General features: G+C 50.2%; 4 protein-coding genes across 4 annotated transcripts in view; 3 read left to right on the top strand and 1 right to left on the bottom strand.

Moving 5' to 3' along the window:
* Positions 1-9,770: 9,770 nt before the first annotated feature.
* On the top strand, positions 9,771-10,715 carry LOC308644830 (putative olfactory receptor 2W6; the record flags this gene model as incomplete). The annotated part of the gene is made up of 1 exon (XM_081286522.1): positions 9,771-10,715. One exon carries the CDS (start codon positions 9,771-9,773, stop codon positions 10,713-10,715), a length of 945 nt encoding a protein of 314 aa, XP_081142648.1.
* A 14,275-nt stretch (positions 10,716-24,990) lies between these two features.
* On the top strand, positions 24,991-26,007 carry LOC308646954 (olfactory receptor 2C3-like; the record flags this gene model as incomplete). The annotated part of the gene is made up of 1 exon (XM_081290555.1): positions 24,991-26,007. One exon carries the CDS (start codon positions 24,991-24,993, stop codon positions 26,005-26,007), a length of 1,017 nt encoding a protein of 338 aa, XP_081146681.1.
* A 20,560-nt stretch (positions 26,008-46,567) lies between these two features.
* Positions 46,568-70,394, top strand: part of GCSAML (germinal center associated signaling and motility like) — a 24,901-nt gene continuing 1,074 nt past the window's right edge. The window contains exons 1-4 of the mRNA XM_081286574.1: positions 46,568-46,687; positions 59,044-59,103; positions 64,307-64,356; positions 70,130-70,158. Of these exons, the coding sequence (XP_081142700.1) occupies positions 46,659-46,687; positions 59,044-59,103; positions 64,307-64,356; positions 70,130-70,158 (168 nt within the window). The 5' untranslated portion in view covers positions 46,568-46,658. The remainder of the gene's footprint in view (positions 46,688-59,043; positions 59,104-64,306; positions 64,357-70,129; positions 70,159-70,394) is intronic.
* Positions 53,418-54,188, bottom strand: LOC308644855 (large ribosomal subunit protein mL41). The gene has a single exon (XM_081286556.1). It carries the CDS (start codon positions 54,016-54,018, stop codon positions 53,611-53,613), a length of 408 nt encoding a protein of 135 aa, XP_081142682.1. The 5' UTR covers positions 54,019-54,188; the 3' UTR covers positions 53,418-53,610.

Genomic DNA, 70,394 nt, shown 5'->3' on the forward strand with positions numbered 1-70,394 from the left:
GTATCCTATATTTCTGTTAGTTTCTGGTTGACAGACACATTCGTAGGTAGTGCTCAGGTGCCCCGCCGGGCTCTGAGGAGCAGGGAGCGGGTGGAGTGGGGAAGTCTGGCTGATGGAGATGCGGGTTCCACCTGCTGACCTCTTCCTGGTGCAGAGGGTGCTTAGCGTCCACTCCTCTGTCTTAACTAAACAGCCCAGTGCAGATCTCTCAGCCTTCCCTCTGCCACGGCTGTCATCCATGACTCCTGTCCACAGTCTTCCAGTGTCCCCCCGTGGCTGGCAGCACTGCGGCCAGCATCCTGCCCTCTCCTCCAAGGTCAGCTCTTTTACGTTCTGTATGTGAGGATCAGCACATTTCTCTGCCCTCTCTGTCCAAGTGTCTACTACAAAAGCAACCCTTAAGGGGCTGGGGATGTGGCTCAAGCGGTAGCGCGCTTGCCTGGCATGCGTGCGACCCGGGTTCGATCCTCAGCACCACATACCAACAAAGATGTTGTGTCCGCCGAGAACTAAAAAATAAATACTAAAAAAAATTCTCTCTCTCTCTCCCTCCCCCCCCCACTCTCTCTTTAAAAAAAAAAAAAAAAAAAGCAACCCTTAAGGTGGCCAGGGTGTGGAGGACAGGCACCCTCTGCTCAGTGGTGGGCAGGGAAGTTAGCACAGGCGTTATGGAGAGCGGCGTGGATTTTCCTCACAAACTTAAGACACAGTGGCTGGGTGACCAGCAGTCAGTTAGGGGACCACAGCCCAGGAGGACATCAGCCAGGGGAGCTTCTGAAGCTGCACCTAAGCTTCACGGCCACTGTGTCCATCAGCAGGAGGGTGGGAGGCTGAGGGCTGTGCACAGTGGCAAGCTCATTGCCCAGAAGGAGGATGATTTCTCCTGGGGCAAATGGACAAGCCTGGGACCACCATTTTAAGTGAGATAAGCCAGGCAGAAAAAGACAAATGTAATTTTATAAGGAATTATCCTTGTGCCATGACACTGTGGGCAACCACTGGGTCAAGTTGGGCCACCAGCTTTGAGGACCAGCAGAAGGAAGGTTCTAGAAAAACGGGAAGGGCCCACGCTCTCTGGACCCCTGCTGCCGTGGTGTTGGCCCTTTATCCCTCCCAGGAGATCCTGCTGTGAAGCAGCACTGATCCCTTCCTCACGCCAGGCTGTGCTCAGTCTGCCCTGCATCTCTTTAGAGGGCACCGGGACCCTGTGGGCACCCACTCGTGGCACCCAGCCCACCTCTGATGTGGCCTCTCTCTGTTTCCTGTCCCACCAACCTCCCCTTGCTGTTGGCTCTGAGCACACACAGGGGGCATAGTTCCAGCCGGGTCCTCTTTCCCTCTCTGCACCAAGGGAGGCTGCTCCCGTCACGCCCAACACAGCCCCTCTCCTGGTCAGACCGCCCTGCCCTGCTGTTTGTGGCGCCCATGCTCTGTGTGTCCTTCCGTCACCTAGCCATCCTGCCTCCCAACACTGCTGGAGTAAATGCTGGGCAAGCTCCCCGGAGGCTGTCCTAATGTTCATCGTCACTATAAAATGTCGCATGTTGCTGTGCTGCTCTGTGATGACTGACACACCTAGGCCACGTGTAGGCAGCAGGCCAGGCGGGTAGCATGTCTGTCCCCTGTCTTGAAGTTTCTCCTGCCTTTCTGCACGATGGAGCCCTTCTCACTAGAGCACCTTCTTTCCTCCACAGTGGCAGCGGGAATCCCTCAGCTCTTGCCCAGGTGGCCTCCTGTAGGGGGTTGCTGGCTCCTCCACAGCTCGCTTGCAGGTGACATTTCTTCCACATTTCGTGCGGCTTCTTTGCCACCCGACGTTCCACATGTGGTTGGAATCAGATTGAGCATCCTGCCTGCCTCCTGCTGTGTGACACTGGTCCAGTGCTCTAGGCTTGCATGGGGTCCACGTGGGCTCTTTGCCCTTCTGTCCTGCTCTCAGGAGTCTAGGCTACTGCCTTTTCCTCTGTCAGCAGCTTCCATAGATGCACGCCTCTTTCAGTCCTGATTTTTTCTTGGGTCTGCAAGCTGCTGGGCTGAGAGGGAAGATAGAGCCTAGGAATGCTTTTCCGTCCCCTTGCCGCTTCGGCCGCCCGTCCTGGGTGAGAGTCTTGCAGTGGTGTGGAGCCACCAGGAGAAAGGAGGGGGCCTGCTCTCATGCCCAGCCTGACCCTGAACTCCCTACCTGGAGGGGGAGAAGCAGGAGTTGAGCAGAGTGACAGCCCACCCTAGACACAGAGCCCTTGCTCAGGAGATGCGTGACTCTTCAGAGGGTCTGGGATCCTGTGGTGGTGACTCTAGAATTTAGCCAAGAGAGAGCATTTTTTGTTCCACTGAGCCTCCTGAGGGTTAGTGTCTGGCTCCTCTGGGGTCTGAGCCATGTGCAAGCAGATAATTAGTTCAAGGGCCAAGTTTGCAGGAAGGTGCATCCAGCGGGAGTCATGTCTCACTCATTATCTTGAGAACAGTCCTCCCCCGGGGGGGAAGGCTGAAAGTGAAGGAAGTCTCTTCACCCAGCAAAGCTCTCACCCCAGGGGCTGAGCAGTCTGAGGCCACCTCCTGTCCCTGTGTGGCTCCCTACCAGAGCAGCAGAGGGAGCTGTGTCCAGCACACGGAGCCACTCCAAGTCCCCAGAGGCTCCCACCCAAGTACTGCCTGGGCCCGGCATGGCTTCTGGATGAGATGAGCTGGGCGTGTCCAAGGTAAGGTGACTGAGGACAGGTGTCTTTGTTCATGACTGGTGAAGCAGCTCGTGGCTCCAGAGAGAACCCAGCACCTCTGCCCCGCACCATGGGCATTCTAGTCCAAGGGCAATAATGGCCTCTGGTGAAGCCACAGCCTCTGGGGCAGCCACGGCCTCTGGAGCAGACTCAGCCTCTGGAGCAGCCTCAGCCTCTGGGACAGCCATGGACTCTGGAGCAGCCTCAGCCTCTGGGGAAGCCACAGCCTCCGGGGCATCTCTGGACTCTGGTGAAGCCACGGCCTCTGTTAAAGCCACAGACTCCAGGGCAGCCATGGACTCTGGAGCAGCCTCAGCCTCTGGGACAGCCATGGACTCTGGAGCAGCCACGGCCTCTGGTGAAGCCATAGCCTCCAGGGCAGCTGTGACCTCTGGGGCAGCCCTGGCCTGTAGGCCAGCCACAGTCTCTGGGGCAGCTGGGCCTCTGGTGAAGCAGGCTGTGTTGGGCCTTAGCTGGAGCTGTGCTTCCCTCACACTGGCCACCACACTCACTCCTGGGCTCCCAGTGTGGCTGTCACCCTTCAGAGTCCCTGGGAACGCAGACACCGCCTGGCTTGGTCTGTGAACGCCTTGTTGATTGTGAGGGCTGTTCTTGCCATGGGGGCTCCTGGTGAACCAGTGCAAGCCCAGCACGGAGAGCACTGTCACAGTGTCACCACTGGGCCTCAGTGCACATGGAGGCACATCCCTGATCTCCCGGCTTGAAAGGTGACATGGGTTTGACTCATGAGAGGCCTTTCTGCCCCCACCACTCAGCATGGGCCTGGGTCAGGTTCAGCTATGTAGAGATGGCAGAGATCCCTGCAGGTGTCACCACACAGGCAACAGTGAGCCCCTCCCGGTGTCCCCATACATAGACCAGCCAACCTCACGGGTGTCCCCACACAGGGTCTGGCCAATGCCTCCAGATCCCCACATGGAAAGTTACGCTACATACAATCCACATAAGTGTGAGTGAGGAGCAGCCGGTCAATGTGCTTTACAGAATTCCACCCAAGCCTCTGTCCCCATGAGGAGTGCTAGTCATTCTTCCACTCAGCCTGCTGTCTCTCTATCTCTGTCCATCTTGTGTCATCTGTCACCTATCTGATATGTATGTCATCTGTCATCTCTCTATCCAGCTCCCTCATCTATCATGTGTCCCCCTCCCCTGTCCATCATGTGTTGTCTGCTTATCTAACCCTCCATCCATCCTGTAGCTACCCTCCAGCTCCTGTGTCTACATCATCTGTCATCCATCTATCCAGATCCATCATCTTGTATGGGTCATCTGTGACATGTCTATCTGTTAGGGTCTGTAAACAAGTCAAGATGGCGCCTGGCATTTTGCCAGAGGGAGTGGTTTGTGAAGTAACGCAAGCCAGCCATTAAGTGTGGAGATTCCTTATTGGTTGACTGCTGTATCTAGTTTATGTTAATTAAGATAAGCTGTGTGGAATGTATATATACCCCTCCTGTCCTACAATAAACGGCTCCCACTCCAGCTGTATCAATGTACACAAGTTGTTCGTTACCCCCCGGCTATTTTGCCCAGCCAGCTGGGCTGCGGCATCTAATCATCTGTCATCTGTGATCCATCCATCCACCCATCCATGCACCCTGTGTCTATCCTCTAGCTCTGATCTCTGTATAACCTGCCATTGTCTATCATCCCTGTCTCTCCTCTGTCTTCCATCCATCTCTGGTCTGTCTCCCACCCTCTGGGAGGTTGCAAGCTGGTGAGAGTGCTGTGGGCTGGGGGCTGCAGATGGGGTCTTCGCTCCACTGAGCTTGCATTCTGGTTGGAAGGGACTCGCAGCTGGTGAGGGAAACCAGGAGGTGTAGAAGGCAGTTTCCCATTCTGGTGGGAGCCCTGAACCCATAATGACAGCACAGAGGGGCACTGGGAACCACAGGTGAGGGTGCACAGGGCAAGACTCATGGAGCAGGTGACATCTGGGCTGAAGCCAAGACTCGAAGAACAGCCAGAGGGAAAGGCAGGGCCCAAACATGGAGGCAGCACCAGCTTGCTGTAGGCTTTCCATTTAACTTCGTTTTGGAATCGCTTGGACATTTCAGTCAGGTTTTAAGAGCAATAATTCAAGTCCAGTATAGCCTCTGCCCCATTCACATACTTTTCTCTTTCTATTTTTTTTTTTTTGTGCTGGGAATGGAACCCAGAGCCTCACATATTCTGGGAAAGTACTCCACCATGGAGCTACAGTCCAGCCCTTTTTACTTTTTATTTTGAGACAGGGTCTGCCTAGTTGCTGAGGCAGGACTAATACTTGCAATCCTCCTGCCTCAGCCTCCCAAGTAGCAGGGATTGCAGGCCTGTGCCATGGTGCCTAGCAAGAGCCAAATCCATGTATCAGTTTAAGGGCATCATTCTCTCCCTTTCTTAAGACTATCCATCATCCAGTTTGTTTACCTCTTTGTGAGCCTTTGTTATTTTCTGTATTTTTCTTTGGAGCTTTCTGATAGGTTTGTGCCGATGTTTCATTTGCATCTGAATTTGCATTTGCCTAATGACTAGTGTCCCCAACACGTGACGTATCTTCTGTGGTGAGACACCTCCTCCTGACTTTTGATCATTTTCTAATTGGATTAAACTGAATATTTTTGAGAGAGCTTCATATATTCTAGACACCAGACCTCTGTTATAGTTTGAAAATGTTTTTCCATTCTATAGCTTGCCTTTTAAGCCTCTTAGTGGTGTCTTTTCCTAGGCGAGTTTTGATTTGGGTTAAGCCCAATTAATAACCTTTCCTTTTGTGGGTTGCTGAGAGTCAAGTCTAAGAATTTTTTGCCTCTTCCTGGGTCCTGAAGGTCTCCTCACCTTCTTCTTTTAAAATTACATAGCTTTACAGTTTACATTGAAGCCCACAACACATTCAATTCCTTGAGCTGTGTGGTCCATTTGCATCCAAGTTCATGGTCCAGAATGTTTGGTCATACAGGAGACCTATGTTGAGGCCCTGGGTGTCCTCAGTGCCAGTGTTTGTCCTCAGGCTGTGTCTTCTCCCCAGAATTGCTCCTAACCTCTTGGGAGCTCCAGCCCACGTGGGGAGCTTGCTCCAGGCCCTGGCAGACTTTGACTGTGGGTTGCTCCCCTCCCTGCTCCAGTCCTGTGACTCTGTACACACTCTTGGAGTCAGGTAGGCTGCTTCCCTCCTCTGTGTTCCTTATCTTTTCAGAGTTACTCACTATTTGCCTTTCTAGTTTATTTTCCTTTCCTTAAAAAATGTAGAATAATCTTGTCTGTAGCTACAAATTGGAAGGGGTGTGGTTTGGGGTAAGAATGGTGTTGAGCCTGTGTGGGGGACAGCTGGCACTTGGGTTGTCTTGAATCTACCAAGGCTGGAGGCCTCTGCGAATTGAAATCTTGGGGGGTTCTTTCCATCTGGGTCTTGGTTTTCAGCCTGTGGGTTCTATGCATGCTTCCTTTTACATTTGTGAGGCTTATGCTAATTTTTTATATCTGGGAGCTTAGTGCTTCCTCCCTGGGGGTCCTTGAGAACACCATAGTCCCTGGGGTCCCATGGGCTTGGCTCTGTAAACAAGCTGACACCAGCCTCCTCAGGTCCCCAGGCGCCTCATTTCCCACAGCTACAGGAGATGAAAGCCACCTTTCCTGCCACTAGGTGAGCCAGTGCCATGGTGTCCCTGGCTATGCCTGGGACTCAGCCTGCTTCCCCACCTCAGGCTACTTCCTCATGTAGGCCCCTTTTCCCCCATGCAGGGACCTGCCACTGTGAGACAAAGGCATTTTGATCTGAAATGTGGGTCCAGGCTACACCACCTGCTGAGCTAAGGTGAGACTCTGGCCACTCCTGCCTGAGGAAGTGATTTCTCCTCCTCCTTCTGCTGCTGAGAGCTCCACCAACTCTTCTTCAGGTCAGATGTCATTTTTCTGTTTGATTTTCTATCAGAGTTGTCACTGAAGTTGCCTTTGGAAGACCCAGAATTGGCTGCTCATTCTGGAGAAGTCTCCCCCTGAACTCTGGAATTGAGGGAAGAAGGGCTTCAGAACCTCAGGTCCTCAACTTTCCCGGAATAAGAAGGGTGAGGACTTTGAATTTTTGTGTGTGTGTGTGGAAATGAGGCTCAGGTCTGACTCTCTACTGAAATCATCTTTGTGATGGCTTCTATTAGGGCTTATATTGGTTAGTGTGCATCAGAGTAGGGAGCTTCCCAACCCCGACTTCTAATTTGGAGCTCCATTTTTGAGAAAGATACTGCATCTGATTCAAAAAAGATAGAACACACTGATTTCTACAATGAATCGTAGGCATATAAAGATGATTCTGTTCTACTTGTTTGCCTAGTCCCTGCTGGGCCAACCCAGGGTGCCCCTGGAGACCAGAGGCACAAATAAAACCACACTCTTGTGTAGGAGAGGAGCCAGGTTGAACAGAAAGCTCTGTTCTTCTGTATCAGCATAGAGAGAGCTTCTCTGCGATTGTGAAAAGAATCACAGGCTTTCCTCTAGAGATTGCTGAGACTAAGGGAGCTCTCTGTAGGCATGTAAGTGCAGGTTGGTGAGGGAAAGGTGACAAATGACAGCAGCCACAGCCCTATAGCATGAAAAGGATGGGAAAGGAGGAAGTGCAGAGCAGGGGACCTGAGCCCTGGGCTTGGCTGCCATAGGACCTGAGAGAGTGCAGAGAGGGGACCTGGGCCCTGGGCTTGGCTGGTATAGGACAGGAGGGAGTGCAGAGCAGGGGACTTGGGCCCTGAGCTTGGCTGGCACAGGACAGGAGGGAGTGCAGAGAAGGGGACCTGAGCCCTGGGTTTGGCTGCTATAGGAAGGAGGGAGTGCAGAGCAGGGGACCTGAGCCCTGGGCTTGGCTGCTATAGGACAGGAGGGAGTACAGAGCAGGGGACCTGAGCCCTGGGCTTGACTATCACAGGACAGGAGGGAGTGCAGAGCAGGGGACCTGAGAACTGGACTTGGCTGCCATAGGACAGGAGGGAGTGAAGAGAGGGGACCTGAGCCCTTAGCTTTGCTGGCATAGAACAGGAGGGAGTGCAGAGAGGGGACCTGAGCCCTGGGCTTGGCTGTCACAGGACAGGTTAGAGTGCAGAGCAGGGGACCTGAGCCCTAGGCTTGGCTGGCATAGGACAGGAGGGAGTGCAGAGCAGGGGTCCTGAGCCCTGGGCTTGGCTGGCACAGGACAGGAGGGAGTGCAGAGCAGGGGACCTGAGCCCTGGGCGTGGCTGGCACAGGACAGGAGGGAGTGCAGAGCAGGGGACCTGAGCCTGGGCTTGGCTGCTATTGGAAGGAGGGAGTGCATAGAGACAGGAATGGCCAGAGAGAGTCTCACCTTAGCTCAGTGGGTGGTGTGGCCTGGACCCACATTTCAGATCAATGCCTTTGTCTCACAGTGGCTGGTCCCCGCATGGGGAAAAAGGGGTCTAAAAATTCCTAAATAAGAATGTGCAGTATATCTGAAATATAAATAGTTCCCCTACTCTTTGTTGTTAATTTCTATCCATTAAAGCCTAGAAAGCCCTGGTCTGTCCTCCATGAGTTGGTGTGGTTGGAGCATAACCTTAGGTCAGAGAATCAAGTCCCATTCACCAACCCAATTTCAGAACATTAGGCCGAAGTTTCCATAATGAGTTCACATTTATTATTTCATGCCAATGAAACTACTAAAGGAATTTGACATTTTCATAGCTCCTTTGCAATTTCATGACTGTCAACTAAACACCTGGGCATGATGCGAGTCAGAGGACTATGCATGGTGGCCACCTCACACTGATGTAATAAAGCATGGAGGAAAAATGTTTTTAAAAGACCTGAGGTCACCTTGCAATTCTGGCTCAGGAGTGGCAGTCTAAGTGACAGCCATTGCTAAATAATTTGTGTAGTTTGTCATCGCCAGTCCTTGGGTCTCTCCATGGGGTGCAATTTAGCAATGGGTCTGTGGATACCGAAGCTCAGCTGCTCTTCACACTCGACGCTTGCAAAGTGTGCCTGTGAAAGTCTCCGGGTTCTTTAGCACTTGTCTGGCCACTTCTGAGGGTTCCCTGCCCCTTTCCTACCCCTTTGTGTGGCTTGGCTGGGGATCTGGTGTCTGAACTGTTGGATTCAAACTTAGGGATCCCCACCACAGCTTCAGCCAGGCAGAGTTTGCAGACTCCACCATGAGGGCCGACAGGTGGGGCAGCAGCCACAGGCACACAGGGGTCCTTCAAAATGCTTCTGTACTCCCATGTCCATTGTCCTGTGTTGCCTGGTGTCACTTGCTACTACTATCTCAGGGGAGGCCTTCCTCAGTAGCTATTGGCACTATCAGGCAGGGTCCCCTTCACAGCCCTTATCTTAGACAACTGTAGCCCTGGAGGCTGTAGGTGGCCAAGGTATAAGCCCACTGTCACCAGGCATGTAGACATGGGAGGTATGGATGGGAACCTAAAAGCCCTGTCCTCTTTCCATCTTGCATGAGGAAAGCCAACACACAGGATGCCAAGCTGGGTTGTAGGTCATGTATTGCAGAGGCAGAATCACACCTCAAGAATTATTGGGTCCTGTTTTGATACAATGGCCTGCCATTCAAGGTGGCCTCGTGTGTGCATTCGCGAAGTCCCTGAGCGTCGCCCCTGAGTTTGGCCTCTGTACCTGGGCACATCCTGCTGGCTCTTGTGGGAGCATCCTGCTGAATGGGCCACAGGTCACATTCCTTCTGTGAACACAGCCAGAGCCCGGCTCTCAGGTCATGGCCTCTGTTAACATAGGCACAGCTGCAGGGCTCTCCCCACCCGTTGGGAGCCACTGGCCAACACCCAGCCCTCGACAACTCTTCTGGCTGAGCTTCTGACCCGCCTTGGTCATCACATGCCTGTACCGTTCCCCAAGGCGGCAGGCTCCAGGGCAGATCCATGCCCCGCCTGGGAGTCGGGCACACTGCCCTGCACATAATGGGCATCTGTAAGTGTACACTCAGAGGTGAACTCTCTTGAGTGCACAGCCGGGTGCAGCAGGCAGGGGGCCATGCTGTGTTCTCTTACCAGTGCCCTCGATGTTTCTGCACACAGTGGGGTGGCCATGGGGAGCGGCAATGACAGCTCCCTCCAGGCGTTCATCCTGGTGGGCTTCTCTGACCGGCCTCGACTGGAGAGGGTCCTGTTTGCCTCTGTCTTGGTCTTCTATGTCCTGGCACTGGTGGGCAACGCTGCCATTGTCCTCTTGTCCCTCGCGGATGCCAGGCTCCACACGCCCATGTACTTCTTCCTTGGGAACCTGTCCTTCCTGGACCTCTGCTTCACCACCAGCATCGTGCCCCAGCTGCTATGGAACCTCTGGGGCCCAGACAAGACCATCAGCTACCACGGCTGCGTGGCCCAGCTCTACATCTACATGGTGCTGGGCTCCACCGAGTGCGTCCTCCTGGCCGTCATGTCCTACGACCGCCACGTGGCCGTCTGCCGGCCCCTGCACTACATGGTGCTCATGCACCCCCGCCTCTGCCTGCAGCTGGTGGCTGTGGCCTATGGCTGCGGCTTTCTGAATGCCTTCGTCATGTGTCCTCAGACCATGCGGCTCTCGCGCTGTGGGCGCCGCAGGGTGGACCACTTTCTCTGTGAGATGCCGGCTCTCATCGCCATGTCCTGTGAAGACACCATGCTGGTGGAAGCCTGTGCCTTTGCCCTGGGGGTGGCGCTTCTGCTGGTGCCCCTGTCCCTGATCCTCGTCTCGTACGGCACAATCGCAGCCGCAGTGCTGAGGATCAGGTCGACCGCAGGGCGCAGGAAGGCCTTCAGCACCTGCTCCTCCCACCTGCTGGTGGTCTCTCTATTCTACGGGACCATCATCTACATGTACCTGCAGCCGGCCAACAGCTACTCACAGGACCAGGGCAAGTTCCTCACGCTCTTCTACACGGTGGTCACACCCAGCGCCAACCCCCTCATCTATACCCTGAGGAACAAGGATGTGAAGGGAGCAGTGGCCAGGCTCCTGGGCTGGGAGAAGGGGTCTGGGGAAGCTTAAGTGAGCAGCACTTGCATCTGGCTGCTGAGTGCAGTGCCCTTGTCCACATCCTCAGGCCAGTGGTGTTCTGTGGAGGTGGGCTGAGGCGGATATACATCATGAGATATCTCAAATTCACACTTGAGTCTCAAGTATAAATGTGACATCCATCTGTGTTTCCTGTGTGCACATACACATAGCCTCAAAGTCTGTGTAGGCATCCAGATCACCTGTGTCTCCACAGGCTTGCAGGTCCCGGGTGGGGTTTCCATGGTTGGGTGGTGATGGTGCTGAGGAGGTTTTGGGTTTTGGAGCATTGGGACACGGGGAGCTCAGATTGGGGTGCCTGATCCATGCGGAGGACTTGCTGGAGCTGTTCCTAGTCACCTGAGCCACCAAGTGAGGCAGACAACACAGTGGCTCAGGGTTCTAGTGTGGCTCGCCCTGCCGGGTCTGGGTGGGACCAGCTGTCAGCTCTAGGAGCTCTGCTCCACCATGGCAGAGGACTTGTCATTTGCCCTGTCCCACAAGCACCAGGCAGTTTGCATCTACATCCTAGGTGTCAAAGAGAGACAGTGAGCAGCCTTTCTCAGCACCCCTGTGCCCACAACTGTGGTGGCATTTCCAATGGACATCTGGGCATGCTGGGAGGACAGCCTCTGCCCAGGCTGTCCTCATGAGCTGGGAGTGGCCTTTTAGGTGCATCTTCTGGAAGGGAGGACTGGGGGTCGTGGCCCCTCTCCTTGGCTGTTCTCACAGCAGAGTGTTCCCAGGAGGGCTGAGCAGCCAAGGGCCTAGAAGGAGCCGGGCAGATGGTCTTCATTCGAGGGGACCGATAATCTTGGTCTCCTGGGGAGGTTCCTGGCCAACCTCACCAGACATGGTGCTGTTGGCGATCTTACAAGGTCAGTGCAGCCGGACGTCACTAAGAGCAGCGCCGCAGCAGCAGGTGCCTCAGAGCCCGAGGATGTGACTTCCCGACTCCGCAGCCCCGGAGTGCAAGACCACGGCTGGGCAGGCGTCTGTTAAAGGCTCCCCCCAGTCTCCGGTGACAGACAGACCTGGGAGTTGTCGTGTTGGGGATAGTCAAAGTTGGCTCCTCTCTTTCCCCAAGCCTTCTTCCCGTGTCCTGAACCATGAGCACCCTCGGGGGGTGGGAGTGACCAGAGAGCCTCAGCCTACCCTGTTCCTCGCTCAGCAGCGTCCCTCCGGTGACTGTTCCAGGTGAACGGATGGTCCCTTTCATAGACTAGCCTTATTCTAAGTCCTGGCTTTAGTTTAACCCTGGAGGGGTACAAAACCCAGGAGCAGAGAGCGTGTCGGGAAATGGGTTCACACTGAGAGCCACCTGACCCCCAGCCAGGCTCAGTGGCTTTAACCTATAATGACTCCGCTGGGCTCCCTGGCTGGAAACCGCTGATCCCACCCTTCTGAGGAACGATCCGTGGATGAATTGCTTGGAGAAGGGGCCTGGAGAGCACCCGTGGGGACACTTATGTGGGAAGGTGCTGTGCCAGTGCCCAGGGGCAACTCCGTGCCTCTGGGTGAGATGAAGCTGAGGGGCTGGGAATCTCAGCGGCATGGCTGCCAGCCAGTGAGCAGCAGCACTTGGGACCCCTCCTCTTAAGTCAGTGGAGCTGAGAGTGTGGCCGCAGGTGTGCCCTTCCAGATGGCCTGGTGTGGGATTCCGTTTGTCCTTGGCTTAGAGTAGATACCAGCAAGGGAAGGAAACCCTTATCTCAAGCTCAGGGCAGATTCTGCTGCAGAGCTTACTGAGACCCTCTCTGAAGCTGTGGGTGACGGAATTGTCTAGACTGTCTCCTGGCTGCACAGGGAGGAGGCTCTGTGCTTGCTGGCATTCCTTGTCACGCAGGGATAAATGCAGCCGGTGTCACAGAGTGGCATTGTGAAGGACCCACGGCCACACTGCTGTGCTCAGTGGGTGGACTCCTCATCTGGCTCTTCCTTGGATCTGTTTGGTTTTGGTTGGTTTGGCTTAAGGGACCCTGCCTAAGGAGCATCTCAGAAGCACCACCACAAGTGTGTTCTTTGTGGAAGTTTGTGTGGGAGTGAGTTGTCACTTACACACTACTCTCTGTTCCTTTGGATACACGCCCAGGAGCGGAACTGCTGGATCACAGGGGCTGCCGTTCTCTGCTGTGGCTGTGCTCACAGCGCCCAAGAGTTCCCTTTTCTTTGCACCCTGCTGACATTTATTACTTTCTGTCTTTTTGATAATGACCATTCTAACAAGCATGAGGTGACATCTCACGTGGTCTTAACTTGCGTTGCCCTGATTGTCAGTGGTTCTGAAGGTTTTGTATACATGTTGGGCATTTGAATGCTCCTTGTTAGAAATATCTATTTTGAGAAATACCTATTTAGATCCTCCTCTAATTTTTGAATCAAATTACTTGTTTTCTTCCTGTTGAGCTTTTTGGGTTCTGTGTGTGTCTGTGATTCTGATCCCTGTCAGGTGTGGCTGGCAGGTACACTCTCCCATTCTGCCCTCTTTTGCTGTTGATTGGGTCCTCTGCTGTGCAGAAGCTTGTCAGTCTGATGGAATTCTGTTCATTTCCACATTTGTTGCCTGTGCTTTTGGGGTTCTATCCAAAAAGTTATTGTCATGGAGCTTTTAATCTATGTTTTCTGCCAGCTATTCTCCACTTTTGGGTCTCACATTTAAGATCTCTAACCTGTTTCCTAAATTATGAAATTAAGAAAACATCTGACACACACCTCTGCAGCTGGGTGTGAGAAACCAAGGTAGGGATGACGTAGGAGGCCATGGTCCATTTCTATTGGTGGGGGCACTGTGTCCAGATTTGGCCAAGCAGAGTGGGCTAGGCTTCCCTGAGCTCAGGGCCAGGTACAGAGTAGGCTAGGCTTCTCTGGGCTCAAGGCCAGGTGCACAGTGGGCTAGGGTTCCCTGAGCTCAGGGCCAGGTGCAGAGTGGGCTAGGCTTCCCTGGGGCTCAGGGCCAGGTGTAGAGTGGGCTAGGGTTCTCTGGGCTCAGGGCCAGGTGTAGAGTGGGCTAGGGTTCCCTGGGCTCAGGGTTAGATGCAGAGTGGGCTAGGGTTCCCTGGATTCAAGGTCCAGGTATACAGTGGGGGCTAGGATTCCCTTGGGTAAGAGCGGTACACAGTTTATGGTTCCTGGGCTCAGGTCCAGGTGCATGGTTGGCAAGAGTGTCCTGGGCTAAGGCCAGATTCAGAATGGCTAGGGTTCCCTCATCTCAGGGCCAGATGCAGAGTGGGGTAGGGTTTACTGGGTTCAGAGTTGGGTAGGGTTCAAGGGCCTTGCACAGAGTGGGCTAGGGTGTTTTGAGCTAAGGCTAGGTTTAGAGTGTGCTAAGGTTCCCTGGGTTTTGGGCCAGGTACAGAGTGGGGTAGAGTTCCCCGGGGCTCAGGACCACATACAGAGTGGGCTAGGGTTTCTGGCTAAGGCCAGATGTACAGTGGGGTACAATTCCCTGGGCTCAGGGCCAGATGAAGAGTAAGCTAGGGTTCCCTGTTTTCCAGGGCCAGGTGCAGAGTGGGGTAGGGCTCCTTGGTTTCCAGAGCCAGGTACAACGTGGTTAGGGTTCCCTGGGCTCAGGGCCAGGTGCAGAGTGGCTAGGGTTCCCTGGGCTCAGGGCCAGGCTGGTGTGTTTTACCTGTTTTCTGGAGATCTTTTGCTTCCATAGATCAGTCCCTGAAGATTAAAACTCATGCAAACTTGCCCTCCAGCCTGTGGATACAAATCTGTGGAAACTGGTCTCTGTGATTTGATTTTTAATAATAAAAGTTAGCGATGTTACTATGGAGACAAGGTCTCCACCGGGGCCTGCAAGTCCGGCTTCTACCTCTGCTGCATTAGCTCGCAGCTCATGCATACTCTGACAGATCTGGAGTTTCCTTCAGGTTGTGGTGAGCTGTCACTCTGGTGCCTGTCTCTGTCTCTTCACATCAGACACATGCAATCGACCCAGGCTGCTCAGCCATGTTCCCACCAAGAGCTTGTGCTCTGAACTTTTGGGACCTTTCACAGGGAAGTGAGTGTTTCTCGCCTCTGAGCAGGGCCTTCCACCTTCCTGACATGAATTTGCTTTGGGGAAAGGAGAGAAAATGGAATTTCAAGTGTATTCTGTAGTGCAGGTCTGAGGGCTCTGGCCTCGTGCTGTTGCCAAGGAGGAAGGCTAGGATTCCAGGTCACGGGTAGACCTGCAGAGATGAGCTCATGCTCCATCCCAAATAGCCAGGTACTTAAGTGAACAGCCCCTTGCAGGTGCAGCCAGTGCAGGATCTCCCATCTCTTGAGCTAGAGCTTGGTATGAGGGGGCATACTTAACAGAGCTTTGCAAAATCCGTTGATTTTACCTCAGAAGCAGAACACAGAAGTCAAACTCAGGTATTGTGAGAGCTCACTTTTATACTGCTGTACTGATTTATCACAAATACTTACCAGTGACACTACATCCCCTGTCCCTGCAGGGGATAGAAAAATTCATGATTAATGACAACATTCACACATTTGTCATTTGCACTTAATTATAATTGATTTTCCTTCACTCAGCGAGTGTGAGGACTGTGGAGATGGATGAAAAGATGGTGGGGAAATCCAGTGGCGCCCATGCTGGCCTGCCACGGAGGGGCAGCTGGACCCCTCTCTTAGTTCTGAGGTCTGGTGTCCTGTTGGAGACACGTCTGCTGGATCTTGAGGGCTGAGAGTGTTAGAAAGCAGGAGAGCATGAGGAAGGCGGTGCAGGGCAGAGGGAGACGGCAGTAGGTGCATTCGCCCAGGGTTCAGCATGGAGGCATGCCCCCACCAGTGTTAAGCTGACTGGGTTTGGTTTGGCCCCTCACAGAGAGAAAATGAGTGGGCCTAGGACAAGCCTGGCATCAATAGGATACATTTAAGTAAGGTCACTTGCCCTGGAGGAGAAGGGGAGGAAAAGCCTTTTAAAACGTCTCTCCTAGTGCCCCATGATCACACGATAGTGGGGTACATTGACATAATCGTGGCTGCGTGTAATGTCACCTGCTCCATTTCAGTCTTCTGTGCTTCCTCTTTCTTCCATCTCCTCACTTCCCTTCCCCTAAGCTCTTCCTTCCATTTATTGTCTACCTTAGTGCTTTACAGCTGGACACAGGCACAATGCACTGTGGAGTGTACATGGTGTGCAGAGCATGGGCTGGTCATCTCCTGCGTTGGTTCCTCCCTCCTGGCCCTCTTCCTCTGCTCCACTGACCTCCCCTCTACTTCCAGGGATCTGCCCCCCTTTTTCTTCCATTATTCTGCTCTAGCTTCCACATATGAGAGAAAATAAGAAAAAAGCCTTTTAATAACTCAGGAAGAACTTATGCAAGTTTAATTAGTGAAACAGGAGAGTAATGGAGACTAGGAATTGGGTTTGGGAGACAGATGTTAAAGCAGTGGGACGGTGAGGCTTGGGGACGTGGTTGGGCGTGGAAAACGAAGTTCCAGAGTTCCAGTCCTGGTTGCTTCTCTGGGCCTGGAGGGAACACATTGTTAGTTGGTAATTAGCAGTTTTCTCTCAAATAAATGGGAAGAATCACAAGAATCATTATGTTAGAACTAATCATTATGTTAGAACAAATGCTGTGAAAATAATGACCTCAGATCCATCCTGTTGAGACAAAGCCCCTGGCACAGGGGGCTCATTACCCTCTTGGCACAGAAGTCCGCGGGGAACGGAGCCATTAAGAAGTCCGCTGTGTGTCTGGGTGGGGCCTCTGAGGAGCGTCTCCTGTGCCCCGCTGAACTGTGGGAGGCCTCCAGGACCCTAGGAATCCCCAGGCGTCTGCGTCTGCACAGGAAGGCAGCCTGCAGGAAGTCCCAGAGCCCTGTCTTCCCTCACTTGGCCTTGGAACGCAGTTACACCAATGGCAGAGAGCGCTTCCTGGCCCTGGGGAGCAAGGCCATCCTGGGCCCTTCAGGTTAAGGAGCTCCTGGTGGAGACGCCCAGGCTCAGACGCCTCAGACACGCGTCTTCCTCATCCCAGAGGGAGAAATGAATTTCAAATTTAAATTTTTCTGCTACAGAATCTTCCAAATAAGTGCAGAGTCCATGTGTATGTACAGACCTAAGATAAAAATTCAGGTGAAAGCAACACTTTCTTTGAGTTGATTTACTTTTTAAGATTTGTCCTGAAGTAAAACTGTAAAAATTTTGGTGTGCAGTTCTATTAATTTTGTAGACACATAGACTTATATAAAGACCATCAAGATCAGGGTGCCCACCCTGAACGCTCCCTGGTACCCTTTCTGTCTACACTCTGCCCCAGCCCTAAACTCTGAATCCTGAATCTGTGTTCATCACTATCATTTTTTCTTGAGGACAGCGCGGCATACGTGTCATCTTGAAGGACCCTTATGAAGGCCATGGCTGACTTTAAAGTTGCCCGTTCAAAGTCAGCAGGCTGCACGGGCCGCCCATTCTGATGGCTGTGCGGGCCTCTCAGGTTTAGTTTGTGCTGAGCACAATTCCTTTGCATGGGTGGCCTCCGTGTGCCTGTTTCGCTGGTTGAAGGGCATTTGGGCTGTGCATGGTCTTGGGTAATGATAAGTAGAGCTGCTATAAACTCTTAAATACAAGTTTCCTTGGGAACGTATAGGGGCCCTCAGAAGCTGCCAAGTCCTTTCACATGGTGGCGGGTGCATCCCACCAGTGGTGTGTGGCCACCCTGCCGCCAGCTGGCCTTAGCTGCGCAGGAGGTGTGCAGGCCCAGTGCAGGCCCCCTGCAGGCCACGCCATGCCAACGTCCTAGTGGTGATGACTCAGGGCCCCTTTCCATGTGGATTTGTCACCACCACGTCCTTTTCTGTAAGGTGGCCGTTTCCAGTGTTTACTCATTTTTAACAATTTGTTTCTGTTTTCCCTGTAGAGTCGGTGCAATCTTCAGCAAGTCAGGACAGAGTCGATGGGTGGACAGTGGCCTGCGGAAGTCTCACCCCAGCTTTTCACAGGGCCTCTCGTGCTCTCCACGGTAACTTTCAGCAGCACTTGCAGTCTGAATGACGTCCCCTGGCCAGCCTCTCCGTCGCCCGTTGGCTTATGGTGTGCTAAGAAATCTGCGCCTACCCAGCCTCTAAGTGTTTTTCTTCTGTTTTCTATTAAACTCCTATGATTTTACATTTCATATCAATCGTCCGTGACCCGGTTTGGGTTGATCTTGTAGAAGGGATGAGGTTCAAATGAGGGTTTTTGATAGCTTATGGAGGTCCACTGTTCCAGCAATTTGTCTTTCTTACTGCTAATGCTTAATTCTTGTGAGGTTTTTTTTTTTCTTTTTAGAAATCATGTTACAGATGCTCTGATACAAATTTTTCTTTTGAATTTTTTCAACATAGTTCTTAATGACTTAAAAAACTTTATTCATTCACATCAAACATGAACTAAATTCATAAGAATTTTGTCTCAAATAATGGGATTTTCATTCCTCAAGAGAATTCATGAATGAAAAGGAGCTTACAGCAGGGCCTGGGGTTTGGTGTGATTTTTATTTCCAAAAGTAGGCGAGACAGAAGCTTACCTTGTCCACAGTGAAACCTCCTGAGTGCTGTGCTCAGAAGCCAGTCTACACCCACAGAGATCATCCCTATGCTTCTCTGTTCTGCGGTGGGAAGGGGGCATACTGGGTTAATTTGATTGCAATGCTCTATAAACAGGGGCCTTTATTCAGGAAATGCTTCTTGAATCTTAAATATACAAGAACACTAAAAAAATGGGATAACTGAGTGTGGTGGCAAAGGGACACAGAGGAGACTCAAAGGGACTCCAGGAGGAGGATGGGTGTGCCCTGGCTGACCGTAGAGGACATGCTGTGGAGCAGAGACCACGACTGCATGAAGGAGCAGGTGGTGACCACCTTGTCACCTGACCCCAGCCCCTTAGCAGGGACACAGTTGTAGGAGACCAGGATCAGGACAGACCCAGGACAGTGTGTCCAGGCAGGATGGGCTGATGGCAGCCGGCACCTCACATACAATGTGTGATGCGTCAGTGACAGCAATGACAGTGTAGCCCCAGGGATGTGGTCGGTGGGGACAACATCAGGTGGAACTGGCGGTTCCACTGAGCCAGGCTTAGGCTGCCATCTGCAAGCACAGCTATGGACGCATCATGACCCATGATGGAGCAGCTTGCAGCTGGCTGTAAAGAGCCATGCTCCACGACCAGAGGGGCATGCATCCATGGCCTCGTGGTCATGAAGGAGTCGGGCTGCTCACTCCAGTTGTGATGGTCTTTCCTGGGCCCAGAGGCTGACCAGCAGCCAGGGAAAGATGCTGGGTATAGCAGAAGCTGAGGATGGACAGGGTGCTGAGGAGGAAGTATGTGGGCATGTGGAGTTGAGAGGTCACCAGGAACAGGAAGATGACTCACTAATCTACCTCTTCTGCCCAGTGCCTCGAGTCTGTAGGAAGGTGTCAAGTTGGGACTTTGTCTGCAATGGGGTGTGGCTATAGCTTTCCGTCTGCAGCACTGGGGTCCATATAACTCTAGAGACCTCTGCAAAATAGAGCTTTTAAAAGATCTGTATTGGTATTTCCAGAACTAAAGTGTCATAAAAAACCCAGCTTCTTTTCAGACTCTGCCAGTGATGAGCCCCTTTCTGCTTCCTGATGAAATCTAGAATGTGGGGCGCAGCAGATTTGGTTAGCAGGATCAGCACCCTCACCTCCACCTCACACTCTGTGTGTCAGTGCTGTCCTTGCTCCGAGCTGCAGAGCTGGACAGGGACCAGGCACAGTACGTTGCCAGCTACTCACTAACCGTGTGACCAGGAGAATGACAGCTGGTGCTTGACCATGCATCCCTGGTCCTGACCCAGTCATCTTGACCACACTGCATCCCGTGTCAACAGAGGGCAGCTTGAGGGAGAAGCTAGGATCATTGTGTGGGTGTCATTTTGCAATAAGTTTGCTTCTGATCTGCCTCAACTCTGTAAGAGTGAGCTAAGTATTCTCATTATTAAATAGACATGAACCAAATATTTGGGCAGTGAGCATGGACCTCCCCTAGGATTAACAAAAAGGTATGTTTTCTATGTCAACAATTAAAAGATGGGTCTGAGGACTCAGTTTCTTACCATACACTCATTTTGGTGTGACAGACACCTGGATGCCAGAGGGGCTAGGATACCAGGACAGAGGTCTGCATGTGTGTCCCTGTGGCTTCCCACAGCTCTGCTGTCCATGGGCAAGATGTTCCCATGTGTGGTCTAATGAGAAAGGGTTGTGGATCCTAAACTCAGAAAAGGAGCCATATGTGATGAATAATGAGACCTAGAGTTTAACAAATAAACACAACTTGGAAGCAACAGATCAATTCCAGGGCTGACATAGCAGGGTCTGTCCTGAACACACTGTGTCTGCAGGTCTCATCGTGAGAACAGGCACCTACATGACGTTGAAGGCAGCTGCACAGGGACTGGGACATGGCAGCAGGAGGCCAGGGACCATGCCCTCCAGGCATGCAGGATGCATCACCTGAGTTCACTGATGCTCAGTCCAGGGCCGGGGCCCGGCGTTTAGACAGATGAGGTCATACCCATGCCAGGGTCACGTCGATGGTCTGTGTGGAACCAGGGAGAGCGAGTAGGAGAGGAGGAACTCTGACATGCACAGAAATGTGCAGGGAGACCCAGAGCCCTCGGGGTGTGAGGGTTCCTCTTGCAGGTGGCCAACAGCTGTTCTTGGAGGCAGTAGCCTTCAGTATACCTGGACTCACCTGACACTCACCACCCAGCCCACCCTCCTCTGCCATTCTCGCCGTGGGCCTCGTGCCGCTGATCAACACCAGCCACTCATTCTATTTACCCGCAGCCACCAGGCCTTGCTGAGGGTGTGCCCCAGCCTGACCCTGCCCAGTCAGATGAGAAGACCATGTCCACTGACAGTGGTGGACCCTGGGGACCTTGTGATGCCAGAGTCCTTTACAGTTTCCACTCCCTTTTGTGACTGATGGACACTTCAGCACTCGTGTCTAGCCTTACTGTGGTGCCAGGGCCTTGTGGCCCCACCCACATGCGGCAGTGCCTACTAACAGCCTGCCAAAGGCTCAGCGGTCCTCATCTCCCACACCCTCACCATTTCCCTGGCCCTCCGCTGCCTGGTCTGGTGACCTGACCTCCATCTGGCTCAGAGTCTGATACACTGGGTCTGTGGGCTTGGCGGTGGTACGTTTCACACGTGCCAATGGGGCAGAATATGGGGAGGAGGGCTACCTGGGGTCAGAGACTCTTGTGAGCTCAGGGGCAGGACAGTGATGTCAAGGAAGGGGACCTAGAGCTCTCCAGAGGGGCCCTGGTTTCCCATGGCACCCATTACAGCAGCCCAAGGGGCCTAAGCAAGGTGACCTGTGTGTGAGGCACAGAGCATGGGCAGTGGAGCTGGTGGGGCTACGGGTATATGGCTCAGCTGTAAGAGAAGGGAAGCTGACATACGGCCTAACATGGGAAAGCCTAGGAATGTGCAAAATGAGAGAATCCAGACAGGAAGCCCACAGATTTTATGGTTCCCTTAACATGGAACTTTGAACTGAGGCAAATCCAAACACAACAAAGCAGGTTCCTGGTTGCCAGGGGATGGGGGCTTGGCAGAGGCAGGGGAGGCACCAACAGGTAGAGGTTTGCTGCTTGCAGTAATAAAAGGGTCTGGAACGACGTTGCACTGAGGGTTGTACACTATTTTGAATTGACCTACTGCTACACTTTAAAATGTCTGCATCTGTGGTGTATATTATCACAATACAAATAAACTCACACTAGCAAGAAATATGCTGCCTCATCAGCAGGGGTAGACAAATGATAAAATGACTAATAAAGAAAAAGAGTCTACTACAGCCTCTGCCAAAATCAGTGTAAGAGACAACTATGTCAGACTCCCCCCAACACCCCACACGTCCCCACATGCAGACTCATTCCTGGCTCTGCAAGCAATGCTCCAGTGTGGGCAGACACAAAAACAAACCCCAGTGTTCATAAAAGAAGCACACCTGTGCCCTCACTGCAGAGAGTGTAACTGTCCACAGGGAACAGTCCCTGAGTGTCCCTCCTGCACTCCACTCCCTGGTGCACCCCCGCAGCCTCCTCTCTTCTTGAAAGCTCCAGGGATGAGCAGCGGGCTCAGGACATGCAGGGCTGTGCATCAGTTTGTCCCTGGGGTCCCCTGTGCTTCCCCTCTGGAGCATGGCGGGCTGTACTCCCTCCATGGACTATTCTCTTCTCAGCAAAGCTGGGGTGTGTTTTCAGTTCCAAGGCATCTGATCTAAGACTTAAGAAGGCGTCCCTGGATGTTCACTGGGTAGAGCCGGGCACGCTGCCCCTCTGAGCTGGCTTCCCAGAGCTGGGATGGTGAGGTCCCAGGACTGATCTGCCCCTCCCGATCCCACATGCTCTGAATGCATGGGCATTACCAGTTCCCACGGTTGTCCCCCTTCCTCCATGTCCCCTGCAGGAAGCAGAAGGTGGCTGCTGGCTCACCCTCCTGAGTGACCTTGGGTTTGCTCCTCTCTTGTGGGGGACAAGGGGACTGGGTCCCAGGCTTCCTGGTAAGTCCAGTGCAGGCTGAGGGGCACGGATCACTGAAATGCTCTGCCCTCCTCCTCCATGGCCAGGGTGTTTAGCGGTCTTCCACACACTGGGGGCACATGGGGCTGCATGGTGAGCTCAGGCCAATGTGGACTCATGGCTCTTCTCAGAGTCACTGGGCCACCACTCTCTGATGACATGGCATGGAGGAGGGAAGCTGGCGAGGTCAGAGTGAGGGCTGCTGACTGTGTCACTGGGGACTGGAGCTGAACGTGGCAGCAGGGTTCACTGTGACAGGATCGTACCCATGTGGGACAGAACTGGCTGCCTTCAGTGCCAGTGCTCCTCGCTCCCTCACCTTCCCCCTCTCCTGCTGGTCTTCCTCCACTGACTCAGGGTTTCTGACTGGGCTGTGTGTGCCCCAGCTGGGTCCCTGGCTGTGCTCAGGGTGCACAGAGCATCCCTGGGCCAACTCCAGACTGCAGCTGCTCCCCTCCCCCAGCCCCTTCCTCTGCTCCTCCAGCTCCCTGTTTCCATGGGTGGCCCCTCCCCTTCTGTCTCCCTTCTTCCACACAGGAGAGAACACGGGGCCCTGCACTCTGCGCCTGGCTTATTTCTGCAGGAGGACATCTCCAGTGTTGAGGTGAGAGTGTGGTTGTCACCTTGGGAGAGGCCACCTCTTCCTCTGCTGGGGCTGTGGCCTTTGGGCTAGCTCCAGGGTCACCAGGAGCTCAGGCTGTGGATGCCTCTGGACGTTGCTGGAAACAGCCCAGAGCATCAGGAGGGTTGCTGGGCCTCCAAGAGTCGGCCAGACTGTCCCATCACAGGCACCCCTTGGTGTCCATCTCTTGGTGACATTTCTGCGTTTGCCAGGGTGTCAGCTATGAGTCAGCATCGTTTCTCTCTGTCCACAGGGCGGACACTTCCTCCCACAAGTGACAGGGCAGGTGTCAAACCAGCCTTCTGCTTTTCAGGTCAGCTGTGGGGCCTCCTTGCAAGGAACCATCACTGGGACTCCTGCATGACGCAGTGGCAGAAAACTAGCCAGGCTCCCCCATCCCCACGTCCCAGGTATGAAGCCAGCCATGCTCTGAGGGCCTCAGCTGCCTGTGACATGGAGGAGGTGGGGATGCATTCCTCAAGACGCCCTCTCCAGGGTCCAGCACACCGCTGGCCGGCTGTCTGCAGAGCAGACCCTGTCTCGGCACGACTCCTCTCCGACAGTCTCCCAGGGGAAATGCCTGGCGCTCTCTGAGTCCCATTTCTACCTGTGCCAAGGAGTCCCTGCGTGTTCTCTAACTGACTGATTGGTGCACACTCTCTGTGCGTGTTTAGGAGGCTCCTGGGAGCTGGGATTCGGGTGCTCACTGGGTGGACATGGCCTCAGGGTCACTAGCGCAGCATCACTGTGGCCTCTGCTGCTTCCTCAGGGAGTCCTTTCACACTGCTGTCTTCTGGGAGGGACACAGGGCACTGTGGTCAACCACACTCACATGCTGGGACAGAACCTGACCCTCCTGGCAAACACCAGTGGTGCTGTGGATGGCCCTCTACCCCTCCTTCTGGCAGGCTGCTCTCCAGCCCTGGTGACCTGCCCCTGCTCTCCCCTCCCAGGTCCACCTGCAGGCATTGCATAGCCCTGAGTTCCCAGGTAAAGCACTCAGTGAACATGCTGTTCCTGCCCCCCTGACCATGCCCAGGCACAGGGCTGGTGAGTGCCACTCTGCATCCTGAAACAGAGCCAGCTGTTACCAAGGTGAACAGGTGCTCAGACGTGGCTGGTTGGTTCCCTCTCTGCAGAGCATGTTCTGGGCCTCTCCACAAGCCACTGGCAGTCCCAAGACACCTTTCCTGCCAACCCCAGTGAGGCTCTGCTAGCAGCCCCTCAACTCCAGGTCTGCACTGCCCTGACCACAGGCCATCTGACGACCCATCAGGTCACATCCACAAAGACACATGAAGTGACTCGGCATCAGACCCTGACAGACTCTGGGCACCCAGAAGCAAATAAACCAAAGGACTGAGCCCACAGGGAACTGGTAGTCTATGAGTAAGATAGGGTCCAGCATACTGGCAGAGCAGCTGGCCAAGGGTGGTAGCTACCAAGGCTGAGGGCAGGTGAGGAGAGGTGGAGAGGGCACTGAGGAGGGCCTCAATTACAGGCCACCATTGAAAATGCCATGATGGAGTAGGTGAGAGTCCGGGAGGCTGGCTGCTACAGAGCGTGGAGCAGGGGCCATCTCTGCACCAGGGCCCTGGGGTGGGCACAGGTCCTGTGGTCCTAGCACATCTTAATGTCCTGCTTGGTTTTCAGGGAAGACTTGGAAAGGAAGCACAGAGACAAGTTAGGGTATCAGATCAAACCTCAGGTGGAAAATGGCCGCAGGATGGCCGGGTGGCGGGACCCTGGGTGGCAAGGAGGGGTGAGTCTGGAGATGTCACGGACAAAGCTGGTTGTGTGATTGGCAGGACTCTGATGTGACTCCTGCCCTGCAGTTCGTCACATGGAATACCACCCTCTGCCCGGTACTGCACCCCCGTGTCACTGCACACTCAGGCACAAGCCAGATGCTGCTGGCACAAGTGACCTTTCCACTGGAACCAGTGCTAATGTCATGCATGAACCTCCACATCTCCCTGGGCTGTGCCTGTCCAGGCCTCTCAAACGGCCCTCTCTACCTCAGGAAGACCACACAAAGCGTCCAGGAGCATTTTGAGAGCTCGGGGAGCAAGCTCATGGTTCATGGCTCCTAAGTGGTGAGATGGCTTCCTGCATCATGTCCTGTGCCCCCAGCATGGGTGGCCTTTTGGCCCCACCCTTTGGGCATCAGAGGCTGGAAATAACCAATGGAAGTTCTCCTGCCATGTTTGTGCTCCTGGGCTTCTCTGCTCGCCCCTCACTGGAGCCCATCCTCTTCATGGTGGTCTTGGTGTGCTATGTGGTGTCTATCCTGGGCAATGCCACCATCATCCTGGTCACCCGTGTGGACGTGCGCCTCCACATGCCCATGTACTTCTTTCTTGCCAACCTGTCCTTCCTGGACATCAGCTTCACCACAAGCATTGTCCCACAACTGCTGGTCAACCTCTGGGGACCACAGAAAACCATAAGCTATGGCGGGTGCGTGGTGCAGTTCTATGTGTCCCACTGGCTGGGGGCCACCGAGTGTGTCCTCCTGGCCGTCATGTCCTATGACCGCTATGCTGCCATCTGTAAGCCCCTCCACTACACTGTCATCATGCACCCACAGCTTTGCCTTGGCCTGGCCTTTGCCTCCTGGTTTGGGGGCCTGACCACCAGCATGGTCGGCTCCACGCTCACCATGCTCCTGCCTCTTTGTGGGCACAATCGCATCGACCACTTCTTTTGTGAGATGCCTCTCATTATGCAACTGGCCTGTGTGGACACCAGGCTCAACGAAGTCGAGATGTACGTTGCTAGCTTCATCTTTGTGGTCTTACCGCTGGGCCTTATCCTGGTGTCCTACGGACACATTGCCCAGGCTGTGTTGAAGATCCGGTCAGCAGAAGGGCGGAGAAGAGCATTCAGCACCTGCTCCTCCCACCTGGCCGTTGTGTCCTTGTTCTATGGGAGCATCCTCTTCATGTACCTGCAGCCAGCCAAGAGCAGCTCCCACGAGCAGGGCAAGTTCATAGCTCTCTTCTACACCGTGGCCACCCCCATGCTGAACCCCCTCATCTACACGCTGAGGAACAGGGACGTGAAGAATGCGCTCAGATTCTGCGCTGGAGCCCTGCTGGGAGTGTGCCGATCATGACCGTGAAGAGTTACATATGCTCTGTGTATGCGTGTGATGACTGGCATCCCGTCCTGTGGACACTGATATGCACGAGTGTTTCACGTCTGTGTTGTTACTGATGCACTGTTCATTGTTTGTAATTATGTCTGCCTTTGAGGGTGCTTTCAGTGACTCAGTGAGTGGACATTGATAACCTAATAAAGGCTAGATGGTTGCCGAGCTCTGGGGTGTGACCTGGGTTTGAAGTCTGGCTTTGTCAGTCCACAGGTGTGCTTACACTTTTACCTCCAATGCTTTGGGGTTTTATAAGAACCACATATTTTTCTTGTCCCTCATCCCAGTGTGATCTCCTTAACACCTACTAACTTTCTTGTGGGGAGGGTCTCAGGGGTTTCTTCTGTTATTCACAGGAAGCCCCCTCCAACTAATCTGAGTTTCTGCTGACAAGGACAATCTTGGTGAGCCCTAGATGGCTTCAGAGAGGTGGGTCCCAGGTAAACCACTATGGAGCAAAGGGTGGGGACGTGCCATCCCAACCCCTGCTTCAGGGAGGAGAGAGGCCCTTGGGGTGAGTCCTGTAGCGGAGGGCTAAGGATGTGGTCCTTCCTCTGTAGTGGAGCCTCAGCACCCCCTTGTGGTGGGGTAGAGGGACGTGCCCTGCTGTGCACTCCAGGATGTGTGGAGAGGAATCCTCCTCCTGGGAGGCTCCTGAGGTGCAGACCCCCAGCAGAGATCAGCCTCTGTCCAGAGCCAGGGCATGTTGATCTCATCTCTCCAGAGCAGCCTCCATCCAGCACAGCCCTCAGGGCCTGAGTGTCCCCAAGCCCCAGCTGCTGGAACCTCCTCCTGGGACTCTTTCACAGCCCATCCTGCAGTACATGGATCTGGTCTGTGCAAAAGAATCCAGCTGACAACCTTTCCCACCCCATCCCACCTTATCATGGTGAGAAGGGAGGCTCAGAGCTGTTCTAACCAGCCTCACTTTCAGGCCCCTCTAGCTGCAGCTCAGTAAGTGACAGAAAGAGGAAGAGGTCACCAGTCCAAGCCCCGCCCCACCCCAGCCCCAGTACATAGCTCAAGAAAACTGGAGAAGACACTCAGGCATATGCAGCAAACTTCCACCTTTTTTTTTTCCCCAGTACTGGGGATTGAACCCAGAGGCACCTAACCACTGAGCCACATCCCCAGCCCTTTTTATTTTGAGACAAGGTCCCACTTAGTTGCTGAGGCTGGCCTTGAACTTGCATCCTCCTGCCTCAGCCTCCTGAGCCACTGGGATGACGACGGTTTGGACACCTCAATGCAGCCAAATGGAGCCAATGTTTTTTACTTTCATGAAGAATCTTTTTCCTTCTTCCTTTTTTCTTTTTCCTTCTTCCTTTTTTTCTTTTTCTTTCTTTCTTCCCTTTTTTGTTATTGTTATTGCTGTGCCGATTGGTTCCTGGGTCTATACACCTACATATTTGTTTCCCTTTTCTCATCTTCAGAATTTTTATGACAATCCTTTTTCCCCATGTTGTCTCTTCAGGGTTAAAAGTTTTGCTTGTTTATTTTGGTTTTCCTTTGTTTTGTTTTGTTTGTTTCTCTTCCCCTGCTTTCTTCTCCCACTAACAGCCAATTTCTCTTGCTCTCTCTTTCCATTTACTTTTTGTTCTCTGTTTTTTCTCCTCCTTCTTATAACCATTGCTGGATACTTCTCTTGTGCATTCTTTCCATTCTTTCTATTCAGTTTGAGCATTCTAAACTTTCTCCTACCTTTCTATCCCATTCTTTTACAATGAGCTGTAGTTTCAGCACCTTTTAGAACATTTGGTCTGCATAACTCCTGCCCTGTTCATGCTGCTGCAGCTCTCCCGGCATGAACCATGTGGCTGGTGTCTAGATCATGGTTATTGACTTCTTGCTGTTGGCAATTGCTGACCCCACCTTTCCTGTCTCTTGTTAATTAGTGTTGTGGGTATCATAGTAAGGACTGTGCATTTGTTTTAATGCTGTTTATTTCTTGCATTGTTTGTGGCTATTATTTGTTTCCTCCCTATTCTGTGAGGTGCTGGGAATCTGCAGGGACACCACAAGTTCACAAGGAGGAGAGACTGCTGCTGAACTAAACCCCAGATGAGAGAGAGTGCACCTTCCTTCACACACAAAGTAATGACCCTCAAACTTCATCTCTACTTGGTACCAATAGGTGGCTCATCTCAGCATAAACTCAGTGAAGACTGTTTGGACCTGAAAAATATTATAAATTAAATAGGCTTAACAGACATTTACAGACTATTTAATCCAACAAGAGCCAAATACACTTTCTTCTCAGTGGCTTATGGATACTTCTCCACAATAGACCATATTTTAGGCCACAAAGCAACTCTTAAAAATTCAAAAGATTGATATTCCTTGCATCTTATTGGATCATAAAGGAATCACATTATAAATCAGAAAAAAACACAGAAACTACATAAACACATGGAAATTGAACAATACAGTTTTGAATAATGATTGGGTGATAGAAGAAATAAGGGGAGAAATTTCAAAATTGTTTTGATCAAACCTCTGAAATAATAACAAGGTGATTCTATTAGGAAGGCTTATGGCTATGAGTGCCTACATAAGAAAATCAGAAAGATCCCAAATAAATAACACAATGATGTATCTCCAGGTCCTTGACAAACAAGAACAAACAAATTCCAAAACCAGTGGAAGGAAAGAAATAATTACGATCAGAACAAAAATCAATTAAACTGAGAATTTAAAAAGAAAATACAAAGGATCAAAAACAGTTGGTCTTTGAAAAGATAAACAAATTGATAAGCCCTTAGCCAAACTAACCGAATAAAAAGAGAGATGACCTCAAATGAACGACATTAGAGATGAGAAAGGAAAAATCACTACAGACATCATAGAAATCCTGAGGATCATTTTGAAAACATGTATTTCAGTAACAAAAACCTAGAAGAAATGGATACATTCCTAGACACATGTGACCTGCCAAAATTGAATCATGAAGACATAGAAAACCTAAGCAGACCAATAACTAGCAATGAGAAAGAAGCTGTAACAAAAAGCCTTCCAACAAAGAAAAGCCCAGGACCAAATGGATGCTCAGCTGAATTCTACTAAACCTTTACAAAAGAACTAATGCAAATGCTCCCCCAAATTATTCCATGAACCAGAAAGGGATGGAATATTTCCAAATTCACCCTATGAAGTCATAATCATACTCATACCAAAACCAGATAAGGACATATCAAGGAAAGAAAACTACAGACCAATATCCCTGACAAACTTAGATGCAAATCCTTTAAAAGTAGTAACAAATTATATTCAACGTATTAAGAAGACTGTACATCATGGGGCTGGGAATGTGGCTCAAGTGGTAGTGCGCTCGCCTGGCATGTGTGCAGCCGGGGTTTGATCCTCAGCACCACATACAAACAAAGATGTTGTGTCCACTGAGAACTAAAAAAATAAATATTAAAATTCCCTCTCTCTCTCTCTCTCTTTAAAAAAAAAAAGAAGAAGACTGTACATCATGATTAAATTGGTTTTAGCAGGGTTGCAAGGACTGCTTTACACATGCAAATTGATAAATTTATCACATAAAGACAAATACTGACAAAAATTACTTAGTCATCTCAACAGATACAGAGGAAATCTTTGACAAAATTCAGCACCCAATCATGATAAAAACACTAAAGAATTGGGGCTAGAAAGACCCTACTTCAATATCATGAAGGCTTTATATGAAAAACCCAAGATAAAATCACGTGAATGGAGAAAAACTGAAGCCACTTCCTCTAAAATCAGCAACAAGAATGTCCACTTTCACCACTTCTATTTAATATAGCAGTAAAAATTCTAGCCACAGCAATTATGCAAGAGGAGGAAATGAGAGGAATAAAAACAAGAAAGCAAGAAGTCAAATTATCACTGTTTGCAGCTGAAATGATCTTGTACTTAGGAAATCTGCTAGAACTAATAGACTCACCAAAGTAGCAGGTTCCAAAATCAATATACAAAAATCAATAGCTTTCCCATATACCACTGTGAATCTGCTAAGAAAGATATCAGGGAAACAATTCCATTCACAATAGCCTTAAAAAAATAAATACCTAAGACCAAATATAACCAAAGAGGTGAAAGCCCTCTACTATAAAAACTATTACACTAAAGAAAGATATTGACAAAGACATGAGAAAATGGAAAGACCTCCCATTTCATGGACAGGCAGTATGAATAATGTTAAAATGACCAAACTAATAAAAAGCAATATACAGATTCAAAAATACCAATGACATTCTTCACAGAACTAGAAAAAAAAAACAGTTCTCAAATTCATTTTGAGAATTAAAAGACCCAGAAAAGCCAAAGAAATTCTAAGGGGAAAAACAAGAAGGAAGGAAGGAAGGAAGGAAGGAAGGAAGGAAGGAAGGAAGGAAGGAAGGAAGGAAGGAAGGAAGGAAGCAATGCCTGAGGATCACAATGCCTAACTTCAAATTATACTGCAGAGAGAAACAGCAAAAAATGCAGGGCACTGGCCTGAAAACAGACACACAGACCAGTGGAACAGAACAGAAGACAAGGAGACAAACTTGCACAAATAACATCATCTGATCCCTGAAAAGGTGCCCAGACCATACACTGGAGAAGAGATAGCCTCTTTAACAAACGATGCTGGAAAAACTGCTTATCCATATTTAGAATGAGACTAGACCCTAATCTCTCCCTCTGCAAAAATCAACTCAAAATGGATCAAAGATCTAGGAATCATTTCAGAAGCTATGAAACTGCTAAAATAAAATGAAGGGTCAATGTTCCAACATAGAGGCACAGGTAATTAATTTCTCAATAGGACCTCTAAATCTCAAGAAATAATTCCAACAGTTAATTAGTGGTATGTCATCAAATCAAAGGGCTCTGCACAGCTAAAAAAAAAAAAAGCAATTAGAAATGTGAAAAGAGAACACACAGAATGGGAACAAATCTTCGCTAGCTACTCTTCAAATAGAGGATTAGTATCTAAAATATGTAAAGAACTCAAAACAGCACCAAAAACAAACAAACAAAAAAAAGATCAAATAACCCAATTAATAAATGGGCAAATGAACTAAGCAGAAGAACCAATGGCTAATAGATATATGAAAAATATTCAACATCATTAGCAATTAGGAAAATGCAGATCAAAACTACACTGAGATTTGATCTCACACCAGTCAGAATGGCAGTGATCAAGAAGACAAATGATAATAAATAATAATGCTGGAGAGGATGTGGGGGGAAAAGAACACTTCTACACTGTTGGGGGTTGTAAATTAGGACAACCACTATTGAAATCAGTATGGAGCCTTCTCCAAAGAGTAGCAGCAGAGCCACAATGTAACCAGCCATGCCACAGCTCAGTATCTATCCTAAAGAATTAAAGTCAGCATTCTGTATGTAGCAATCTGTGCATACCCATGTTTAACACAGCACAATTCATAGTAGCCAAACTCTGGATCCAGCCTCCATGTCCATCAATGGATGAATGGATAAAGAAAATGCAGCATACACAGACAATGGAGTTTTATTTAGTCATAAAGAAAAATGAAATTATGTCATTTTCAAAATGGATGGAACTTGAGACCAGTATATTAAGCTAAATAAGCCAAACTCAGCAAGTCACGGGTCACATATTTTATCTTATCTGTGGAAGCTAGAGAGGGAAAAAGGAAAAGATGGGGATATCTGATGGAAACTGAAGGGAGATCAGTAGAGTAGAGGAAAGGGATCAGGGTGAGGGAGGAGGGAAGGCGGGGAGGAAATACTAAGGAATGATATCGGCCAGTTATTGTGTGTACTTACGAATACATAACAACAAACCCCACCGTTATGTACACCTATAACTCACCAGTAAATATGTGTGGAAAAAAATCCTGGCCAATGTTAAATCTAGATAAGTTATACAACCCTGGTTTCCTGTCTGTTTCTATGTATGTGTGTGCAAGCTGGATTATATGTGCTTTTACCTGTACGTTACCTGATACAGATACCAAAATTGGCTAATGGATAAATAAGTGCTCTTGAGAAAACAAAAGAAATGGATCCAAATGCCTTTGGGCTCATGTGACTTAAACCTTAAACACAATTTAGGGGGGTCAGAAGATAGCAGAGTAGAAGAAAGCTGTATTCCTTGTCTCTCTGAGGCTTAGGATTCGAGCACAGGAGGACTGCTTCTCAGCAAGGTGAGTGAAAGAGGGGTTTCACTAAAGTTCAATACTGAACATTCAGTGGCTGAGGGACTTAGAAATTTGGGACAGTAAACGAAGAAGAAAGAGTACCTTGGAGCCCAGCTGCTGCAGCACCAAGGATATCAGTGACAGTGATGATGGCGCTGATTCAACACAGAAGGAGGGACAACATAAAGAAACCCAGATTTGGGGATAAACAGGAGACCAAGAGCTGACTACACTTACAGACCCAGAGGCTCCTCTGTGCATTGGTGCTTGAAAAGTACTCTCTGTTTCTCAGCTGGCCACAGAGAGCAGAAGCAGGGGCCACTTTGAAGCAATTGCTGCAGCTGTTGCCATGGAGCCCAGATATAGAGCAAACACTGCCACACCATCCAAGCAAGCACCTACCATGTGGCCTAGGGTGCACCTAGCAGAACACAGAGAAGATTGTGCCCAGCGGATTCAAGTCAGAGAAATGGAGGGGAGTGCAACTGGCTTCCTCTCTGAGTCTGGTGGCTCATGGAACCAGCTGAAGTGGGCTGGGAATCTGAAAGGTACAAATACACCCAGGGATGAAGCCTGGGAAGATGGTGTTGGAGGCAGCAGAAAGTGTGCAGGACTGGCTCCCTGGTGCCTGGAGTAGAATTCTTGAGAGTTTCATGAGATCCAGCTCCTGACAGAGATCAGCAACTGCCAGGCCTTAGGGGTGTGTTGATCTAAGCTCCCCTGAGACCTGATTAGCCCTCAGGCCCAGCCTCTGGAACCCCACTCATGGAACTCTGCAGGAGCCCCAGCCTGATAGTGCACCCATCTGGCCCATGTGGACAAAACTCCAAACAGCAGTACTTCCTGATCCAGCCAACCTCTTACTGGTCAGAAGGGAAGCTGAGACTAACTTCAAACAATTTCAGACTTAGGCCTCTCCAACTGGAAGTTGAGAGCAACATAAAAACAGAATGGCATTAACAACCCCATTCTCTGGGGTCCTTATCTTCAAGACTCTCATTTCTCCCAGCCTAAAACTGAAGAGTCCACTGACTGTGGTTAGGGTTCACCTGTTCACCTTGTTAACAGCTGGCTCTGAAGGTCACCACCTGCAGTTCCAGGATGCAGAGTGGCACTCACCAGCCCTGTGCCTGGGCATGGTCAGGGGGGCAGGAACAGCATGTTCACTGAGTGCTTTACCTGGGAACTCAGGGCTATGCAATGCCTGCAGGTGGACCTGGGAGGGGAGAGCAGGGGCAGGTCACCAGGGCTGGAGAGCAGCCTGCCAGAAGGAGGGGTAGAGGGCCATCCACAGCACCACTGGTGTTTGCCAGGAGGGTCAGGTTCTGTCCCAGCATGTGAGTGTGGTTGACCACAGTGCCCTGTGTCCCTCCCAGAAGACAGCAGTGTGAAAGGACTCCCTGAGGAAGCAGCAGAGGCCACAGTGATGCTGCGCTAGTGACCCTGAGGCCATGTCCACCCAGTGAGCACCCGAATCCCAGCTCCCAGGAGCCTCCTAAACACGCACAGAGAGTGTGCACCAATCAGTCAGTTAGAGAACACGCAGGGACTCCTTGGCACAGGTAGAAATGGGACTCAGAGAGCGCCAGGCATTTCCCCTGGGAGACTGTCGGAGAGGAGTCGTGCCGAGACAGGGTCTGCTCTGCAGACAGCCGGCCAGCGGTGTGCTGGACCCTGGAGAGGGCGTCTTGAGGAATGCATCCCCACCTCCTCCATGTCACAGGCAGCTGAGGCCCTCAGAGCATGGCTGGCTTCATACCTGGGACGTGGGGATGGGGGAGCCTGGCTAGTTTTCTGCCACTGCGTCATGCAGGAGTCCCAGTGATGGTTCCTTGCAAGGAGGCCCCACAGCTGACCTGAAAAGCAGAAGGCTGGTTTGACACCTGCCCTGTCACTTGTGGGAGGAAGTGTCCGCCCTGTGGACAGAGAGAAACGATGCTGACTCATAGCTGACACCCTGGCAAACGCAGAAATGTCACCAAGAGATGGACACCAAGGGGTGCCTGTGATGGGACAGTCTGGCCGACTCTTGGAGGCCCAGCAACCCTCCTGATGCTCTGGGCTGTTTCCAGCAACGTCCAGAGGCATCCACAGCCTGAGCTCCTGGTGACCCTGGAGCTAGCCCAAAGGCCACAGCCCCAGCAGAGGAAGAGGTGGCCTCTCCCAAGGTGACAACCACACTCTCACCTCAACACTGGAGATGTCCTCCTGCAGAAATAAGCCAGGCGCAGAGTGCAGGGCCCCGTGTTCTCTCCTGTGTGGAAGAAGGGAGACAGAAGGGGAGGGGCCACCCATGGAAACAGGGAGCTGGAGGAGCAGAGGAAGGGGCTGGGGGAGGGGAGCAGCTGCAGTCTGGAGTTGGCCCAGGGATGCTCTGTGCACCCTGAGCACAGCCAGGGACCCAGCTGGGGCACACACAGCCCAGTCAGAAACCCTGAGTCAGTGGAGGAAGACCAGCAGGAGAGGGGGAAGGTGAGGGAGCGAGGAGCACTGGCACTGAAGGCAGCCAGTTCTGTCCCACATGGGTACGATCCTGTCACAGTGAACCCTGCTGCCACGTTCAGCTCCAGTCCCCAGTGACACAGTCAGCAGCCCTCACTCTGACCTCGCCAGCTTCCCTCCTCCATGCCATGTCATCAGAGAGTGGTGGCCCAGTGACTCTGAGAAGAGCCATGAGTCCACATTGGCCTGAGCTCACCATGCAGCCCCATGTGCCCCCAGTGTGTGGAAGACCGCTAAACACCCTGGCCATGGAGGAGGAGGGCAGAGCATTTCAGTGATCCGTGCCCCTCAGCCTGCACTGGACTTACCAGGAAGCCTGGGACCCAGTCCCCTTGTCCCCCACAAGAGAGGAGCAAACCCAAGGTCACTCAGGAGGGTGAGCCAGCAGCCACCTTCTGCTTCCTGCAGGGGACATGGAGGAAGGGGGACAACCGTGGGAACTGGTAATGCCCATGCATTCAGAGCATGTGGGATCGGGAGGGGCAGATCAGTCCTGGGACCTCACCATCCCAGCTCTGGGAAGCCAGCTCAGAGGGGCAGCGTGCCCGGCTCTACCCAGTGAACATCCAGGGACGCCTTCTTAAGTCTTAGATCAGATGCCTTGGAACTGAAAACACACCCCAGCTTTGCTGAGAAGAGAATAGTCCATGGAGGGAGTACAGCCCGCCATGCTCCAGAGGGGAAGCACAGGGGACCCCAGGGACAAACTGATGCACAGCCCTGCATGTCCTGAGCCCGCTGCTCATCCCTGGAGCTTTCAAGAAGAGAGGAGGCTGCGGGGGTGCACCAGGGAGTGGAGTGCAGGAGGGACACTCAGGGACTGTTCCCTGTGGACAGTTACACTCTCTGCAGTGAGGGCACAGGTGTGCTTCTTTTATGAACACTGGGGTTTGTTTTTGTGTCTGCCCACACTGGAGCATTGCTTGCAGAGCCAGGAATGAGTCTGCATGTGGGGACGTGTGGGGTGTTGGGGGGAGTCTGACATAGTTGTCTCTTACACTGATTTTGGCAGAGGCTGTAGTAGACTCTTTTTCTTTATTAGTCATTTTATCATTTGTCTACCCCTGCTGATGAGGCAGCATATTTCTTGCTAGTGTGAGTTTATTTGTATTGTGATAATATACACCACAGATGCAGACATTTTAAAGTGTAGCAGTAGGTCAATTCAAAATAGTGTACAACCCTCAGTGCAACGTCGTTCCAGACCCTTTTATTACTGCAAGCAGCAAACCTCTACCTGTTGGTGCCTCCCCTGCCTCTGCCAAGCCCCCAGCCCCCCACAACTAGGGATCTTCTTTTTGTTTGTATGGATTTGCCTCATGTGGATCCCATGTTAACAGAATCATGAAATATGCGGCCCTACTCTGCTACTTCTTCCACTTGGAGGAAGTGTTTAGGGTGGCGTGTGCTGCGTGTGCCAGTCACCTGTTCTCCTTGCAGGGGATTCCCATCATCTGCCCCTGCCTCCTTGGCTTGTTCATCTGAGGATGGTGTTTGTGTCCACCGTGTGGTAACTGTAAGGGTGGCCTCCCTTTGTGGCTTCAGGGAATAGACACACTGTGCACATTCACCTGCAGGTGTTGTTTGCCTTTCTTCTCAGGCACCTGGGAGTGGAACTGCAGGTCTCATGCATTCTTTGTTGACCTCACGTGCCCTTCCTGGCTTTCCACAGTGTGGGATTGTACCCTCCTGTAAGGAGGTCTGTCCCCTGCGCTCCACACCATGTCCAGCACTGACTGTTTCCTTCCCTCCTTCCTTTTTCGTGCCTGTTGACAAGTCTCTACCATTCAGCCACATCCGGAGACCTCTTCATTTGAGACAGGGTCTCAATAAGAAGCCCAGCTGGCCTTGACTTTGTGATAATTCTGCTGAGCCCCCTGTAGCTGTGATTACAGGAGTGGGCCGTCTGTCCACCTGCCTCTGTCCCTCTCTCTTTTCTTAAATAGCCGTTGTAATGGGAACGATCTCTCTTTTAGTTTTTTAAATTTTTTATTTGTTTTAATTAGTTATTCATGCGTCTATGTTCTTTGATATATCACATGCAGATGGCAGGTATCTTCTAATTTTTCTGAATGTACATGTTCATTTTCCTAATGACTAATCATGTTGTACATTTGGAAATGTGTTTGTTGGTCTCTTGCTTATTTTCTTTGGGGAAATGTCTATTTAAGTCTTTTGCCCATTTTTTCCTTGGTGTGTTTTTTTGTTGTTGAGACATAAGAGTTCTCATGTATGGTGGCTGCCAGACCCTTAGGAGGTGTCTGATTTGACAGTACCGTCTCTCCCTTGCTTAGCCTTTTCCTTTTTGGACACCAGTCCCTAATTTTGCACTTCACCTGTTTCTTGTGTTGCTTGTGGCTTTGGTGTCATGTTTAAGACACTGTTGCACAACCAGGGTCCTGTGGACTTGCTGCTATTTTCTTCTGAGGGTCTTCCACTTTAGGCTCTCACCTAGGCCTCGGGTATCTTGGATGTCACACGTGGTGTGAGGCAGGGGTCTGATCTTCAGCAGGTGCACATCCAGTTGTCTTCTTGCCACTTTTTGAGACAGGACACTTTCTCCACTGAGGCCATGTCAGAGGTCAGTGTGGTCATCTCCACACTGATGGCTGTCCCATCCTTGTGATGGCATCACACTTTTGATGACTGCAGCTTTGTAGTAAGTTTTGCAATCAGGAAGTGTGAATCCTTCAACTTTTTTTTTTTTTTAAAGATTGTCTTTGCTCTTTAGGGTCAAATGAATTTAAGAATTGGTTTCATACAAATTGAATACTGGATTTTTCATTTTCAAAATAGCCTTTGGCAAATGCCATCATTTCATTCTTCTTTAAGGATAAGTGATATTTCATTGTGTGTGTGTGTGTGTGTGTGTGTGTGTGTGTGTACACACACACAGCACATTTTTTTTATCCATTCATCTGCTGAAATGATGGCATTTACTGGTAAATGGAGCTGGAGAATATCATGCTAAGTGAAATAAGCTCATCCCCCCAAAAACCAAAGGTTGAATGTTTTCTCTGATATGTGGATGCTAATTCCCACTCAGGTGGGGAGGCCAGGGAAGAATAGATTAGGTAGAGGGAGTGAAGGGAGGAGAGAAGGAAAGCAGGTAGGAAGGATAGTAGAATCAAGCAGGTATTATTACCCGATGTACATATTTGACTTCACCACTGGTGTGATTCGACATCAGTTACAACCAGAAGAAGAAAAGTTGTACTCCATTTATGCATGACGGCTCAAAGTGCATCCTACTGTCCTGTATAACTAATTAGAACACACAAAAAAATAGCCTTTGGGATTTTGTTAAATTCACTTATCTATTATAACTTGTTCCCTATGTCCTTTTTATAACTTTGGATTATTTTTTACCTATGAGGCTGTGTTACCTGTGGATGTGGGTGGTCTTCTTTTCCCTCTCCACGGTGGAAGCTTCTGTTTTCTTGGGTCCTCCTAGCATGACCAGGACTTCCCAAGCAGTGACTGGTGGAAGGGGTGGATGCTGGCCTGTGTGCCTCATTCCTGCCCTTTCGGGGAGCTGGGTCTCTCAGTCCAGTGTGACCTCGGCTGTGGTTTTCACGCGTGGTCTTCACACACTGAAGAAGTTCCCTTTTTGAATTATGCCACTTGCTTTATTCATTGACCTTTCACATGTCGGCCACTGCTGCATTTGGGAGATAAACCCCTCCTCTCATAGTATAGAATCCTTTTCTAGTTCTTACTGCATCTGTCTTGCTCTGGATTTGGCTTGTTAACATTTTTGCTGATTTTGTTTGTTTGTTTGTTTGTTTTGTGTGTGTGTGTGTCTCTATTTGTAAGTCACATTGGTCTGTGATTTCATTTGATGTCTCCATCTGACTGTTGTGATCTTTTGTGTGGCGTATAAGGACTATCGCCTTGAGTGACATTTTAGATTCTTCCAGAAGTGGACCCACGTTTCATGAGGGTCGGTCTGCTCTTGGCTTTGTGTAGTGGAACCCTCCGTGGCTGGTCCAACTGCTAAGGGTTCAGCCTAAGAATCAGTCGGGTTTACACACTGCCCTGTTCCAAGGCTGTTCTGGCAGCTGGCCAGGCCACTTGAACCTACTCGTCATCAATTTTCATATCTGTTCATGAAAGAATTTGCAATATGTGATTGTGACTCCTCAGTTCTATGAGGATAGTATCTGTGACTGTCCTAGAAGATTGTCCATTTCCCACTATTCTACCATAGGACTTGATGCCTGGTGTGCTGATGGCATCCAACCAATATTATTTTAATCATTGATTAAAAATTTAATCAAATTTTTATCATTTACATTACGACAATGAATGAATGATTCTAGAGCTAGTCTGTTACTTAGAGCACATAGTCACTGTGCTGACTGTGTGGTTGACGCGGCCTACTGCTGGCAAACCCCCATGAGTCATTGCATAGTAGTGATGATCATAGTTTGGGTGCTCCTTCATTCTTACTGGAGTTATTCAAGCTACTCCGACTCAGTCCCCCACATGACAGATGAGGCCACTGAAGCTGTGGGTGGGCAAGTGACCTCAGGTCTCATGGCCACCAAGGGGTAGAACAAGGCCCACACACAGCTGTGCATTCCTTTTTCCTGCCTCACCTCCCCACTGACGTTATCTAGCTAATGGGCTCAAATACCAATGGCGAGGTGATGAGAGAGGAGGTGACGACCCTATGCTCATCCCCCGCCACTGTCATTCTCCAGGACCTCTCCCGGGGGCCAGCATCTCCACAAAGAGGAGCTCTCTGCAGCCAGTTCTGACTAGACCTACCTCCGCTTAGGGCTGGGATGTGGCTCAGCGGTGGAGCCCAGGCCTGGCACTGCCCCTGGTTAGACCCCAGCAACCTCCAGGGAATGTCCCTGTACCCAACTTCTGCAGTCAGTGAATGACAATGTAAAGTCATGGGCATCTGTGCACATGCTCAGACGCGGGCAAGTACATGCGTGAGCCTATTGCCTGCCCCTCGACTTTGCACAAATGCAGACTGGCCTCTGGCGGAGCCTCCGCCCACCCGCAGAGCCTCCCCCCACCTGCAGAGCCTCCCTGAGGAAGGAATCCCACCAGAGCTCTCCAGTGCTCTGGGAAATGAGGGAGGGAAGCGGATGTGGGGGAGGTCCTGAGGAAGTCACTGCAATAGGTAGGAGTGCTGGCCTTACTCAGGGAGGCATGGGAGTCTGTCCTATGGTCAGTGCTGGATCCACACCTTGGAGCCTTTCCACACAAGGGGGAAGCAGATCACATCTGTAGAACCACGGCACAGTGTCCTGTCAGACCTTCTGGGTCCTGATTCTTGGCCAGGGCAGGAGGCTGTCTCCATCAGGCTGAGCTCCGCTTTGGTCATTCTCCTGCTGGCCATGGTAGGGTGGCCTGAGCTCCCTGCCGGGTCACTCTCCTTTCCTGTGACTTATGGAATAGGCTCTGAGACCCGTGGGCCAAGAACCAAGGCTGTGACCCACTCTACCAGGTGGATCACTGCCCCAGTGCCTGCTCAGGGGTGGTGTGAGGTGCAGAGCCACTGGTGACCTTGGGGAATACGTGGACCACAGGACTTTGGGGTTCCAGAATGCAGCATTAGGAACAAAGGGATTCCTGCATTCATCATGTAATGACCAAATCAGGGCGATTAGCACATCTGTCATTTTAAACATTCACCTTGTTTTGGGTGAGGGCATTTAAGATCCTCTATCTAGCTTTTTTCAAATAGATATTACACTCTTGTTAACTGTGGTCACCCTATTGTGCAAGAGGAAGCCAGAACTTATTCCTCCTGACAAATGCTGGACTCACTGACCAACCCTCCCCACCCTCTTCCTGGACACCCCGCCTCTGGTGACCTTATTCTAGTCGTAGCTTCTATGAGATCAAGGATTTCATTATTGCATGTCAGTCAAAAATAAAATAAAGCTCAAAGAAGGAAATGGGAGATTTGCATACTTTGCCTTAAAGAAGATGCCGCTTCTCTGTGGGATGAGACAGAGTGGCTATGATATGTAAGTTCCACATTAGATTTGTCTGCTTTTCTGAAGGCCAGAGGCGAAGGGATCCTGCCTCCTGACTTGCAGAGCCAAGTCCCCTCTGCACTTCTGTGATTGCTAATGAGAAGTGAATGCATCTTGGTTGTATGACAGTGGATTATATTGATATTTTCCCTCCATTAAGGATTACATGTTTGAAAAACTAAGATTCCAATGTAATTTAATGCAATTCAGATATTTACTACAACCCCCTCTTAAGTAATAGGCACCAAATCCAAAATAAATGACTAAGTAAACACCGTCAATTTCTGCAGATTAACCTCCAATCTTACTTGGCTGTAAACATCAGAATCTTTTGAAGTTCCAGTTCCTGGTGTCGTAGAATTAAAATCAAAACCCTCGGGGCATTGAAGAACATGTTGAGCTTATCAACCAATGCTGGGACACATCCCTGCACTCAACAGACTGCTGAGGGAGAGTGGGTGGAGGTGGGGTTCGTGGGAATTGCTCATGATGGGTAGGTACTAGGGAAGGCCCAGAGTCCGCAGGAAGGTAAGGAGGAAGTCGCGGGTCTTGTGCAGTGAGTTAAACCAGCCTGCCTCACTCGCCAGTCCTGATGCCAGTGGGGGAGTCCGACCTCCCTGTGCCCAGCACTACCAGCTCTGGCCTTTGCACCTCTTGGTTCCTGGCGGTGAGCAGCTGCTGCGGGAAGCAGGCGAGGCAGCACCTCCAGTCCCAGTTCAGTAGGCCACCTGTCACAAGAGGACCTTCCTTGTGCACAGCAAATGCACGGTGCCCACAGGTCCAGGCGAGTGTCTGCCAGGTGCATTAGAATACGCTTTAGCATTGAGAAACCAGCCTCTACCTCAGAGCAAAGCCTGTCCAAGGAAGGGGGCCTGACCCTTGTCCTTGGAAAGACCCACAGAGCATATACCCACCCCGCTGAGTTGTTTGTCTACAAATAACAGGAGAGACCTGCTGCACCAGGTGTCCCTGACTCAGTCAGGCTAGGTGGGGACCCATAGCAACCCCCTAGCAACCTCCAATCATGAGACAGGGAAAATACCTGGGATGCCAGATGACCCTCCCAGTAGTTTATGGTGGTTGATAACGTGTTGGGAAACCATGTAGTTTAGCGTGTACACCCCTCGTGGCTTAAACCAATCAGTTCAAACGAATCCCCCTCTTGTACTAACCAATCACCCCTACCCAACCTGTTCCCGCCAGTGAATGTGCTAATCAATGTTAAGAGTTGTTTTATGATTTTCCCGTGGTGTGTGATGATTTGCTAAGAGATGCTATGATGTATGTGAAGTCCCTGCCTTCCCCAAAGAGTGTATAAAACTGCTGCAAACCCTGGGCTCGGGGCTTCTCAGCGTCACCAGTTGCTGTGTGCGTGCGGAGGATGAGCTAGCTTGCAATAAACGCCTTTTTGCTACTTACATCAATCTTGGTCTCTGGTGGTCTTTTGGGGGTCCCGAATTCGAGCATAACAGCATGAGATGAAAACCAATCTTCATTCTTATTCCTCAAACCCGAGCCAATTTCTTTCTTTCATATTATAAATGTAGTAGAATTTAAATTTCGTCAAGCAACATTTAGGTATTTGAAAATAAACATCTAATTTCTTGGGATGCTGGCTTTTCTAATGACTGATTCTCATTTTATTAAACATGCCTTGAAAATGAAATAATTGCATCAGGTTTGGGTTTGGGTAGGGAATTTTGATTCTGTTACCTGCAAATGCCAACACAAGGAGGGAGGTCCAGAGGAAGTCACTCCGGCTGGCCCTGCCTGCCCAAGTGGCTGGGTCAGAGCGCCCCCTCTGCCCCACAGCTGCTGATGCAGATTTAATAGTACAAATATCTAGTTTTTCATGGAGACAAATTTGCCAACTAATATTAAAAATCTTAAACATTGTCAATGATATCATGTCAAGATTTATTGATAAGAACATTAATTTCAGCATTATTATAATAGAAAAACTGAAAATACTGCAAAAACGAATACTTGTTTTTTTGCCAAATGATTGTACATTGGGATGCTTTACATCTATCAGTGATGACATTAGGATGTATTTTATAATAATCATCCTAAAAAATGCAGCATTATGACTTTTTCTCTTTATATGCTTTATTTTATTTTTAATTGACACATAATAACTATATATGTTTACAGGACACAGTGCGATATTTCAATACATGTATAATCAAATTGGGTCAATTTCTATCACTTTCAACATTTATCGTTTCTCTATGGTAAGAAAATTCAAAATCCTCTCTTCTAGCTACTTTGAAATATATAAAACGTGTCATTATCCATGCTCTCTTTGTGAAAAAAGCAGACTTCCAAGCTTGTTTCTCCTTCTAGTGTTTCAGCCACCCTGTACCCTCTCTGCCCTGCCCTTGGCCTTCCCAGCCCCTGCAGACCACTACTGCAGTCTCATCCATGAGATCAACTTCAGATTCCACATGGGTGAGACCGTGCAGTACCAATCCTCGGGTGCCTGGCTTGTTCACTTAACACAATGCCACCCATTTGTGTTTCCCCAGTGACTGGTGACAGGAGTTTCTGGCACACACCTGCTGGACAGTCCTGCCACTTCTTGGAGAAATGTCTACTCAAGTCCTTCGCCAATTTTTAAACTTGGGGTTTATTTGCTTGTTTATGTGGTTAGCTACTGAGTTGAATGAATCTTTACATATTTTGGAATTGGCCTCTTATCAGATATATGGTTTGCAAAGTTGGCTCCCATCCCACAGGTGGGTTGTTATACATAGTGCTCATGATTAATAATAGGGCATTGTTCACTTAACAGTCTGTTAAGAGGGCAGATCTCATGTTACATATTCTGTGGAGGTGCTCAATAATAAAAGCAGAAGAGCACAGACACACAAGGAAATTATAGAGGTGATGGCTATGTGTATTATCTTGATTGTGGTAACAGAAATGGATGTTTAATACAGCTCAATGAATTGCACATGTTAATTATATTCTTCTTTTGTATATCAAGTATGTCTCAATAAATCCAGGAGGAAAGTGGTCTTTGAAAACATCTATGATGGTATGAAAAGACTGTGCAAAGATGAGCTCCACTTTGGAAATATTTGAACAACTGGGTCTGTGCAGGTGCCCACAGAGGTGCTCATCAGAGTACTCAGGTGCTCAGACAGAGTTGCAGAGGTGCAATCAGAGTACTCAAGCACTCACAGCAGGCTGCAGAGGGGGCAATCAGAGTGCTCAGGTGCTCATAGCAGGCTGCAGAGGTGCTCCTCAGGATATTCAGGTGATCACAGCTGGCTGCAGAGGTGCAGTCAGAGTACTCAGGTGATCACAGCAGGTGGCAGAGGGGCTCACCAGGGAACTCAGGTGCTCAGAGAGGGCTGTAGAGGGGCAATCAAAGTACTCAGGCACTCACAGCAGGCTGCAGAGGTGCTCATCAGAGTACTCAGAAGCTCAGAGAGGGTTGTGGAGGTGCTCATCAGAGTACTCAGTGGCTCACAGAGGGCTGTGGAGGGCTCATCAGAGTATTCAGGGGCTCAGATAGGGCTGAGGAGGTGCTTATCAGAGTACTCAGGTGCTGAAAGAGGGCTGCAGAGGTACAATTAGAGTACTCAGGAGCTCACAGCAGGCTGCAGAGGTGCAATCAGAGTATTCAGGTGCTCAGAGAGGGCTGTGGAGTACTTGGATGCTCAGAGGGCTATTGAGGTGCTTATCAGAGTACTCAGGTGCTCAGAGGACTGTGGAGGTGCTCATCAGAGTACTCAGGCGCTCTCAGAGGGCTGTGGATATACTTGGAGATGGGGTGGTTGCTGGAAGGTCTAACAGGCAGGTGAGGAACGTGTGAGGAGATGGATATGCCAATAACCCTGATTAAATCACTATAGTGATTGCAAAGATTGAATTTTTATACTCAAACTCATAAAATGATACAAATATTATGTCTCAACAACACATATTGAATTATCATACTCTACCCATAAAATGATACGAATATTATGTCTTGACAACAAAAAATGGCCTAGGAAGTAGTGGTCTGTGGGGTTATTTTGGGGTAGTAGGATTCTGGAGGTTTTCTTTTCTCTTATAGTTTCTAGATTTTCTCACACCAAGCATATAGTAATTTAGTAAGCAAGAAGCATATCTCACTGGACATCTGGCACTGAGACCCAGAGTGACATGGTAGTGCTGTCAGGGCAGATGGAGGTGATTCTGTCTTTCGGGATAGGTGAGCCTTCAATTGCCAGTGGACAGGAGCCCAGGCAGAGACCAAGCAGAAATGCAGAGGATTGAGGCCTCATGGTTGGCAAAGCGTCCTGCAGGATGGAGGTGGCCATGCCAGGGAGCAGACGAGGCAGGTGGGAGGCTGGCTGTTCAGTCGGTGGTAGTGGAGCTGAGTACCATCCTTCCCCATCTGGGTTCCAGCTAGTGTGAGATGCTGCATGACTCCCAGGCCTTCCGTGCTGCAGCAGGCCTGTCCTGCGGCTGTGGTCTTGCTTAGAGGAGCCTTGGGGACTGAGGAGTCATGTGTGAGAAAGAGGGCTGCCTGAGGTCCTGCACTCTAGCAGGCAGCTGGAGCACTGCCCAGCAGGGTTTCTGACCCAGCCGACCTGAGGCGTGGTCTCAGTGCTGCTGCTGCTACTGCTCAAGGACCACCTGGCAGCACACCTGGCCAGGTGCCTTTCGATTGCAGGACCTGCAGGCATCCCCCGGGCGCCTGTCACAAAGGAGAATGCTGACTCATCAGACAGAATCAGAATCTGCACCCTGACAGGGTCCTTGGATGACTGGCACATGTGAGAAAGTCGGCAGTGGAGCTTGGTGTGCTGGTTTTCAGGTATGACTCAGGTGAACCATGACCTGAGCCCAGGTATGCTGTAGAGGGCTGTAGAGGGACAATCAAAGTACTCAGGCACTGCTTCTGCCTCATCTTCTCACATTTGCGATCAACAACAACAACAAAAAGGAACAGCATGAAACTGATAAACGAGATGCAGTCCTTCAGATCCTTGCGTACTGCCACTGGCTAACAGTTGAAACTCCTCAGCTCTAGTCTCCCCCTGGGGGAAAGAGCTGAAGTGGACCAGCTGCAGCTTCTCAATCCCGCAAATGGATTTCGCCTTGGCTCAATCCTGCAGGAGTTGCTACCTGCGGAGCACCTCCCAGGCTGGAGGCTGCTAGAGGGGCTTCTCTCCCCTGAGAGCAACGGCTCAGTCAGCTGTTGGCTTATCTCCTGCCCTTGATGGTGGGGCCTTGGCGTTATCATCAGGACCAGCTTGCACTGTGGCTCCAGTGGGTGGCCCAGCAGGAAGCACAGGCCAGATGGAGGGAGGCCAGTCAGGCTCCGCATCCTTCCTCCTGCCACATCAGCCCTGGAGGTGACAGCTGGAAGGAGAGCTGCTGCTCCTCCACCTACTGCAGAAGGTCTCAGTGTGCCCCATATACACACTCCTTTCTCTTCCCATCTTGTCGTTAGAAGTGTCAGATTTGGAGAAAGGGGCTCTGACATGTGATTTGATTTTCATGGCCAGAGCCACAAAAATAAATTTTATTTTTTCCCTTTGCCTAAGAAGATATTTTCTTTTTATGTGCTGGGAAGGAAAGGCATTTGGGAGTCTTGAGCTCTCAGGCTTTTGAGGAACAGGCAGACACCTACCCTGTCTGGTCTTGAGCCAGGAATTTCTTTGAAGCAAACAGCTGAGTCTTAGATTCGCTGCTGTGCACCCTGGTTTGCCCATGCCTTGTAATTGTGCGTGTGCATGAACTCTCTTGCATGTGCACACGGTTCTTTTCCCCTCCCCTCAGGGCCATCTCTGCTTGTTCGCTCCTGCCCGTTCCCCCGGCAGCCAGCATTTGGCAGGAACTCAAGCGAGTGGTCAGATGCCACGAGGACCTTGCGCGTTTTGCAGGGCGTTGCTCCGGTCAAGACTGTCCGGTGGAGTGAAGCTGGAGCTGAGAAGCAGAGCTCTGTGGGAGGATGGGAAATTGTCTCCTGAGAGAGCTCAGGTGAGTCCTGGCTGGGACACCGCCCTTCCTGGGGGAAGGAGAGGGAGGAGGAGGCAGGGCAGGTGGGCCAGGCTGTGCCACAGAGGTCTGCTCTGAGGGCAGTGTCCTTGAAGGGCAAATGGCCACTCCAGCTATGGAGCCATGGTGGGGTGCTAGGTGCAGATAGTGCTAGGTGCAGATAGTGCTAGGTGCCGACCATGAAGATAGCGGATGATGGGTCGAATCTGAATTTCAGACTATCAGGCAGGTTTTGCTGTTGTGGTATTGCACCTCGTGTGATATCCTGGGCATTTTTTTGTGGGTGGTACTGACATGAAACACAATTCATGTTCATCTGAAGTTGAAACTTAACAGTCTGAATCTGTATCTTTTCAGGCAGGTCTAGACCACTGCCACTTGAGTCTCTCCATTCCTTCTTTTTTTCTTACCCGGGGTCTAGGATTGACCTCCAATCCACCAGCCTCTGGGGTTGGCAATAAAATGCATGGCCAGGAGCCTGAGAAGGGGGAGGCAGAGCACGCAGGTGCATACTTTCAAGGAGTGGTTCTGTTCGGGGGGTTTTGAGCCCTCTCGCTTCTATGTCTTGAGGTGGTGGAACAGATGTGGATACCAGGCCCAGTCCTCCTTACATGTTTCTGAAAGGATTGGCATTGTGGCATCCTCTCTGTGGTCCCCTCTCCCCAAGCCCTTCGGGATCCCCCTCTGCACAGTTCCTGTGCTCCAGGCTGCCTCCTTCCCTTAGCTAAGTTCTTGGGCGGCCACACCCTGGCTCTGCTCTCAGGTTCTGTACACGCTGCTCCTTCTCCTTTGGCTGCTGCTTCCATCATTAGCTTTGCTGCAGCCCCTCCCTTGGTGCCTCCTGCCCGGCAGACAGTCGTCCACAGGCACCTGTCGAGAGCTCTGCCACCTCCCTGGGGCTCAGCATGTGGCAGGGACTTGAAGAAAGTGTGCCTACCTGGTTAAGTAAACATGCCTTTTTGTCCTTTCTGTCATAACATGTTGCCTGCATCTTGTGCTGTTGTCACCCTGGTCACTGGCTGAGGTTCTGATTTCAAGTGTCTGCCCTGGCTGGCAGGTCTCCTGCTCCAAAGTTAATTCCAGTCAACTTACTTGTCCAAACATCCATTCTGCAATGCTCTGATCTAATGCTTCGTCTTCCTGGCTGTTGCCAGAAATTGTTCTTTCAGTTTTCTCGGAGACAGTTTGTGTCCAGCTACAATACCGAACATAGGCTGTCCGCTGTCGTGATTCTACATGTGTGAGTCCTTTAGATTATGGATGATTTGACCACAAGGACAATGCCTTTTTTACATTCTGTGAAGTCCCTGAAACATTTGTTGACACCCCAGCACTAAGGCACAGGTAATTCTCAAGGAGGTCCAGGGGAGTGAGGATCTGCTTTGGAATGCTGAGACTTAAGGGGGCTCTCCCTTTCTCAGTTTCCCCCTTTGTGTGTTGTTTTTAAAATGCGCTCATGTTGGCAGCCTCTTTGGGAACTTTCATGGATGTCACTTACTCTGTAAACATCACAATAGCGAGAGGATACAGATCCAACTCAGCCATGTTCTGGTGAACTGTGGGACCCAGAGTGGCCGTGCCTGGGCCGGCAAAGGTTCCCAGCTCTGCCTTTGGTTGACCTTCTCCTTGGCCTCCCACACTTCCCATCCAGAGAGCTTTGGATTTCAGCTGTTTGGGAATCTGAATCATCTCAGGCTTTCCCCTGCAGTGGTGGTGGGAAGCTGCAGGATTAGCTCCTGAGGGTGGGTCCCTCTACCTCCCAGCTTGACTCCAGCTTTCCTGTGCCCTGCCCTGTTGCCTTGCCCTGCTGTTCCAGCATCTCTGCAGCCGGACCTCCCCAAGGCAGGCTCCTGCCACCACTCAGGTGTGCTCTATGGGGACAAAGGGCCTAGAAGAGCACCAGGATTGGGCTTCAGAGCGGCCAGGCCCTAGCTTGGTGGGTAACCAGGATTCAAAAAGGGGAAGGGGACATCCTGTCCTGGTCTGGCTGTGAAGATTTCAGATTTCAGGCACAGGTGTGAAGGGGCACAGATGTGAAGGGGAACAGCGTGGTGACTGTGCAGAGGCACAGGTGTGAAAGGGCACAGGTGTGAAAGGGCATAGGTGTGAAGGGACACAGGTGTGAAGGGGAACAGGTGTGAAGGGGAACAGCTTGGTGATTTTGCAGAGGCACAGATGTGAAGGGGCACAGGTGTGAAGGGGAACAGGTGTGAAGGGACATAGGTGTGAAGGGGCATGGGTGTGAAGGAGCACAGGTTTTAAGGGGAACAGCATGGTGACTGTGCAGAGGCACAGGTGTGAAGGGGATCAGGTGTGAAGGGGCATAGGTGTGAAGGGGAATAGCATGGTGACTGTGTAGAGGCTCAGGTGTGAAGGGGCACAGGTGTGAAGGGACACAGGTGTGAAGGGGAACAGATGTGAAGGGGCACGGGTGTGAAGGGGAACAGCTGGTGGCTATGCAGGCGCAAAGACAGCTTTGTCTCCCTAAGCTCCCTTGTTCAGCCCCTTTGGTCTTAAGGAGCTTGTCCTTGAACAGCCCCAGGACTGTTGGCTCAGGCGGAGCCTTATGCAAATGTGCTAGAGGCACAGGGGAGGCCTAGATCCTGGCCTCACAGAGTGCTCCAGCAGGAGAAGCGACATCTGTGCTAGCGCTGCAGTTCTGACTGTGGGGACACTTTCAGTAGAATACAGAGCAGCAGGGCTTGGAAGGTGGCTGGGGGGCGGAGACATCATGGCCCTAGGTAATAAGAATGACCAGTCTTGTAGTCCATTTCCTGATGCGGCAGCAGAACACCACAGATCTGTGGCGTACAAGGAAAGGGACTTATTCCTCTTGGTTCTGGGAAGTCTGAGTGTGGTGCAGAGTCGGTGCTGCAGCGTGGTCAGGAGGAGCCGGAGATCTCGCCCTCACAGGCAACCCACCACAAGGGCCATGTCCCCATGACTAGACCCCCTCTGCAGGTCTCACTGCCCAGAGCCGTTACTGACAAGTGTTGACCCGGGTTTTGACAGGGACTCTCAAACCACCAGAGCAGGAAGGGCAGAGATACTGTAGGCTTAGCCTCCAGACACAGAGCCCAGTGGGGAGCCCCTGAGCCAGAGCTGAGCTGGTGCGTGGTGGGACAGGGAGGGTGGAGGCTGCTGGGGTTCCCCTGTGACTACTGCCCATCCTACAGCTGCTGGTTCTGAATTCTTTCCCCTCCATCTTTGTACTTCTCTCATTGCCTAAAAACACTTGATCCTTCAGGTCATTTTGTCCACATTTTGGTGTCCTGGTCATCCAGCCAGGCAGAAGAGCGTCCACTGCGTGGCCCACACCATCTCTCTTGGCCATGGTAAAGGGCACAGCTGTCTCTTGGTTTTCCACCAGGCCTTTCAGTAACTTCCTCTTTCTTAAAAAGACCAAAGGGCTGTGATGGAGCAGGATCATCACCATCCAGGGTGACACTGAGCTTGTGTAGGTGGGAGGGACAACAGGACCCAGCTCAAAGTTTAACTCAGCATGTGCCCAGGGTGTTGCCCGTGTGGCCCAGCAGGCTCGCCCTTGGGAGAACGGGAGCAGGGCAGATGGCTGTGAAGCCCAGTGCACAGGTCCTGAGGAAAGCATCATGCATAGCTCACACTGCTGTAGGTCAGACAATGGAGATCCTGTAGCTGAGAAGTGGAACTGGGAGGAGTGAAGCTCGTCCAGGTCGGCTCTTCTGAGAGGAGCTGAAGCAGCGTGTGATTTAGATGCCGTCTGTCATGACCACGGTGGCCACTCTTGTCAGGTCAGGCAGATGCAGAAACAGGAGAACAGGAGGGAGGTGCTTCTTAGGGAGGATGGCAGGAAGGAGTGTTGAGCATCTGCCTTTGGGGGTGCTGTCATGGGAGGCAGGCTTAGCAATGCAGAGACTGTCCAAACACAGGGACAACCTGGGGACCGGGCAAGCGTTTGGAGGGTAGAGCTCTGCAGGAAGTGAAAACTGGTTGTCCATCGTTGGAGGATATTTGGAAGGGTGGACTCCCATGGGGGAGAAGTTAAAAATGAGATTCACCAACTGGGGATGAAGGGCCTTCAGAGGCCCTTGGGAAGTGGTGAGATGGTGGACCTATGTGAGATGGAAAGAGATGCAATGTGGCCCACAGGTTAGGGAGAGTGTCCATCCTCATGACGAGGTGCAGCGACAGGGAGAGGCCGAGGGAAGACAACCAGACGTTAGATGGCGAAGAGCTGAAACTCACTGGATCAACGGAAATAAAAAGAATGCAGGGAAAGTAAATGCAGTCCCCAGGGGCTGTCCTGGTGTTTGCTGGTCATTCAGATCCCAACCGTGGAGGGGAGGATGTGCTTATGCCCCTCAGCTAAATCAAGGCTGCCCTGGCCTCTCCCAGGTGCCTGTCCATCAGCAAAGCCGCGGGGTGGGAGGGTCCTATATGTCTGAAACTGGAGGAGTCAAGGCAGGAGGAGCAGCAGGGCATTCTGGGCAGGCTTCCTGGGATCCCAGCTCCTCCTGTAGCCACCACAGAGTCTCACCACAGCTGCCGGATGGAGGAAGCAGGTCACAGGAAACACCCACCCTATCCGTGGAATCTCCTTTGTTTTTTATCAGTAGCGTACTTCTCTTTATTGGGACCCAATAGCACCCCACCCACTCATCCAACCAAAGAGCTCAAGACTGCCCACCCCTCTCCAGCCCTTGCTCTGCCACTCCAATCCAGTGGCATGGACAGCAAACAGAGGCCACATTGAAAGTGCCAGCGGGTGCCCAGCATTGAGTAGGTGGACCAAATCCTCAGTGGCCCCGTAGAGGAGGCATTGCTGCCTCCCTGTCTCACCCGGCTTTGCCGTTGCTGTAAGAGAATCTCTGAGACTGTGTGACTTATAAAGAGTATAGATCTATCTCTTATAGCTCTGGAGGCTGGGCAGTCCAAGGTCAGGGCCTGCCTCTGGCTGTGTCCACTCATGGAGGAAGGTCGAGTGAGTAGGTGGGAGAGAGAAGGAAGAGGCTGCTCCTCCTGCTTCAAGAGCCCACTCCCTGGTGACCAGTCCTTGCCCCAGCAGTGCACTGATGTGTTCACAGGGAAGAGGACTCAGGACCCAGTCACCTCTGGAAGGTGCCCCAGCACTGTTGCACTGGGGACTGAGTTCCCACAGGTGAAGTTTGGGGACACCTTCAGACCATGGAATTCCAATACTTTTTAACAGACTTTATTTTTAAGAGAAATTTGAGATTCATAGAAAAATTGAGTGGAAGGTGCAGAGATGTCCTGTGAAACTGCTCTCCTGCCCCACCCACGCACAGCCTCCCCCGTCGTCAGCACCAGTCAAAGTGGCACATGTAACAGTGTTGACCAGGGCACCTCATTGTCACTCAAAGTCCACAGTTTTCACTCGGGCCCACGGTCGGTGACGTATGTTCTGTGGGTCTGGGCGAATGCGTACCATGCACACAACACCCTGCAGGGCACATCACTGTGCTCCACCTCTTCACTCCTCCTCCCTTCCCACCGGAAAACCACTGATCTTTCATTGGCTCCATAGTTTTATCTCTTCCAGAACTTTCTACAGTTGGAATCACACAGTAGATGGCTGGAGGGTGGCTTCCTTCCCCTGGTGATATGTGTCAGGGTTTGGTTTCACAGTTCTAAGAGATGGTTTCCGGCCCTTGACACAAGCCCGAAACCCATGGGACCTCTCTGATAATCTAGATGGGGAAGGGAATTCATGTGGGACTGTAGGGCTCCTGTCCTGGGAGGGTGGGCTGTGCCTCCCCCATGCCTTCTGGAAGCCGGCCTCTGGTTCCCAAAGGGGAATAATGGGTGCAGTGCAGCCTTAAGCTTGTTGCTCATCTGTGGGACAAACGCTAAGCAGAAGGCGGAGGGTCTTCTATGGCAGACCTCTGACTGGTGCACATGTCAGATCTCGAATGCAGGATTCTCTGCCTCTTGACTCATCTGTGCAGCGAGTGAGATGTGTATGCACACCTTGCTTAATCAACTAGAAATAGCAGAGAAGTTTCTTAATGCAGACAAAAATCTGAATTGTAGATTGCTAGGTTATTGTTCTTAGTCATCTTGGATATCTTGTGATGTCTATGTGAACCAGCTTTTCTTTTTTCCATTTTTTATTAGAGTTTTATAGTTGTACACAGTAATCTGGTTCATCCAGCTGACACATGCATGGAATTCGATTTCAGTTCACGATTCCCCGCTTTCTCTCTTCCTCCTCCCCTCCCCCATTCTCCTTCCTCCACTAGAGTTCCTTTCATTCATATATTAATTTATGATTGGCTCTTTATCTATGCATAAAGGTGACGCTCCCTGTCCTGTATGTACACATGCACATGACATCATTCTGCACTGCCTCCCCTTACCTATCCCTTCACTCTGCCTCTCCGCCATCCAGCTCTTCAAACAGGACAGTCCAGCATGGGAAGGAAGCGTGAAGAAGAGAGGTCAGATGTGATTAATGCACACTGCATGATGAGTGGGAATATCACGTGAACCCGTTAATCTGCACCACCAGTGCCTGTTAGTGGAACAAAGATGAGAGCTGAAGGAAAGTTCCAGTCATAGAAAATCCATCCTGCCCCGGGCAGCTCAGACTCAGCCCAAATTCCTCAGACAACATGGATTAGAACTCGGCTTTTTGAGGGCATGGCTCAGTAGTGGAGTGTGTGCCCAGCATGTGTAAGGTCCTGGGTTCAATCCCCAGCATGGGGGATTTTTTTTTTGACATGGTACTAGGACCAAACCCAGTGCCTCACACATGCTAGGCAAGTGCTCTACCACTGAGCATCAGTCCCAGCCCAAGTAGCACGCTTTTAATAGAAACGGGATGGAGAAACTGCCCCATACTCCTCCAGGAACTCAAGATCCCAAGCTGGGTCAGAGCAGCCTCTAGTTCCAAGGCAATCTACTTTCTAACGTGGGAAGTTCTTGGGATATAGCTGGAAGAGCTTGCCCTCCTGTGTGGGCTCAAAGCCGTACTTTTCCAGGTTGTCAGGACTGAAAGTGCCTTCTTTAAAGTCCTTTTGGATAGCAGGTGCAACTGTTTCCAGGAAGAGTGCTTTGGCAGTCAGTGGTGTGTCTGTGCCTGCAGGAGCTCGGTAGTTCACATAGGGCTTGAGCTTGAAGCCAGTCAGGTCTGGGACAACAAATTCTGGGACCTTTTCCTTTATTTGCACAAACTTCCAGCCTGAGGCACGGATGCCTGTGCCCTTGGCGCCCCGTCCCTTGTTAAAGGTGCGCGGCCCTCGTTTACTGGTCCACTTGCTCATCCTGTCTGCTCCCCGCACCAAGCCTTGAGTCACTGCGGTCAGGAAACCCATGACGTTCCCTGAGCTGGCGGCTCTTGAGCTGGGCCTCGCGCTCCCACTCTGCCTGCAACAGTTCGGGCAACTAGCCCCCGGCCTGAGCCAAAACAAGTGCTGGGGGACCAGAGCTGCACAACCCGACTGCGATCTCGCGGTACTTCCCACCGACTGCGGATCAAGCGCCCTGCAACAAGAGCAGCCCCGGAAGTAAGGGTTGGATCTCCATAGTTGCTCACAGGGAGGCCCCCCCACACCCTCTCAGGGCTAAAGGAGCCAGAGTCAGTTTCAGGTGGTTCCCAGGCAGTAGGGCTCTTCTCTGCCCCATCTTCTTAATGAAGGAAGGATGGTACAGGTGCTTTGCTATGCATGCCGTGCTCCACGGGGTTTCTTGCATCATTTGTGATTGGCGCATGCTCTGTGAGTACCGTAGACACCCCTGTGTATCCGCCACTTCCAGTATCTGTGCCTACCAGGCATGGCTTCACTTCACTTCATGTTGTTGATCAGAAACCTTGAATACTGAGTAGTGAATCCACCAATTTTCATCTCATAGCCTCCATTTTTTTTTTTTTTTTGTCTGTTAAAATACATTTCCTTGAGTGGATTTCTGAACTGAGGCAAGGTTTGCACATAGTGAAAAGGCGCGTCCGTCGTAACACTTGCTGACTTACGAGTGCTGGCACCCACAGTTACAATGTTTGTGATTTCTGTCAACCCAGGGAGTTCCTGGTGTTACCCCGGTCAGTCACCTCCAAATACGGCTGTGGTTTCTCTTGCTGGGTGTGGCTCCTTATGAGTGGACATACACGATGTCACCTCTTCTGTGCCTGCTTTCTTTCTCCCACACTGTCAGAGAGACTTGGCCACACCACAGGCACCAACAGCTTACTCTTTTTTTTTTTTTTTTTAATTGAATGTACCAGAGTCTGTTTATGTGCAAGTGTACACGAGCATGTGTGTGCATCCTCCACTGATGGCATTTCGGTTGCTTCAGTTTGGACTGTCATGAAGGGCCTCCATGAACACTCAGTCCCAGTGCCCCTGGGGGTGTAGGCTTCTGCTTCTCTTGGGAATCTCTAGGTTATTCTTTTGGGATTTATGATAAAGTCCTGCCCCTCATGTTTATTTTCTGGTGCGGGGAGGGATCCCAGGGTCTTGCACACAGTAGGCCCTGAGCACTCTACCACTGAGCTGCATCCCCAGCTCTGTTCACGACTGGGTCACAGAGTCATTATTCTGAGTTTTCTTCCACTGAGTCTGTGCTTTTGCCTCCCCTGTTAGACCTTGAATCTCCATTACCATATGGCATAAAGTGGGGTTTTAGCTTTCTTTTCTCCAAAATGTAAGACAGATTTTGCAAGTTTGTCTTTAGAAGATCCATTCTTTTCCCATTGAATGTAATTCTTTTTTGTAGACTATGCGCCGAGTGCTTGTACTTGGATCTGTTTTCTTAGGCAGCGTTCTCCATGTCTGTGCAATTTCTTTTTGCTGCAGCCTTTCATGAGCAACACACTGTCTTCATAGTGTAACTGTTGCATGCTCAGTGCCTGCTCCAGTGTCACTGTTAGTCATAGTCACTGTGGGAAATAGGAACCATTTGGAGGGTTCTCCAGTGGGGAGAGCTCTACACAGAACCGTGGGGTGGCTGGGATGAGGGTTTGAGAACTGACTCGGGAAGCTCGGACACCAGGAGGCTTTGTGAGTAGTTTCACATTCAAGCTTCCCCAGTGCCCTCTGCCAGGCTGCAGAGTGGACACTAGAACTTGACACAAAGATGGTTCTGTTTGTCAGAGGAGAAGCCAAAGCCTCCTGGTCCTTTGGACAGCACCTGTTTTGCCACCAGAGACCTGGCAGCAGCTGTGAGAGTCCCTCGCAGCTTGGCGGTCCTTATGCCAGGAGGGCAGGGTAGTATTGATGCTGCCCAACGGTGTCCAGTTCACGTGTGCCTTTTCACTGCTCCTCAGCACTGTCGGTTAAAACTAGACCCGTGAGCCCTATCAAAAGTACCAGTTTGAACTGTGATGGGGCAACACTAAATATTCAGCTGAATTTGGTGGCTAAGTGTGACACCTATGCAGACAGTCTCCTCCAGCCAAGTACTTGCGCCGATCCTCTTGTGTGCTCTCCAAGTTTCAGGTTTCATTCCTTTCTTGGGTCGTTTTTAGGTTGAGTTCTAGATGCCATATGTGATGGCAATGAGTCTGAGATCACCGTTCCTGGCCGCCCTGGTTGGGGTGCTGCTGGATTCTGTGAGACGACTGCTCACCAGCCTCATCTCCACTGCTGATGGCCAGCGCCTGGGCTCCTGCCTGGTGATGCACCCTCTGTGCAGATAAGGACCTACCCCGGCTCTACTGCCCACAGCACTCGGGCCTTTTCTTTTTTAATGTCATTTCGCTTCAGTATTCGTAAGCATGCTTGTCCTGTCCCAACCTTAGTAACTCTCCCGAAGGTGTTTCCACAGAGTTTGCTGTGTTCTTGTGGCCCATGGCCTTTATCAAAACAAGAGCATTTCATGTTAGAACAAGCACGATGAGAACATTTGTGGCTAATGGGAGCTAAATCTTATCAAATGGATTTTTTTAAAACTATGATATAACTTCACAATTTTTCTGTTAAGTTAATTTTTTTTATGTTAATTGGTTTTTTGTTGGTGATGGTGACCTATCCTTGAATTTCTGGTGCAGAGCCCACTTGGTTGTGATGTATATTATTTTTGCATCTTTAGATTTGGTGGACTCTTGCTTTAGCAAGGATTACTGCATCCATTTTCATGAGCAAATTGAGCTGTGATTATTTTTCTTCTCCTTGCCTCCTTTTGGAATGAGATCATACTAATCTCATGAAAGGGTCTGACAGCAGTTGACGTTTTCTACTGTCTGAAGTGCAACAGAGGCTGCATTTGTCTCGTGGGCTGGATCCTTGAGAGCCCCTGAGTGCACTTATGCATGACCTCCTGCAGTTGGTTTTCCTGGTGTTTGTTCCAAGCCGTGTTTATCATGATAATCTTTCATGGTTGTCCTCAGGCTGCAGCATTTGCTCTGAATTTTCTGCTCATTTAATTCCTTAGGTCTTTCCCTTTCCCGTGGCTGGTCTTGCCAGGGGTATAGCACCTTCTTGATGGCCTTCCTGTCTAATAGCTGGCTCTCCACCATGTTTATTTCTACCCACAGTTTGCTCCCCATCCCTTTCCAGCTTGTTGAGATGAACTCTCACTTCCTCCTGGTTGGCCCCCAGGTCTTCCTTCCGAGTCATTTAGAAACCCACCCTCACATTTTGCCTTGGCTTTGGTTCCCGGCACTGTAAGCTCCAGGAAGTCCCTCGAGGTCCTTACCGTAGGGGTGTGCAGCACTTTGCTCATACCCAGACACACACCTTGAGTTACAGTTTTACTCTTGGTCTTTACTTTCACTTCAAAATAGTTGGAGAAGCGGGCGCCAGTCGCTGATGTGGGAGCTGCCCACTGAGACTTCCTTTATGGCTCTATGAAGTCATAAGTTAGCACGGAAAACTTGAAAAATCAAGAAAAGTGTAAAAAAAAGCAGAGTGTCTGAAAAAGTTCCCATAATCCCAAAACTTTGGCCAAGATACATTTTAAAGTTTAATATCTATTTTTTAAGTGATAAAGTATTAGCTGATTAATTAATCCAGTCAAACAATTTTTACATTATCTGAGTTCCTCTTAATAAAAATTTACGCTGTGTGTGAAGAGAATTTGTATTCATTAGCATATTGATCTGACATCCCAGTTAGGTCGCTCCAGTGCCAAGAACTGTCAGATCCTGCCTTTTGATTTTAAACTACAAATATTCTTTGGTAGGTAAGTCACTGGACCCTAGTAACCACGGGAGAACTAGGTCACTGAGGGTAGACACCTCCTGCCTCATGGTCTGCCCAGTGGGACAACCATCAGTGCATGGTTGTGAATACCATGCCAGCGCCACATCAGAACACTCCTGCTGGCAGGCGACACCCTGACCTCCTCTGCATGGTGCAAATCCTGCTGTCTGCTCAGTGCCCTGCACGTCGATTTCCAAAACACTTCTGGAAGGTGCGCCAGTAACAGTCAGGGGTGGTGGGGGTGTTTCCTCAAGCTGCTCGGCACTGGGTCTCCGTGGTTGGTTTCTGAAATGTGCTCTGTATCAGCGGATGTTGGCCAGTGTTGAAGGACAGAGAACTTTGGCAAAAAAAAAAAAAAAAAAAGGTTGTGATGGTTGGGAAAGCTGGAGAAGGCAGGGAGGGCTTGGGAGGGCAGAGTTGGTCAATGTGGAGGAAAGGTCAATGTGGCCAGAAAGCAGGAACCTGCACAGAGGTGGAGGCGGGGACCAGGGCTGGGGCGTGACCTGGAGGGCCCTGGCCTTCGTACAGGGTGGGTTCTGAGGGAGAGATGTACAATGCTCACAGTCATGGTCAAATCTGGGTGCAATGACTAATAGAGTAGATTGTAAATCAGGGAGACTTAGGGGAAAAAGCATTCGAAGAAATGCTGCTTGGATGGTAATGGAGTAGAAAGTCTGAGTAGCCCAGTCACAGGCTTTGGCCCATCACTAACCTTTGCATTAGCCATGCAAGTCACAGGATTTGTCTCACCTCAGCTTCACTCTTCAGATGACTTAGAAGCTCGCTCCCACTCAGGGGCCAGGACCCATGGGCCTTGCCCTGCAGGGCTGAGGACCAGCTGCTGGCTCCGTCTGGGCTATGGGAGAAGCCGCACCTTCCCTATGCTAGGGTCTCCATACCTTGCCAGGTGATTCACCTGAGCCCTGTGGAGACTTGGGAAATTTGCTGGCCTGGTCATGATAAACCCCAACCAACCCTGGAGCCTATCTAAAATGTCGGACTATGGACATTGCCCCATTTGAGCTGCGGCTTTGGTTCATTTCTGAACCATGTTCTGCTTCTGTGACTCCCTGTCAATGCAGAGAGAAAGAAGTGTTTGGCCAAAGGAGAAGATTTCCACGGTTAAGAAAGTTGGAGAAGGGAGTAAAGCATCTGGAGAGGGTAATGGTCTTCTTTCTCCTCCTATGTGTCTCCATCCAGCTGCCTGGGAAAGAATCCAAAGAAGAACAGGAAGGAAAACCGAGGAGTGAAAAGGAAACGGTGAGCAGAACTGTCAGGCGTTTTTCCTGGGTTCACTCCCAGAGTCTCTGTCCACGGGACCCCTCAGAGCCACGGAGCTGCAGAACCTTGAGATCACCTCTGCCCTGGGAGCAGCTTAGGTGGCGCCTGTCAGCCAGAGAGGCGGAGCTAGTGCACATCTAGCTTCTTACTGGCTATTCAAGGAAAGGGAGGAGTCCCGGCCACAGTGATGCACGCCTGTAGTCCCAGGGACCAGGAAGCTGAGGCAGGAGGGTCACAAGTTCCAGGCCAGCCTGGGCAACTTAGTGAGGTCACACACACACACACACACACACACACACACACACACACACGCAGGGTTGTTAGCTGGAGTAAAGGGTGCTTATTCCCCATTGACTGTTTACAATGGGCTTCTTTCAGCCTATTTCTCATGAAGTAGCCAGGAGAACCTTTGGAAAATATGTCTAGTAACACCCTTTCCTTGCTTAAGACCATTGGCTTCCATTGCATCTAGAGTGAAGCCCACACTCCTCACCAGGACCCCCAGCTGCATAAGACTGGCTCCTGTCCACCTCTCCAGACTCATTCCTCAGCCTCCGCCCTGTCCACAGCCTTCGGGACTCCTGCCTCCATTTTGTGTTCTTCAGCCATCTGGCCCAGCTTCCCCTTGGGCACTGGTGCCCAAACGTTTCTCTTTAAAGCTACTCCTCCAGCTGGGGGGGGGGGGGGTGCTGATGGACAGGAGCGCCTCCTGGAGGTGCTCAGTCTCATGCCTCCTCAAAAGGACCTTGCCAGCTGCTCGCGGGGGTGCGTGGAGGGTGGCTGTGCCTCTGCACCCACAGCTTCTGGCACTTCCACAGCCCACTTCCCTCTCCTGGCCCAGATCTCAGCTGGAACTCTGGACTTAGTTTGCTTGTTGTGCTTCATCTCCCTTTGCAGACCACTTGCTTTTACAGGCACCAGCCCTATGTGTCCCACTGCCTGGATGTACCAGTTGTCCCATCCTCAGTGGAAAAAGGAAGACAAGAGTGCACAAACAGCTCACTGGCCCACGATATCTGGCCCTGGCTCCCGGGCTCAGAAACACCTGGTGGACTTGATGACCACAGGCTTCTGTATCTCTGCCGTCAGCTTCCTTCCTCATCACGTCATCCTGGGTCTTGGTCTGTCTCTCTGGGGCAGATACTTCCTCCTCCTCATGAGGGGCAGGCTGCTTGCTGGAGGGCAGCTGAGGTTGGCAGCTTGGGCCCTCTCACCATCGTCTCTCACTGTGACTTTCTCTGCACAGGGTTCCATTGGTATGTGAATCCGCAGAAACAGCAGGGTGGTGGAGCCTGTCCTGTGACACATGCAAGCCTCTGGTCTCAGGCAGCAGTAATGCAGTCTGTGCAGAGTCTGAACCAGGGCTTCTCCTTCAGCCATTTAATTTAGGCATCAGTAAGGAATTTAAAGAAGACTTTTGTTTCATAATCAATAGAGCCAGACCTGACTCTGAGACATGGTCATGCATAAAGGCCAGCTCCCAAACACACCTGCAGTCAGTCAGTCAGTACCTGAGTCCACCTTCTTCCAGCCCTGCAGTCAGTCAGGGCTGGAGTAAGGTGTGCAGTAGATTTTATCTTCTCCTTTTCCTTGCTAAATAAGTGAAGCCTTCACCTCAGCTGATGCAGCCTTCACATCAGAGGATACCTAAATAAGACATGGCAGGCCTCTTTAGCCTTCCTCACACTGCTGAGGTCAGGAGCCGGAGTCCAGGAATTCTGCTGACTCTGTGCTGAGGCAGACCAGAGCCCTGTTACTCTCTCTATCCATCACATCTGTGGCCTGTCATCCACCTGCTGGGCCAGAGACAGTATTCTTCCTGGTTAAATTTGCAAATTTGTGCTCCTGAGAGGAGTGTACGCTATCTACGTCTTTCTGTGTAAATTTTGGCTATTATTTTTTTACCAGGATATCATTAAATTAATTCATAACTTCACTCTTACTTCCAATAAGGACTGTATGAGATCTTTCAATGCCTTTGACTTTAATTTTCATTTGTGGAGCTATAATTCGATAATATTCACCTTTTATGTATATAGTTTAATAAGTTCAGAAAAACATACACAGTCCTGTCACCACCACAATCGAGATACAGTTATCTCCCTTTCCTCTCTCCTCCCGCTCGTCCTCGGTCACTACTTTTGTAATTTCTGTTTCGCTCTTTGCAGGAAGTCATACATCATTGTTTTATCTTTACTGGAGTCTTTTATTTTTTCCCTAAATTGTTGCTATTCTAATTATTTTGAACCCCCAACTTTCTGTATCTTTTCAGTCTTTCCTGTTGAGGAATGGAAAGATGAAAGAATATAAACTTAAATAATATTCTGTCTGTGCCACAAGTCTCATTCATGTGTAAAAAGGTGGTCTCAAGAGGTGGAGCAGAGTGAGGCTAGTGAGGCTGGGCGGAGAGTGGCCGGAAGCAGGTGGCAGGACCTGGGATTGCAGTGAGGTAGGAGGGAGACCAACAGTGCCCAGAGAGAGGAGCAGAGGCAGGAGGGACATGGCGTCCGGGTCTGAAGGCTGGACGCGTGGGCAGTGGCTGCCTGGATCAGGGAGTTTCCCTTCTTAGTGAAGGAGACGTGCAGGAACCGCTGTGGGTTGGCTGCACTACTCTGAGTACACTAGAAGCCGTCATTCTGTGCTTGGAACAGGCGAGTGGTGATGTCTCAGTGAGGCCACTTCTAGGGCACACCAGCCTCCTCTCGTCTCAGGAGTTTGCAGGCTGTGTTCCCAGCGTTCAGTGTTGGGCTACGTTGCCTTTCACTTCTTCTTGGATGTGAGCAGCTCTGGATCCCAAACAGCACTCTTACCCTCTCCAACACACCTTTCTTCTTTGCGCCCGGCCCGTGTGGCCTGTGCTTCTGCTGCTGCGTGGGTTTTCTTAGTCCTCCTGGCGACTTATGTCAGCTGGGAGACAGTCACCTACACTCTCTAGGTCCTCGTGTAACGTGGTCCTGCACCACCACCGGAAGTCGGGCCGGTGAGAAGCAGAGCTCAGACCCAGGCCTGTCCTTTCCCGGGTGTGTATCAGGAGCACATGTGGCAAAAAATGTGCCGGCTGGCGGCGGGTCTGCTGGCCTCAGGGAATTTGAAAATATATTCTGCACCTTTTGTTTCAGATCATAATTTTGAAGTGTACCTGCTACAGAAACTTAGCTCATTACGTATTTCAGACACTCCCCGCCCTCGTCCTCCCTACTCCTCGTTACTGACTGACACAAATGATGCACTGTCTTTTCATTTCAGTTAATTTCACAGTTTCTTTTGCTCTGCCTCACATGGAGTCCAGGCACCTTGGTGTGAAGGGTTCAGAGCAGCCGCAGGAGCCTGTGGCTTTCCATCTGGCCTGTCTGGCTCCTTATTTGAGATGACCAAGGTGGTCTTCGGAGTCATCCTCCAGAGGACTGTTGGTAGGGTGCAGGGAGGTGGAGGAGGAGGAAATGGCTGGCCACTGCCTTCAGCTAGTTCCTCTGGGTGTCTCTGCCCCAGTGTCCACAGATCAGTCTGAGTTGGTTCACTGGGGCTGTCACAGAAAGTGCCACAGGCCAGGTAGCACAGGCCACAGACAAGTAGGGTGGCATAAACAACCTCCCCATGGTCCTGGAGGCCTGAAGACTGAGATCAAGGTGTCATTAAGGCTAAATCACAGCTCACTGTCCTTGGCTTTTGGGTGGCCACCATCTGTGTCATCTTCCTGTGTCCCAGGGTCTGCTTCTAATAGGGATACCAGGCAAATTGAAAGACAGACCCTTCACAGGACCCTGTTTGAGCATAATTTTTACTCTGCAAAGGCCCACAGCGTTCTGAGGCCTGTGGACAAAGGGTTCAGCCCTCATATGAAACTTGAGGGGAACACAATTTAGTTCAAAGCACAAACCAAGAAAATCCAAGCACATTCCTGGGAATTTGGAATTACTGCCACTGTCTGGAACTGACCCCTAGACAAGGATTGCCCTGCTGGATTTAAGTGAGAGTGGAAGCCAACGCTATGTGCCGACCATGCTCACCTGCATTTGGGTGGGTTTGGATTTGTGGCCAGACCCTCAGAACTTGGAGAGCAGCAAACTGAGCTCTCCATTCCCAGCTTCTTTGCAACCTTTCCCAGAGGTTTGCATGTTGCAGACTTCAAATGTGGCTGCACAGTCATGTTCATTTCCTTTTTCTTAAAAAAACTCACAGGTTATATATTCTCAGAGGAATAACATGTTTGACAGTACACTTTTTCTTTTCTTTCTTGGTACCGGGGATTGAACTCAGGAGCACTTGACCACTAGCCCCATCTCTGGCCCTGTTTTGTATTTTATTTAGAGACAACTCACTGAGTTGCTTAGTGACTCACCATTGCTGAGGCTGGCTTTGAACTTGCGATCCTCCTGCCTCAGCCTCCCGAGCTGCTGGGATTGCAGGTGTGCGCCCCTGCACCCGGCAATACACTTTCTTTTTTGGTGATTCTCAGATCATATTTTTATATTCACAGCTGTGTGAGTATCACACCATTCTCCAGCTTCATGCTTGAGTGTGTGGGTATGTGTGTGTGTGTGTGTGTGTGTGTCTGTCTGTCTGAGGATGTGGAGGGGCGTGTGCTGGGATCGGCCTCCTTTGGCCGGCTGCTTTGGAGCACTTCTTTCTTTGCCACCCCCCCCCATCTCTGCACCTCTCTTCTATGAGCACTGGCTGCCTCCGGGGTGAAGATCAGCACAGGTAGTGCCTCAGTTGCCTCCATACTTCCTCTTAGATTTAGGGAATAAAGGTGATGTGTTGGCAGCCCATCGTCCCCAGGCCTTCTCTCTGTGTCCCCGTGAGGACAACCTCCACTTCTCTCACTGCCGGCCCACACTTTCTAATGTGTGCCGCTGTAAGTCTGTGAGAATTTGTGGGCCCTCTCAGCACCTTTAGGATTTGCAGCCCCATCATGAAGAGCAGAGAGGTAAATGGCCAGTCTCCCTGGAGTTGTCCTCATTGCCCCTGCTTATGTGTGCTCTCCCTGTGTGTGGCAATGTGTGGTGTGGTGATGGTAAGTCCTGGGACTCCCAGCTGGGGCACTCTCTGGTTCCCGCCCTTTCCTGGAATCCCCCACTTTTCTGAGGGCTGGGGAGACAGGCTCCTAATTGCACTGCCTCCGTGAAGGGCGTTGGAGGATCAGAGGAGACCCGGGGGCTCTTCACTATCTCTTTCCTTGCAGGCAGGAAGTGGTCATGGTTGAAGGAGAGACTCAAGGTCAAGATAAGAATGGTAAGTCATTGCTTTCTAAGGTCTTTGATAGCAGGGAGGTAAACCTAATCATCCAGGGTATGGATGGTCCCTTGGTGTTGGAGGCAGCTGTTCAAAATCTTGCCTTCTCAAAACCAGACCTGACTATTCTTCAAATCACAGTAATATTTGTGCTTGATTTATTTTGAGCAACACTTCATAAACTTACTTGGAAGGTGATTAGCCAAAAACCTATGGATTTTAATATATATGTTATTGTTTTAAAATAGTGCCAGTTTGAATAATGTGTATATATATTTGTTTTTAAATAGTGCCAACTGGTGATGAGAAGTATATTTTTCTTTTTTCTTTACTCCACCTGCCACACCGTTGAGGGTAGTAATTATGTAATTATTCAAAACAAGCAATTAAGAATAACGGCGTTCAGTCCCTGAGGACAGCTATGTCGTAAAGAAAACTCTAGTTTTTTTCTATTCACTCATTTTTTCTCTGAGGTATAACTGGCAAATAAAAACTGTGGGTGATGGTTTGATGTATGTGCACATTGTGATAATGCGTTAAGCCAGCAGAGAGGAGCGGGAACATGCCAGCCTGGTCTCCCGCAGTGTCGGCCACAAGCACTGCTGGGGCTCAGAGCTCACTCACTTGCAGCTGGAGCCCGCACTGGGGACAAGCTCTCCCCTCTTCACCTGCAGGACTCCTCCTGCGTCTTGCCTCTGGCCATGGGGAGCTTTGCTCTTCCCACTCCCTACGCGTGGGGCACTGGGCCAGCAGATACCACTGCCACCCCAAGCAGGAATCCCCATGGTCATCGCATGAGAAGTGTCACCTGACAGTGATTTCAAGTGCAAGTGTGGTCGTAAGGAGCATGGTGCAAAAGCCTTTTGTACCCATGTTTCATGTCACACCTCTGCCAGGTCCAGCTGGTGACCTCAGTCTGGATCCTGATTGCCCTGTTTCTTGCCCCTCTGCTGTGGCTCAACACCTCTCTCCTGAAGCTGCTTCCCTCTGAGGTCACACTACCTTGGGACCCTCCCCCACTGCACTGTCTTGGGTCCAATCTGAAATTGTGGTGTTCCTTAGTGGTCCATCCTTCAGTTATTTTATTCACGCCCCCTGCACACACCCCAGTCCCGGGAATTGAACCCGGGGCCTCACACACTAGGCAAAGCATCTACTGCTAAAATACACCTTGGCACCAAGTTCACACATTTTATTTTAAATATTTATTCTTTAGTTGTAGTTGGACACAATACCTTTATTTTATTTATTTATTTTTATGTGGTGCTGAGAATTGAACCCAGGGCCTCACACATGCTAGGCAAGTGCTCTACTCCTGAGCCACAGCCCAGCCCCCAAGTCCACATATTGTATTGATATTTTCAATGGAACCACATTTTGCATTTTACTAAGGTAGAACCTCTCACTCTGGACCTAACTTCAGCTGGTGCATGGCTTACTAAAGGGCTCACCAGATAGTGCACTGCTTTTGTAAAGAGAGCAGACAGGCTTGATTTGATGTGTCCATCCTGAAGTAATTCAGGGGATGAAGCCTGAAGAACCTTCCAGGAGGGTAGGTCCCTGTTCTCCTTGGGCATCAGGGCTTGAAGTCAGCTAAGGAGCTGATTCCTCTCTTCCTGGATCTGTCGCCTCTGTCCTCAGGGCTGTGGACCATCAGGAATGTGGAGATGGAAAGGTCAGCCTTCCTGGAAGTCAGATTTTGACCAAAAGATGGAAACTGATGGAGCCTGTGGTGCACACCAGGGAAGTGGGGCTGGCTCCCTGCATTTGAGAGCAAGTGCATAGTAGACGTTTGCATGTCTTGCTGGGCCCAGGAAAGAAGCTTCATCTACACTGAGGTTTCCATCTAGTGTTTGTGAAAACTTAGACCCAACCATCTTTGCACAGGTCAAAACAAGGGAAGTTAACAGGTGCCACAGTCTTGGCTGGGCACAGAATCACGAGCCACCACACAGCTTTGTAGATTCAAACAGCAATTCTTTATTCCGGAACTCACACCGGCCTCCACACACGTTCTGGGGCAATCCCAGTTCTTCTGCCACCCAATTCACCTACTCCTCGAGGCTTTTTTCCCAAAGTGCTCTCTGAATCTCACGAGAACTCAACGGGAGCTCAGGCAGCAGGAATGCCCTAATTCCAGCAGCAATAATCCTCAACATCGAACTTCCCTAAAATCCAAGGTCTTAAACTGGGAACGCCCTTAACCCAAGGAGCGGGATACTTCCTCAAACTGCATGACACACCCTAATCCTGGATCCTCCCTGGTCGTTGAGCAGGGTCACCTTTCTCAAACACACATGCAAGGTCAACAGCGAAATTAACATGGGGTACGCTGGCAAGGAAATTTCGATGCGTCATTCCTACTTGGTAATGGCCCTCAGCAAACAGGGGAGGCAACCAAAGTCATTAATCTCACATCTTTGTATAGTCACCTTCCTGATTTCCTCAGGGAGGTCGTCCTGCTGCAGGACAGGCAGGGTGATGCTGCTCCCAACTGGGCACTGGTGGCTATCTTCCCTACGATGTCCAGTCCTGGAGACATTCACAGGGTATGTTGATGGGCCTTTTCAACCCAGATGAAACAGATCCAGGAACAACTGTATTTGTCCCACTACCCTAAGGAGAGGTTAAGGTGCAAAGCAGACCTTCAAAACAGTTTCCTTGGCCCTTCACTCAGGCCTTGAGTCACAAATTGAAAGCCATGATAATACCAGGTCCTATGTTTCCATGCTCTGGAAGAACATGGATCATAAATAGGCCATACTCTCCATTCTTTCTATAATGCCCCATGGGAACAATTGTTTAGGCTGTGAGCTCTCCGATTCAGGTAGGCCTGCTGCCCCAAGTGCTCTGAACTGTAAGCTGCTTATGTCCCATTTTTAAATGTTAATGGTATCTGCTGAACCTCTAACCCAAACCAGGTGATAGAACTCAGCCCAGACTCTGGAATCTTTGGGCGTTTCTTCCTTTAAAGCATCCTTCACACCAGCTTCTGCAGCTTGGCTGCACTTGTGTTGAACTGCAGAAAAGATCTTTCAAGGCATACTTGGATAATTGGATTTATTTAAATCAAGTTCAGTTTGCATTTCAAGAAGCAATGCAATACTCATTAGTGTGTATTTCCTGGACTTGGAGAGAGGAAGACCTTCTTTGCCATTTCAGCAGCTACATTCATATGTTCACTTTGAAATGCTCACTCTCCTGCACACTCTCTATATCCAGGTTCTGGTTGGCAGCACCTGTGACTGACTACAAGTCCTGAAACGGTGGGAGGACAGGGAAGGAAAGATGGCAAAGTGAGGCAGCAGGGTGAAACTGGCCCAGCCCTTGATGTCTTGTGTTGCTGGCCTTCAGAGTCGGAGAGGCCACAACCCAGGGACAGGGAAGCTCTGGATGCATCTCCTAGGGAACCCTTATGCGGTGGGGCAGCCCCATCAGCCTGTTTTCTGGGCAAGTGGGATGTGGGGGGCCAGATCCCTCCCTCCACTCCTGAGGCTTCTCTGTCTCTCCTGGGTCTGGGGATGAAACCCAGGGCCAGATGTATGCTAGACCAGTGCCCCACTACTGAGCTACACTTGCAGCCCTCCTGGGTTTTTATGTGGGCTCTTAGGCTGGATATAGGAATCAAATTAATATGAAGTTGACACAAGAGACTAGTATAGAAGTTTCACAAATTTTACACGTAGAGACCTTCACCAAAAAGTGGAGTTGAAGAATAACCAAAGCAAGATGGTTTTGTGCTTTTTAGACAAATAGCAATGCATTTGTGGAGGAGCAACAAGACAGATGGAGCTCTGGACTGTGGTAGTACATTCTAGGGATGTTACCTGGATGCATGTTTGGAGGGTGAATGGAACAGGGCCTCTGTGAGCATGTTATTCTCCTTCAGTGTGGCCCTATTACCAGGCTCTGGTCATTTTGGCTCTTGTCCCACCTTAGCACAAGGATGATACCCTCTTCAAAAGAATCTATCAGGCTTGCTGCAGAGGGAAAGTCAGGCCAAACAGCCCTTTCCACAGGTATCCCTCCTCGTGAATTTAGCTTAAAATAACCAATTTATCATTTTTGCATATTTTGAGATGGTGCATCCTTAACTCCTTCAAGACCAACTTTGTGGCCTTTGAATATGAAAGTTATACAATTGTTCCTCAATATTGTAAGAATTTCAGCACCAACAGCAACACTTCACCCAATAGTATGATTTCTTCATGCCATTCAGACTTGTCTCTAGAACTGCACATAGGCTACGTAACTTCCTCAGCCTATGATCATAAAATAGGAGGGAACTGAAACACACTTATCTAGCTAAACAATCACATATGGCTACATTGATAAGGGTACATGATTAAATGAACGTATGTAGGTAGCACGCCTTATTTGAAATCAATGCATTGGACATGACTTTTTATTTGTGAAGAACAGTTAGCTATTAGAAATTCTTAGCTTATCAGTATGGAGAATCCTTGGAAAACTGGGAATGGAGCCACCATTTGACCCAGCTATCCCACTCCTCGATCTATACCCAAGGGACTTAAAAACAGCATACTATAGGGACACAGCCACATCAATGTTTATAGCAGCACAATTCACAATTGATAAACTGTGGAACCAACCTAGACGCCCTTCACTAGATGAATGGACAAAGAAAATGTGGTATAGATACACAATGGAATATTACTCAGCTTTAAAAGATAATAAAATCATGGCATTTGCAGGTAAATGGCATTTGCAACTAAGAGAAATTAGCCAATCCCCCAAAACAAATGCTGAATGACTTCTTTGATTTAAGGATGCTGATTCATAATATGCTGCAAAGGGTGGGGGATGGGAGAATTAAATGAACTCTAGATAGGGCAAAGGGGAAAAGGGGAGGGAAGGGGTCATAGGGGTAGGAAAGACGGTGGAATACGATGATCATCATTACCCTAAGTACACGTAAGAAGATACAAAGGACGTGACTCTACTTTATGTACAACCAGATATATGAAAAATTGTACTGTATATGTATAATATGAATTATAATGCATTCTGTTGTCATATATAAAAATTAAAATAAAAAATTTAAAAAGAAATTCTTAGCTTATTTTGTTCAACAGAGTCTATTCAATTTGCTTAGTATGCCCAGTAATTGGTAAGATTAGCTGTCAAGCAAATTAGATTGTAGGTTTCAGAATCCGTCACTTTTATTCTTATGAATTGGGATGGTTGCTTTATTCAGTATTTGTTGAATTCCCTAGTTGGAGTTTGTTTATTTAAAAAAAATGGGTAGTAGTGGATGCCAAGTTACTACAAGTTGAATTCAATTTCCTTGTATACAAATTACTTCAGGTTCACAGACAGAATCAACCTGAAGGGTATATTTGTATTTAATTTGGAATAGTTACTCTTGCTATTGTGTATCTATCTCTTACATGACTTTTCCTCTTTAAGAATCATGCTTGTCCTGTGGTACTCTATATAGAGTTTATGTCTTACATTCACAGCCTCATGGCTTCTTCTTTATGCTCTGTACTTCATTGCCTTGGTGTTTGTGGACTTTATATTACCAGTGTCCATCTCAGTCAGCAGACTTGGTGTGTGCCAGTTGCATAGAATGCAGGATGGCCTGCCTCTCGATCTTGCCATTCAGGGGAAGCCTGGGCTTTCAGGGGAGTCAGAAGTGTGGGCATCAGGTTCTGCAGTTTCTCCACCAGCTCTACCTACACTTCTGCTACTGTGGTGGTGGCCCAAAAGTCTCACATTCTTTTCCTTTTGTTTTGTTTTTATCCTCTAGGTAAAGAATTTCTATGCACTTCTAATCAGGTAATTAAAAATCATCAGGATGAACCCCAAATTAAGTTTCATTTCATTTTTCTGATAAATGTTAAAATACAGATGATCTTATTCAAGTACTTGCAATTTCTGAGTGGACTTAGATAAATCTTTTCAATTTTAAATCATTTAATTGGTAATTTTAATGGACAAATGGAATGAAATAAAAACTTAAATTTATTGTTATAGTCCAATTTTCTCTGAGACTTAATGTTTTAATTTTCAAA

Source organism: Spermophilus citellus, assembly GCF_964194105.1.
Source record: "Spermophilus citellus genome assembly, chromosome: 1".
Lineage (NCBI taxonomy): Eukaryota > Metazoa > Chordata > Mammalia > Rodentia > Sciuridae > Spermophilus > Spermophilus citellus.

Excerpts from the sequence above, each read along its gene's own strand:
- LOC308644855 (XM_081286556.1), bottom strand. The coding sequence starts at position 54,018 with ATGGGTTTCCTGACCGCAGTGACTCAAGGCTTGGTGCGGGGAGCAGAC.